The sequence below is a fragment of the Monodelphis domestica genome, chromosome 6, assembly GCF_027887165.1.
Source record: "Monodelphis domestica isolate mMonDom1 chromosome 6, mMonDom1.pri, whole genome shotgun sequence".
Lineage (NCBI taxonomy): Eukaryota > Metazoa > Chordata > Mammalia > Didelphimorphia > Didelphidae > Monodelphis > Monodelphis domestica.
Window position 1 is genome coordinate 5735512 of NC_077232.1, and position 53436 is coordinate 5788947.

Below are 53436 nucleotides of genomic sequence, written 5' to 3' on the forward strand. Positions count from 1 at the left end.
GCGCGGGCCCCGGGCATGGAGGGGGTCTCCTCTGCCAGGGCCCCCGGGCCCTCCACCCATCCCTGGTTTTCTGCCCCTGCACAGGGGGGACCACACGCATGCCGAGTGCTGCCTGACTGTGGTGGCGCGGGGCACTGAGGCTGTGGTGTTCAGCATCGACGGATCCTTCACCGCCAGCGTCTCCATCATGGGCAGCGACCCCAAAGTGAGGGCTGGCGCCGTGGACGTCGTCAGGTTCGAGCACCCTCCCTGCCCCGCCCCCACCTTGGGCTCTGCCTCCCTGGGTCCCCTGTGAAAGGGGGGTGTCAGGGCCGCCACGAAGGCCACATGGGCCAACCAGCCACCGTCGCTCCCCCAGACACTGGCAGGACTCGGGCTACCTGATCGTGTATGTGACCGGCCGGCCCGACATGCAGAAGCACCGGGTGGTGGCCTGGCTTTCCCAACACAACTTCCCCCATGGGGTGGTCTCCTTCTGCGACGGACTCACCCATGACCCCCTGCGGCAGAAGGCCGTGTTCCTGCAGAGCCTGGTACAGGAGGTGAGGCCAGGCAAAGCCCTCCCTGCTCGGGGGGCGGCGGGCTGGGGTGGACGGGGCTCGGCTCAGTGACACGGCCTGCCCTGGACCGCAGGTGGAGTTGAACATCGTGGCCGGCTACGGCTCCCCCAAGGATGTGGCTGTGTACGCGGCTCTGGGGCTCCCCCCCAGCCAGACCTTCATCGTGGGCCGGCCTGTGCGCAAGCTTCAAGCCCAGTGCCAGGTGAGCCGAGGGGGGTGAGGGGGTGGGGGCACAAAGCAGGTCTGACGCCGGTTGGGGGACCCTGAGCAAGTCGCTCGTCTGCCTCAGTTTCTTAAACTATAAGCCGGGGATGGTGGCCCTTCGGCCCCTGGGACATGGTGAGGCCAGGCCTGGCTCGCTGGGCCCCCCTGAAGCCCCCCCTCTCCCTACAGTTCCTGTCTGAAGGCTATGTGGCCCACCTGGCCCAGATGGAGGCAGCTGCCCACCCCCACGGCTCCCAGACCCCCTCGAGGACGGCGCTGGCCAAGAGCAGTTTCGTGGCTGCTCCTGTGGACTTTCTCCGCAAACAGAGCCAACTGCTCCGCTCCCGCGGGCCCAGCCAGGCCGATCGAGAGGGGCCGGGGACGCCCCCCACTGCCCTGGCTCGGGCCAAGGCCCGGAGCATCAGCCTGAAGCTGGACAGTGAGGAGTGACCGGCCCAAGGCCCCTGGGACGCTGCCAAGGAACTGCTTATTTATTGCCCCCCTCCCAGGAGGGAGGGGCGGCTCCCGTGCCCACCCCACCCCGAGGCTCAGCCCTCCTGCTGCTCCCCAGCTTGTTCCCTCTGACTGTGTCCCCCATTCCCTGTCAATGTGTTACGAATCCCTTTAATGTGAGGGGCCAGGGCCCTGGGAGTGGGGACGAGGGCAGAGGGGGGATGGGCAGGGGCCCCCGAGGCTTCCGTGATGTGTGAAACTGTGAAAATTAAACCCCCACCCCGTGGAGGAAGTGGTGTGCTCTGTGCTGCCTCCCGCAGGGGACCCCCTCGCCCCTGGGGCCATCGGACCCAGCTTCAGGTCAGCGAGAGACCCCACGAGAGCCTCCCCGGCCTCCCCCCTGGCTCCTCTCAGCTCCTGTGCGGTCCTCCTCGGCCCCCTGCCCAGGCTGGTGCCCACAGGCCTCCCTGGCTAGGACCGCAGACCCAGGAGTCCACGCCGCTCTGCCCGAGGCCCTCCCCCCACAGAGGAGCGAGGCTTGGGCCGCAGATAAATACATTTATACAGGGGGCGGGCAGGGCGGCTGAGGTGGGCAGGGAGAGAAGATGCCCTGGAACCGGGCCTTGTCCTCCAGGTTCTTCTGGCGCAGCCGCTGCTCCAGGTCACGGAGCTCCCGGCTCACCACGGGGCCCAGGGCCGGCTGGAGCTGGAGCACTTTGGCAAAGTCGGCCTGCGCCTCGCGCTCGTTCCACACAGCTGCGTGGGCCTTGCCCCGCTTGAAATAAGCCTTCACGTTGTCTGTGGGGGAGACCGGGGGGAGGAGTGAGGCCCTTCCCCCGAGGGGAGGCCCTCCACTCCTCTCCCACCCCCAGAGGAGGACACCGAGGCCTGGGTGAGGCCACACGTCCTATGGAGCAGAGCCCTCTCAGCAACGTCTAGGGTCCATTTCCATGGCCCGCCACAGAGAGAGCGGGCAGAGACAGTGCCATGCAGGCAGGAGGGAGTCACGAGGGCCAGCAGAGAGGAAGGAGGGAGCCACGAGGGCCCGCAGAGAGGAAGGAGGGAGCCACGAGGGCCAGCAGAGAGGAAGGAGGGAGCCACGAGGGCCAGCAGAGAGGAAGGAGGGAGCCACGAGGGCCCGCAGAGAGGAAGGAGGGAGCCATGAGAGCCAGCAGAGAAGGAGGGAGTCACGAGGGCCAGCAGAGAGGAAGGAGGGAGCCACGAGGGCCAGCAGAGAGGAAGGAGGGAGCCACGAGGGCCCGCAGAGAGGAAGGAGGGAGCCATGAGAGCCAGCAGAGAAGGAGGGAGCCACGAGGGCCAGCAGAGAGGAAGGAGGGAGCCATGAGAGCCAGCAGAGAGGAAGGAGGGAGCCATGAGAGCCAGCAGAGAGGAAGGAGGGAGCCATGAGAGCCAGCAGAGAAGGAGGGAGCCACGAGGGCCAGCAGAGAGGAAGGAGGGAGCCATGAGAGCCAGCAGAGAGGAAGGAGGGAGCCATGAGGGCCAGCAGAGAGGAAGGAGGGAGCCATGAGAGCCAGCAGAGGAGGGAGCCACGAGGGCCCGCAGAGAAGGAGGGAGCCACAAGGGCCAGCAGAGAGGAAGGAGGGAGCCACGAGGGCCAGCAGAGAGGAAGGAGGGAGCCATGAGAGGCAGCAGAGAGGAAGGAGGGAGCCACGAGGGCCAGCAGAGAGGAAGGAGGGAGCCATGAGAGCCAGCAGAGAGGAAGGAGGGAGCCACGAGGGCCCGCAGAGAAGGAGGGAGCCACGAGGGCCAGCAGAGAGGAAGGAGGGAGCCACGAGGGCCCGCAGAGAAGGAGGGAGCCACGAGGGCCAGCAGAGAGGAAGGAGGGAGCCACGAGAGCCAGCAGAGAGGAAGGAGGGAGCCACGAGGGCCAGCAGAGAGGAAGGAGGGAGCCACGAGGGCCCGCAGAGAGGAAGGAGGGAGCCACGAGGGCCCGCAGAGAGGAAGGAGGGAGCCACGAGGGCCAGCAGAGAGGAAGGAGGGAGCCATGAGAGCCAGCAGAGGAGGGAGCCACGAGGGCCCGCAGAGAAGGAGGGAGCCACAAGGGCCAGCAGAGAGGAAGGAGGGAGCCACGAGGGCCAGCAGAGAGGAAGGAGGGAGCCACGAGGGCCAGCAGAGAGGAAGGAGGGAGCCACGAGGGCCAGCAGAGAGGAAGGAGAGAGCCACGAGGGCCAGCAGAGAGGAAGGAGGGAGCCACGAGGGCCCGCAGAGAAGGAGGGAGCCACGAGGGCCAGCAGAGAGGAAGGAGGGAGCCACGAGAGCCAGCAGAGAAGGAGGGAGCCACGAGGGCCAGCAGAGAGGAAGGAGGGAGCCACGAGGGCCAGCAGAGAGGAAGGAGGGAGCCATGAGAGCCAGCAGAGAAGGAGGGAGCCACGAGGGCCAGCAGAGAGGAAGGAGGGAGCCACGAGGGCCAGCAGAGAGGAAGGAGGGAGCCATGAGAGCCAGCAGAGAAGGAGGGAGCCACGAGGGCCAGCAGAGAGGAAGGAGGGAGCCATGAGAGCCAGCAGAGAAGGAGGGAACCACGAGGGCCCACAGAGAGGAAGGAGGGAGCCACGAGGGCCCACAGAGAGGAAGGAGGGAGCCACGAGGGTCCACAGAGAGGAAGGAGGGAGCCACGAGGATCCACAGAGAGGAAGGAGGGAGCCACGAGGGCCAGCAGAGAAGGAGGGAGCCACGAGGGCCAGCAAAGAGGAAGGAGGGAGCCACGAGGGCCAGCAGAGAGGAAGGAGGGAGCCATGAGAGCCAGCAGAGGAGGGAGCCACGAGGGCCCGCAGAGAAGGAGGGAGCCACAAGGGCCAGCAGAGAGGAAGGAGGGAGCCACGAGGGCCAGCAGAGAGGAAGGAGGGAGCCACGAGAGCCAGCAGAGAGGAAGGAGGGAGCCACGAGGGCCCGCAGAGAAGGAGGGAGCCACGAGGGCCAGCAGAGAGGAAGGAGGGAGCCATGAGAGCCAGCAGAGAGGAAGGAGGGAGCCACGAGGGCCCGCAGAGAGGAAGGAGGGAGCCACGAGGGCCCGCAGAGAGGAAGGAGGGAGCCACGAGGGCCCGCAGAGAGGAAGGAGGGAGCCACGAGGGCCAGCAGAGAGGAAGGAGGGAGCCACGAGGGCCCGCAGAGAAGGAGGGAGCCACGAGGGCCAGCAGAGAGGAAGGAGGGAGCCATGAGAGCCAGCAGAGAGGAAGGAGGGAGCCACGAGAGCCAGCAGAGAGGAAGGAGGGAGCCACGAGGGCCAGCAGAGAGGAAGGAGGGAGCCACGAGGGCCCGCAGAGAGGAAGGAGGGAGCCACGAGGGCCCGCAGAGAGGAAGGAGGGAGCCACGAGGGCCAGCAGAGAGGAAGGAGGGAGCCATGAGAGCCAGCAGAGGAGGGAGCCACGAGGGCCCGCAGAGAAGGAGGGAGCCACAAGGGCCAGCAGAGAGGAAGGAGGGAGCCACGAGGGCCAGCAGAGAGGAAGGAGGGAGCCACGAGGGCCAGCAGAGAGGAAGGAGGGAGCCACGAGGGCCAGCAGAGAGGAAGGAGAGAGCCACGAGGGCCAGCAGAGAGGAAGGAGGGAGCCACGAGGGCCCGCAGAGAAGGAGGGAGCCACGAGGGCCAGCAGAGAGGAAGGAGGGAGCCACGAGAGCCAGCAGAGAAGGAGGGAGCCACGAGGGCCAGCAGAGAGGAAGGAGGGAGCCACGAGGGCCAGCAGAGAGGAAGGAGGGAGCCATGAGAGCCAGCAGAGAAGGAGGGAGCCACGAGGGCCAGCAGAGAGGAAGGAGGGAGCCATGAGAGCCAGCAGAGAAGGAGGGAACCACGAGGGCCCACAGAGAGGAAGGAGGGAGCCACGAGGGCCCACAGAGAGGAAGGAGGGAGCCACGAGGGTCCACAGAGAGGAAGGAGGGAGCCACGAGGGCCCGCAGAGAAGGAGGGAGCCACAAGGGCCAGCAGAGAGGAAGGAGGGAGCCACGAGGGCCAGCAGAGAGGAAGGAGGGAGCCACGAGAGCCAGCAGAGAGGAAGGAGGGAGCCACGAGGGCCCGCAGAGAAGGAGGGAGCCACGAGGGCCAGCAGAGAGGAAGGAGGGAGCCATGAGAGCCAGCAGAGAGGAAGGAGGGAGCCACGAGGGCCAGCAGAGAGGAAGGAGGGAGCCACGAGGGCCCGCAGAGAGGAAGGAGGGAGCCACGAGGGCCCGCAGAGAGGAAGGAGGGAGCCACGAGGGCCAGCAGAGAGGAAGGAGGGAGCCATGAGAGCCAGCAGAGAGGAAGGAGGGAGCCACGAGGGCCAGCAGAGAGGAAGGAGGGAGCCACGAGGGCCAGCAGAGAGGAAGGAGGGAGCCACGAGGGCCAGCAGAGAGGAAGGAGGGAGCCACTAGGGCCAGCAGAGAGGAAGGAGAGAGCCACGAGGGCCAGCAGAGAGGAAGGAGGGAGCCACGAGGGCCAGCAGAGAGGAAGGAGGGAGCCACGAGGGCCAGCAGAGAAGGAGGGAGCCACGAGGGCCAGCAAAGAGGAAGGAGGGAGCCACGAGGGCCAGCAGAGAGGAAGGAGGGAGCCATGAGAGCCAGCAGAGGAGGGAGCCACGAGGGCCCGCAGAGAAGGAGGGAGCCACAAGGGCCAGCAGAGAGGAAGGAGGGAGCCACGAGGGCCAGCAGAGAGGGAGGAGGGAGCCATGAGAGCCAGCAGAGAGGAAGGAGGGAGCCACGAGGGCCCGCAGAGAAGGAGGGAGCCACGAGGGCCAGCAGAGAGGAAGGAGGGAGCCATGAGAGCCAGCAGAGAGGAAGGAGGGAGCCACGAGGGCCAGCAGAGAGGAAGGAGGGAGCCACGAGGGCCCGCAGAGAGGAAGGAGGGAGCCACGAGGGCCAGCAGAGAGGAAGGAGGGAGCCATGAGAGCCAGCAGAGGAGGGAGCCACGAGGGCCCGCAGAGAAGGAGGGAGCCACAAGGGCCAGCAGAGAGGAAGGAGGGAGCCACGAGGGCCAGCAGAGAGGAAGGAGGGAGCCACGAGGGCCAGCAGAGAGGAAGGAGGGAGCCATGAGAGCCAGCAGAGAGGAAGGAGGGAGCCACGAGGGCCAGCAGAGAGGAAGGAGGGAGCCACGAGGGCCAGCAGAGAGGAAGGAGGGAGCCACTAGGGCCAGCAGAGAGGAAGGAGAGAGCCACGAGGGCCAGCAGAGAGGAAGGAGGGAGCCACGAGGGCCCGCAGAGAAGGAGGGAGCCACGAGGGCCAGCAGAGAGGAAGGAGGGAGCCATGAGAGCCAGCAGAGAAGGAGGGAGCCACGAGGGCCAGCAGAGAGGAAGGAGGGAGCCACGAGGGCCAGCAGAGAGGAAGGAGGGAGCCATGAGAGCCAGCAGAGAAGGAGGGAGCCACGAGGGCCAGCAGAGAGGAAGGAGGGAGCCATGAGAGCCAGCAGAGAAGGAGGGAACCACGAGGGCCCACAGAGAGGAAGGAGGGAGCCACGAGGGCCCACAGAGAGGAAGGAGGGAGCCACGAGGGTCCACAGAGAGGAAGGAGGGAGCCACGAGGATCCACAGAGAGGAAGGAGGGAGCCACGAGGGCCAGCAGAGAAGGAGGGAGCCACGAGGGCCAGCAAAGAGGAAGGAGGGAGCCACGAGGGCCCGCAGAGAAAACGGAGGGAGCCACGAGGGCCAGCAGAGAGGAAGGAGGGAGCCATGAGAGCCAGCAGAGGAGGGAGCCACGAGGGCCCACAGAGAGGAAGGAGGGAGCCACGAGGGTCCACAGAGAGGAAAGACGGAGCCACAAAGGCCCAGGGAAAGGAAGGAGGGAGCCACAAAGACCCAGGGAGGGGAAGGAGGGAGCCACTAGGGCCAGCAGAGAGGAAGGAGGGAGCCATGAAGGCCCGCAGAGGGGAAGGAGGGAGCTACAAAGGTCCAGGGAGGGGAAGGAGGGAGCCATAAGGGCCAGCAGAGAAGGAGGGAGCCACGAAGGCCCGCAGAGGGGAAGGAGGGAGCCACGAAGGCCCGCAGAGGGCCAGGGGCCTCGGAGTTGTGGATGTGGCCTGGCACTCACCCTCATATTTGTTGAGGATGCTGGAGCAGTGATCCAACACTTCGTAATACTCCTGGGCCACCAGCTTGCACTGGCAGTAATTGAGGAGCAGCGGGGTTATCTGCAGATCCAGCTGGATCCAATCGGCAGAGCCGGGCTGCTCCTGGGGATGGGGAGACAAGGGCCCGGGTCAGGCCAGGGGGCAGCCGGCCTGGGGCCGCCGCCGCCAGCTCCTGGGCCCGCCGCCGCCAGCTCCTGGGCCTTCTGTGCCCACCTTCATCTGCAGGTTCTTCAGGCAGGCGATGGCGTCGTAGTACTTGGTGGCGGCCTCCTTGACGCGGCCCTCCCTGTACAGGCGGTTGCCCTCCTCGTGGATGAGGGGCACAGCCTTTATCTTCTCCTCATCACTCATGGCCCATGGGTCCTGCTGGTAGGTGCCCGGAGCCTCGACCTGCGGGCACAGGGAGCAGGATCACACCTCGGGAGGGCATCGGAGCTGCTCCGGCCGCTGGGACGACAAGAAGCCCCGAGGGGCCGAGTGTCCCCACAGATGCAGCCCTTCTCCCCCATCCTCTCCTGCATTCCTAGAAGGACTGAGGGCAGAGCTGGGGGGCCTTAGAACACAGAACAGAAGGTCAGAGCTGGGAAGGGGCTTCAACGGGTCAGACACGGGGGTCCGGGCCAGCGTTAGCACCAGAGCTCTTTCCCTCACCTCTGGCCTTGCGCCAGCTGGCCTCTCTGGCCCTCGCCGTCCTGTGTGCCTGGCTCCAACCTACCTTCCCCATCCCAGGAGTGCCCTTCTCTTCCACATGCCCCAACATCTGGCTACAGTGGCCTGTGCGCCACTCCTTGCATTTGATACAGCGTCTGCCTCTGTGCCTTGGTGCAAGCCTTGGAAGGGTCTGTGTTCACCAAATCCTCCCCACCTAGCCCAGCCTAAAGGCTGCCTCCTACAGGAAGCCTTCCCTGCTTCCTCCTCTCCAGAGGTCTTCGGGGCACAATCTATGCTCTCTTGGTCTGGCTTTGCCTCCTCAGAGCTGTCACTCCCTACCCAGGGTCAGCTCTGCTCAGACCCTAGGACAGTGCTGGACACACAGGAAGCACTCTTGCTGAAGAGCCACTGACTGGTCAGTTAAACAGAGAAGGGGCTTCAGTTTCCTAGACTTTAAAATGGGACCGATTGAGGATCTGGGAAGCAACACCCCACGATAGTCTGGGCCTTCAGCAGCAGGACACCCCCTCCCTGGGGCAGATTGCTCCTCGAAGCTGTGGCTAAAGGGCCCCTTGACCCCGAGACAGGCCAAACCCAGGCCCTGCCATGCGTGGGCCGGCCTGCTGAGGCCACCAGCGAGGTGCCAGAGGAGAGCCCGGGCACATGGGGTGCACCTCGGGGCCCCTCCGGGAGGAGATGCCTGGCAGCACAAGGCAGGCCCAGCCGCCGATCGGGCCAGCCTCTGCTTGACCTTCACCTTGATCATCTCTATGTGGAAGATGAGGGGCTGTGGGTGGCGCTGCAGCTCGTCCAGGTCGGCGTGGCCCAGGGAGCTGTGTTCCTGCATCTGCGCGATGCCGCAGCAGTGCCGCTGGCCCTCCAGGGGGTCCTTGCCCGCCGCGATGTTCCGGAGACTTTTAGACACCAGCGGGTACAGGGCCACGTGCTGCGGGTCAGAGAGGAAGGCCATAGAGCTGGGAGCTTGGAATGGGGGGTGTCAGGGCTCAGAAGAGCTCAGAACAGGGGTGTCAGGGCTGGGGGAGGGGGCTCAGAACAGGGGGTGTTGGGGCTCAGAGGGAGCTTAGAACAGGGGGTGTCAGGGCTCAGAACAAGGGGTGTCAGGGCTGGGGGAGGGGGCTCAGAACAGGGGGTGTTGGGGCTCAGAGGGAGCTTAGAACAGGGGGTATCAGGGCTCAGAACAAGGGGTGTCAGGGCTGGGAAGGGGGCTCAGAACAGGGGGTGTCAGGACTGGGGGAGGGGCTCAGAACAGGGGTGTCAGGGCTGGGGGAGGGGGCTCAGAACAGGGGGTGTTGGGGCTCAGAGGGAGCTTAGAACAGGGGGTATCAGGGCTCAGAACAAGGGGTGTCAGGGCTGGGAAGGGGGCTCAGAACAGGGGGTGTCAGGACTGGGGGAGGGGCTCAGAACAGGGGTGTCAGGGCTGGGGGAGGGGGCTCAGCACAGGGGGTGTTGAGGCTGGGGGGGGCTCAGAACAAACAAGGCCAGAGGGAGAGGACAGTTTTACAGAAGAAATGGAGCCCAGAATGGAGGAGTCCCTGCTTGGGGCCGCCCAGGGACTCAGTGTGGAGCTGGCTGGGGGTGTTCTGGGCTGGGCTCTGTCCTGCAGCCCCCTCCCCGTCTCGTCCCTAATGGCTCATCTCCCAGGGGTTCTGGCCCCCATCGACCCGGGCACGGCCCCCCCCCCACCCGGGCTCTCCGTTCTCGCCTCTGCCCAGCTGGTTCTTCCTCGCCCACCTCTGCCAAGGCTGTGCCAAGGCCGGCTCACGTGCCCCTTCCTCCAGGGGGCCTCCCGGCGAGCTGCCCTCCGCAGTGATCACGTTGCCCCTCCCCGACTGTCCGAGCTCGGCTCGCCCGGCGGGCACTAGTGTCTCCCCAAGTTCTGACCACACGCTTTTGGCCCTCCTACACTTGCAAGGCTCCCAGGCTGCGGCGCCGAAGGCCGGACAGCACCTTCGGCCAGAGACCACCAGGCTGCGGGCGGTGTGGCCTCAGCCGGTCCCGCTCCCCGGTTCTCCCAGTGGAGCATCGCGCAGGCGGCGGCGGCACCATTGAGAGACCTTCCCCTGCCCCGGCCAGGTCCTTGGTCAGCCCAAACCGAGGCTCTCCCCATCCCAAGAGCGGCCGGAAGGGCCTGAGAGGGGGCGGCGCGGCCAGGGACGGAGCCGCCCAATGTGGGCGTCTCAGGGCACACCAGTGCGAGGGGCTGCGCTGGGGCCTCGAAGCAGACTCGGACGAGGCCGGGACGGACACAACGAGGAGGCCCCGAGAGCCCGGCCGGCCCAAAGATCATCGGGGCCTCCCAGGGAGAAGGCGAGCAACTCGGCCGGCCGACCAGTGCCGGCTCCTCCCTCAGGGAGGTCCCACAGGGGCCGTCGAGGGCCCGGAGGCTCAGGGGAGGGACCCCTTCCAAGGCCCCACGTGGAAGGCCTGGCCCGGAGGTCCTGCTCCCCGGTCTCAGAGGAGCCCCTGGAGGGGTTTGGCTGGGGCTGGGCCGTAACGCTGACCGCTCCAACGTTCTAGAGAAGCTCCTCGAGGGCCGGGCGCACTCTCTGCTCGAGCCCGAGTCGGGGGGCTCCCACGGACCATCCCCCACAAGGCGGACGATTGGTGACCTTCCGTTCCGTGGTATTTATGACGACCGTGTTGTGTGGACAGCCAGGCCTCGAGACGGGAGGGCCCGGGGGACACTTGCTAGCCAGGAGACCCTGGGCAAGTCACGCGACCTCGTTTGCCTCCACTTCCTCTCATGCAAAATGAACTGGAGAAGGGGACAGAGAGCGGCCCTGTCCTGGGTTCCAGTCCATCCCCTGCCCCGCCCGGCCCGGCCGTACCTTGACGTCGCAGAGGAACTCGGCCACCTCGCCCGGGCGCATGGTGCTCACGATGGTCTCCCACACGGGCAGCTTGAACTTCTTGCCCAGGATGAGCTCCATGGGCTTGCCCCGGTGGCGGCTGTCGTCCAGGACGGCTCCCTCCTCGTCGCTGCGCAGAGTCCGGAAATGGAACGTGGCCTGCAGGGCCGGCCGTGAGGACGGGCTGGGGGGGCTGCCCGAGCTGCCCCCCACGGGGGAGGGGCGCCTTCCTCCCTGCCTGGCCACCCCCCCCCCCAGGGGCCGCCGGATTCCTCCTTCTCCCGGGCCCAGAATAGGGAATAAGGACTCAAGAAGTCAGTATCAGGGGCGGCAGCCGGACTCTAGCAGGCAGAAATCTCAGAGATTGGCTACAAAGCAGCAACAACCCGACAGCAAGGGCCTCCCTCAGCGGTCAGGCGGCCTCCCTGGGCTATTATTATTCCCATCTTGTAGGCTAGGAAACTGAGGCTCAGCCTGTCCCAGGTCCTTCCTTCCACCCACCCTGGGGGGCAGGATTGGGAGCATATTGTTATCCCTCCCTGATCTAGAACCAAGGGGAAAGGCCCTAGGGCCCACCAGTCAGGGGTGAGCCTCGAACCCGGGTCTCCAGGAGCATCAGGATGGGCAGGGCCTCCCTTGGCCGCGCGGTGGCGCTGTGGGGCAAAAGACGGGCAACGCCCTGGACCACTGGGGCAGAGCTTAGCGACGGAGGCGGAGCCAAGGCGTCTGGACCCGCCCCCAAGGCGGCCTCCGCCCAATCAGGAGGAAGAAGCACGTGAGTGCCGGGGTCGCGGGCCAACGGGGCCCGACCTTTCGCTCTGGGGCCTCCCCCTCCCTGCACGCGCAGCGGGCCGGCGGAGAGGGGGTGAAGGCCGACGGCAGGCGGAGCCGTACCTTTGTCCCGTCCCGGAAGTCGGGCAGCTCTCCGGTGCCCTCCTGCACCAACCGCTTCTCGATGCCCTCCGCCCGCAGTTTCTTAACCAAGTCCGCCATCCTGCTTCCCTGATGCCCTTCTCTCGGAAGCTTCCGGACAATCTCGGCAACTTCCGGAAGCGCTTCGCTTCGGCAACTTCCGGAATCGCGGCTTCGGCAACTTCCGGAGGCGGCTTTGGCGCCATCTTTACTGAGGGTAGAAGCCACTGAGGTTGGCAAATAAGCAATAGAAGCCGTCCTCCGCCCCACTGATTTTGAAGTTCTTATGGAGGCGGGGCAGTGAATGGTCTGTAAAAGGAAACTGGGGCGCCGAGTCTCAAAGCACAGGCCATTTAATCTAGCCCGACTCATGCTGAAACAACCAGCCGTCCCCCCCAGCACTTGCAACATATCATCGGACAAGTGGACCGCTAGCCCAGCACTCAAATATGTCTGGCGATGGGGAGGGAGCTCACTACCCGTCTTAGGGATGCCGTGGTTTCTTTGCATCAAGCTTGAGTCTTCTTCTCTGAAGTTTACCCCAGATTGTTCTGGTTCTGAATCTGGTACCACACAGAAGAATAAGGCAGAGAGAATGCTGCAATGGGAATAGCACTGCATTGGAGTCGGAGGACCCAAGTTCGAATCCCACCTGTAAAAGGTGGCTGAACTTGGTGGCCTGGTCCCTCCTGCCCTAAAGTTGTCATCTTATGGATCTGTGACCCCATTAAGTCAGAGGCTCCCACCTGCAGGGGGCTCTGCTCTCCCCCAGGCTCCTCCATTCAGCTACCAAAGGGACTTTCCTAGAGTTCAGATCTGACTGCATCAGGCACATGAAAGGAAAAAGGGCTCCGAGGATTGGGGACCCAGAAACCATCTTCAGCTCTATTTGGCCTCCTGGCCTTACCCTGGGGCAATTGCAGGCCCAATGTGGGCATTGACTCCCACGGGGAAGATTGAGGGGAGTAGGGGACCGGCAGAGCATCCTGAAGTCAGAGGGGCCCCGATGGCCTGCGTGTCCAAGACAGAGAGCATCAAATTGGTGAACAGGCCAGCTACAGGCAAACTCTCAGGACTGCTGAAGCAGATTCAGATGTCTTTAGATAATGTTGAACAAAAGAAATAACAATATAATACAACATGGATAATATTAATTTGTGGCTTTCCTAATCCATATGCTGCCAGCAGGGATCTATTTCGATTTAAGTTTGGCCCCATCGATGGGGCAGGCAGGTGCCCATCGTTCCTGCAGTAGGCCCCATGCCAATGCTACCAGACCGCCCCTGCCCTGTCTTGACAGTGAAGTCCTCTAGGTAGAAACTGGTTTTCTTCCAGTGTGTGCAAAGGGACCCCACTGGGGGCTGATGGAGAAGCCAATGGACTCGTGGCAACGGATGTCCTTGATGGTGAAGCCAACACCAAGGAATGGAATAATTAGTCATCAGTTACTCCTTTGCTCTTGCAGAAAGAAGAGACAGTGAAAGTCAGGCCACCCAGAGCACTGGCTAAGTGTCTACCTCCTTGATGAAGTAGGCATTGGGCACCACTGCTGAGGGTCAACTGCAGTGAAAGCAGCTCCTTGATGGCCAACTTTTGATGTAAGATCCTTTGAAGCCATAGATATCCTACCACCAGTGGGCCTTGGAGTTCTGGTTCTGCTGCTATGAATGGCATTACCCATTTAGGGAACATGGCCAGTCCCTGGCCTCTGCCAACCAGGACAACATTGAACAGGAAGTAGGAAGCCCTTCTCCCTTGTCATCTCGAGTGGGCAGCCTGATGTCTTCTGCCTTCCCCTTGACGATGGTCACTCATTAGCCTTGATGGTATTCCTAGCACAGCTAGGGATGACCCTGAAGGACTCAGCCTTAACCACAAGCATGTATTGATTGCCAATATCTAAGCCCATTTCTAGTTCAACCTTGTCCCTGCATAGGTACCAGTCATGGAATATGGAGTTACATGGTAAATTAGCATCTATACTTGTTCTTCAGCATCTCCTTGTCGGAGATGCCCAAAGTGGGCAAAGGAGTCCATGGAAGATGGCAGCACTGGGCTTTTTCACTTCTCTCAGAGGTGATGGAATTCCTGGCCTCTGCTGCTCTCTCCCCTCAAGAACCCTCTTGCCATTGTAATTGTCTTTCATTCATTGAGACTCTACTCTATACAGTCAGGGAGAATGTGGAGTTTAACTTGGATCTATTAGAATCTCTAAGGAGTTTCATGAGAAGACAGAAGTGAGGAGAAACATCGTCTTTCTGTCAGCTGTTAGGAAGAAACATGAAAAGAATTTGAGGAAGAGTGAATCGAGAGAGAGACTTAGAAATGAGACCTTTGGAAAAACTGCAGAGATGTTCCTGTCATAAGTGGAGAAGGAAAGAGACTAGAGAGAGAATACAGAGAATCTTCCTGTTGGAAAGTCCTGTGACCCTTGCCTTGCAGAGAGAATGAAGAGGGTTCTTTTGAAGAGACTTTATTGGGCATCAGACGTGAACAAAATGGCGTGGGATCGTGTTTTCAGAAATGAAGAGAAGTCATCTGTCAGTATGCTGAGAGTCTGGAGATGAACTCAGACTCTGATCGTTCTCACAGCTCCGATATTACAAATAACAACCTGTGTCTTTGTTGTTGTGTTGATTTGACCATTCATAAATGGCGCTTTCAGTAACTTATTATTTATTTATTCCCAGGATATTAAGGCATTTAATAGAGAGACGAGTAACTTTTATTGGGTATAAGAATTTCTCCAGTTTGTGAAATGTATTTAGAAAGCACCAGCATAACTTCTCTCAGACAATTGGTGAGGGGGTAGAGAGGGAGGGAGGGAGGAAGGGAATCTGAATAGTAAAATGGCAGGAAACAATTGTCAGAAAGTGTTCCTACTTATAATTGGGGAAAAAGAGAAATCCATTTAATGACCTGAGGTGGGGGCTTGAGCTAACTAATGAACGGGAAAAAAAGCTGCAATTTTGTTCATAAGAAAATATCAAAACTCGAAGACTGGAAGAGAAGAATTACCAGCAAGCTTCTGAGGGGTGACCAACCAGTAAGGCTGTCAGATTACAAAACTGCCACGTGAGGTCTTGGGGGAGGTTGTTACCCCCAAGAGGAAGTAGAGGAAGGAGCAGGTCAAGAGGGACAGGACTAACATTCCAGGTGTAGGAAAACATCGTGAACAAAGACATGGAAATGGAAAATTCCAGGTTTTATTGGGGATGGGAAGACAATAGAGAGAGAAGCCATCAGAGATAAAGCTGGGAAGATACAAGGGCTCTGGCCTATGAAGGACCTCCATGCCTTTAATGGAGATTAAAGCCAAGTCACTAAGCCAACAAAGGCCCTACTATGTGCCGGCCACTGTATTTGACTCTAGGGATACAGAGGGAAAAACCTGAGCTGCCCTCAAGGAGCTCACCTTCTAATGCAGACAACTGTGTGCAAATAACAGCTTGAGATGCAGGACATCAGTGGATCATGGAATGGGCAGAGAAATGGAAGGAAGACCAGGAGAGGACACCATCTGGAAAACCCAGGAGGGGGAAGTGATCCGCTATCAGCTGCTGTGAAGAGATGAAGAGGATGGAACTGGGCAAAGGCCAAAGCCAGCTGATCGTCAAAGGGAGGAGGGAGTCAGCATTTCTTGAGTCCCAATTATGGGCTGGGCATTGTGTTAAGCACGTTCTACAGATCCAGGCAGACCTATTGCATCAATATTGCAGTTTTGTTTTGTTTTTACAAATGGAAAGTTCGTGGCAACCTATGCCAAACGAGGGTACTGGCAGCACTGCTGGCATCGACTCGGTGCCACATGGAGAGATTCTCACAACATGCCAAACTTTCACTATTACTATGTCTGTCCTAATGATCTGTGATGCCAAGTTGAGTTGATGTTTTCTCTTGAGGCAATAGGGAGTCCTGGGGGAATCTGGACCAAAGGAGTTCCAAGCTCAGATTTGTGTTTAGGAAGACAATGGAGGAGAGAGTGGCTCAGGGCAAGCTGCTGGGGAGGAGGGGGGAGGGCAATTCTGAGCTGGGGTGATGCCCTGCCGAGTGGAGAGAAGGGGACAGAAGGAGAGAGACAGACAGAGACAGAAAGTAAAACAAAGACAGAGACAGATAGAGGAGGGGAGGGAGAAACCGGGAAATCCAGAAGAGGAATGATTTGGTTTGCTTAGCGCTGTCCAGGAAACAGGGTGCTGCAGCTAGAAGGCTGAAGAACAGAACCAAGCCTCATCGAAGAGACCCATCCCCACAGGAGTTCCCCGGGGCTGGGCAGAGACACACGGGGGTCTCCCGGGGACATCTGAGAAGGCCCTTGGGTGATGACTGGTTTCCTTCTGTCTCGGTGGCTCAGCACAGAGCTTGGCACAGAGTAAGTTTAAGGAGTGGTTCCTGAAGACTTCCAGGTTGAGGAAATACCCAGATCAACTTGGGGCTGGGAAGGACCTCCGAGGTCCCGAGGTCTACTGATCCCAGAGCAGGAATCTCCTCTACTGTAGGACAGACTGCCTGGGAACCTTCACTAGTGCAGATTCCTTGCAATAAGCATTTATTAAGCTCCTACTATGTGCCAGGCACAGAGGAATAATCGGAGTTTTAGGATGTTGCTTATCTCCTTCCTTCTGCAAAGGCTGGACCAGGAGAAAGGAAGACCCAAACCTTAAACCCTTGCTAGCTGTGTGGCTCTGGACAAGTCACTTACATTCCTTTCTCTGGCAGTTGGGTAGCACAGTGGATAAAGTACCAGGACTGGAGTCTGAAGGACCTAGGGTTCAAATCTAGCCTTATCCACTTCCCAGCTATATAACCTTAGGCAAGTCACTGAACCCCATTAGCCTAGCCCTTACCTCTCTTGTCTTAGAACTGATGCTAAGATAGAAGGTGCGAATTTAAAACAAAACAAAACTCAGTTTTCTAATCTGTAAAATGGGGCTAATAAGAGCACCTTCTTCTAAGGGGAGGGGTTGTAAGGATCAAATGAGATCATATTCAAAACACACTTTACAAACAAAAGCATGCTGGATGGATGGTAGCCATTTTACACGAAGCCCTTCTAGTCCTGAATCTGGCCAGAAAATGGGGGTGTCACTATTTGTCCCTCCTCCCATGGGCTTCCTAGAATCTCTAGCTTCCCCCCAAAAGTGAGTACAGTTCTAAGGCCCCCCCCACTGAAGGTTTCTCTCTTTTAAAAATTCTTACCTTCTGTCTTCTTCAGTTCAAAGACAGAAGAGGGCATTTGGGGTTAAGTGACTTGCCTAGGGTCACATAGTTAGAAAGTGTCTGAAATCATATTTGAACCCAGGTCCTCTGGACTTCGGACCTAGATCTCTATCCATTGTGCTGCCTATCTGCCCCTCTCCAGAATGCTTTCTTGGATCAGTAGCATCTCTTCTGCTGGTCTCGGAACCAGAAAGACCAAGAGACCCCTCTTTGGCTGGGTGACCTTGGGCAAGTCATTTAACTTCTCAATGCTCTGGGCAGACTCTAAATCACAGAGAAGGGGCTGCCCTATACTGGTAGAAGCAGTTCCTTCTCAATGAAATCACAGATTCAGTCCTTATTATGAACCAATTCGTCCCCCATTGGACTAGGTAAGGGGGTGATGAGGAAACAGTGCCCCAGAGGTTTGGAAGCATCTGAAGGGCACCTCCATAGGGATCCTGGGCCAGAAACTGTGTCTAGAACAAGAAGGGACATTGGGGTTGGGCAGCCAAACCTCATTTTCCAGAGGAGAAGTGATATGACCAAGGTCACCCAGGAAATGACAGAAACAGAGTTTGCACTCATGTCCTCAAACTTCTAAGCCAGACAATTTCTTTTTCCTCACAGAACACGGGTACAAGGAATCCCCCAACGGCTGGCTGGCTCCTGCTTGGGTGGACTTTTTTTTTTAACTCATCTTTTAGAATCAGTTCTAAAATAGAAGAAGGGTACGGGCTAGGCAAATGACTTGCTCAGGGTCACACAGCTAAGAAGTGTCTGAGACCAGATTTAAAAACAGATCTTCCTGAATCTGAACCTGGTACTCTGCCCATTGTGCTACCTGGCTGCCAAGGGAGTGGACTCTTGTCAGAGCTGAACCTCTGAACTGTCTAGAACAGTGAGTTGCTCTCATTGTCTTCTGGACCCCCCCCCCCCACTTCCGCCTTGAGTTCTCTTCAAGAGGAGGTCAGGATTTCTCTCTTTCTCTCCTTGGCATCCCCAGTATAGGTAATCTGGCAGAGTGAATAGAGAACCAGACCTAGAGCCAGAAAAAGCCAAGTTCAAATTTGATCTCATTTGTTTCCTAGCTGTGTGACCTTGGGCAAGTCATTTAACCTGGGCTTGCCTTGGTTTCTTCCTCTGTACAAGGAGGATAATAAGAGCACTTACTTCCAAAGGAGATCACAAGGGGCTTCTGTTTTGAATTAAGTTCTTTATTTTGTCCCTTTCGGGGAGAAACACATTTTGCCGATTGCTTTCTGGCATTTGAGCAGCAGAAAGTTGGCCCTGGGTGACAGCAGCTCACACAAGCCAGAGCCCAGAGGAGATCGTCAGTGCGAGGCCGGAGAAAAGGGACTCGGCTGCTTGCTGCCTTAGCCTGGCACTGTAGAAGCTGACAAAGCCATGGCCACTAGAGGCAAGGCTGAGAGGAGGAAGGATTTCCTGTGAGGGAGGGAGCGGGGCGGCTGCCCAGTGCTAGCAGCCCTGCCCTACTTAGAGCAAAGCCTTGGTCTGCTGGGACAGGAAGAAGCTCGACGAAGGCTCTGGTCACCTTTAGGAGGAGGGGTGGGGGGTCAAGAGCAGACGAGAGCCCACTTCCTGGCCACCAAAATCCTGAGTAACGTCACTGGGGTGGGGGGAGAGCAGGAAGGGAGCCAGGTGGCTCAGTGGATAGAGTGATGACAGGAAGGAAGGAAGGAAAGAAAGAAAGGAATGGAAGAAAGAAAGAGAAAGAAAGAAAGAAAGAAAGAAAGAAAGAAAGAAAGAAAGAAAGAAAGAAAGAAAGAAAGAAAGAAAGAAAGAAAGAAAGAAAGAAAGAAAGAAAGAAAGAAAGAAAGAAAGAAAGAAAGAAAAAGAAAGAAAGAGAAAGAAAGAGAAAGAAAGGAATGGAAGAAAGAAATGGAAGGAAGAAAGGAACAGAAGAAAGAAAGGAACGAAAGAAAGAAAGAAAGAAAGAAAGAAAGAAAGAAAGAAAGAAAGAAAGAAAGAAAGAAAGAAAGAAAGAAAAAGAAAGGAAGGAAGGAATGGAAGGAAGAAAGGAATGGAAGAAAGAAATGGAAGGAAGAAAGGAATGGAAGAAAGAAAGGAACGAAAGAAAGAGAAAGAAAGAAAGGAATGGAAGGAAGGAAGGAAGAAGAAAAGAAAGGAAGGAAGGAAAGAAATAGAGGGCGGGAGCAGGGAAGGAGGGGGAGAGAAGGGGAAAGAGAGAGGGGGAGGGAGGGAGATCCAACGCAGGCAGTGTTTGAAGTGAGCCCTCTGGTGATGCTGGGACGAGTATTACAACGTCTTCGTTTTTGTCTTTGTAGCTCCACCGTTTAGCGTCGTGCTTGGAGCTTAGTAAACAATAATAAAAGCACACATTTACGCGGCGCTTACTACAGCCGGGCACTCTGCTACGAGCTTTACAATTATTCTCTCATCTGATCCTCATAACTACCCTGGAAGGCAGGTGCTATTATTACCCCTATTTTATAGATAAGAAAACGGAGGCGACCAGAGGATAAATGACTTGCCCAAGATCACACTGCTAGGGAGCATCTAGATCGGGATTTGAACTCCAGGCCCGGCCCTCGGGCCACCTCGCCAGCTGGCTATCCCTATTGACTAGATAGTTACTAAATGTTTGCGGATCGGCCGACAGTTGCCACGGTTGCCTCCGAGGGGTCGGTCAGCCACTGGGGCAGCCAGATCTTTTTCAGAGGAATTATTTCATTCAGTCCCGCCTCCCGGGGAAGCGGAGTTTCCTCCTTCCTCCTCCTCCCCTCCCGCCATAGGCGGTTGAGTGCTCCTGACCCTCCTCCCCTGGGGGTGGGCTCTAGCTCCTCCCCCCGCCCCCAGCCTGGGCCAGCAGTGAGTGGCAGCGGCCCGGGAGGCCTCGGAGGCGAGCTCCGGGTAGCGGCCGGTGCCAGGTGGCCAGTCCAGCGCCCTGCCCGGCGCGGCCCGGGCTATGGGTCTCTGAGGGCCGGCCCGGGCGGGCTGTGGGGCGGCCCCATGCGTGGGTCCGAGCCATGAGCGGCGGCCGCCCAGAGTTCAGCATCGATGATGCCTTTGAGCTGTCCCTGGAGGAGGGGGGCCCGGGGCCCGGGGGAGGGGCCCCGCGCTTTGGGGCGCTGCACTTCGAGCGCAAGGGCCGGGGGGACGCGGAAGAGGAGGGCGAGAAGCAGTCTCGTCTCAAGTACCAGGTGAGAGGAGCGCGGCCCCTCCCCCAGCGCCCGGCTTCCATCTGTAAAATGGGGGGATCGCCCTGGATCCTCGCCGAGGCCCCGGCCATCTTGCTGGGCTCCCACCTGGCCCAGAACCCAAAGGCCTAAGACTTCAAACGAGAAGCTTCCCTAGAACTCAGGGCCCCAGCTTTCCAGGTAGGGCAGAGACTTGCCCAAGGCGCTTGCGTCCCCGGGAGCTGGGGCTTAGCCACCCCCCACCCCTCGCCGCCCCGTCCCCAGGCCGCAGCGCCCTTTCCCGGACCGCCTCCATGCGCCCCGACAAAGAGACCCTCTCTCCCGAGCCGCGGCGAGGCCAGCCCCCGGGGCGGGCACCTCCCAGCCTCTGCCGTGCCACCCACCGGGGAACTGGTTTCGGTTTCTGTGAGTCATCAAACGAGTTAGGCCGGTGAACAGCTGTCATCTGACAGGCGGGGGGGGGGGGGGGGGCGCAGGGAACTGGGGGGGTCCCAGGATCCCCCCCCCCGCCCCGCCCATCAACCGAAGCTCTTTGATTTTGGAGCAGAACCTGGAGAACGACGAGGATGCGGCCCGGATCCCGTCGGATCCGGATGGAGTCTTGAAGCTCAGGTTAGGACGAGCCGCCTCCCCCCTGCGGCCCTCTCCCAGCTCGGGCCCTGCTCTGTGTGCGAGTCTCCGCTCCTCTCCTCTCCTCTCCCCGCAGGGACCCCGGGCGCTCCTCCACCCAGAGTTCCCAATGGTCCTTCAGCACCATCAGCAACGGCACCCAGCGCTCCTACCGGGCCTTCTGCAGGTGAGCGGCCGCGCCGTCCGCCCTCCCGGGCTGCAGCACTCCCTCTCCTCTCGAGCGGGGCACTGGGCTCTGGGCCTCAGTTTCCACCTTCGTAAAATGGGGAGGAGTGAAAGGAGGCGGAGCCTTACCGTCCCTGCCGGGCTCCTTTGATTTCTAGCTGGACGCAGCACCCTCTGATCCAGAAGAATCGCCGGGTGGTTCTGGCCTCCTTCCTGCTGCTGTCGCTGGGCCTCAGTGAGTGTCAAACCGGGCTCCGGCCCACACCTTAACCGGCCGGGGAGCTGCGGAGGGAGGGGGCGGGGTTGGGCCTGGCAGCTCCCGACTTGAGACCTCGTTGGTGCCTCTGTACGGAGCCGAGAGGAGCCCCAAACGGGAGAGGCTGGGCTTAGAGGAATCAGAGGAGCCCCCAGCCTTGGGCCTGGCAGCTGGGCTGATCCCTTTGCCTCTCTGGGCCACCCAGAGCCCCGGCTCAAAGACAGCCGGGAAACCTCCCATCCCAGGAAGCTGGCATCCTCTTGGGGGAAGAATCGGGGGTGACCCTCCGGGGCTGCCAGAGGGCGGTGGGCAGTGGAGAGGGGTGGATCTGGAGCAGAAGATTCTCCTTACTCTCTGGGTGGCCTCCGGGCCTCAGTTTCCTCACCTGTAAAATGAGGAGATTGGACTGGGGAGCCCCAAGGCTGCCTCAGTGCTGGCGGGGGGCTGGCACTTCCCAGGGGCTGGCTTAGGCTGGGGTGGGGCGACTCCAGGAGGGGCCAAGAAGGTAAAAGGCCCAGCAGAGATTCTGTGAGCCAGGCCCCCCCATCCCCCACTGCCCTCTGACCTCCCCTCATCTCCCCCCGCAGTGCTCATCCTGGTCGGGGTAGGACTCCAGGTGACCCCTTCCCCAGGTGAGAGCCCTCTTGGGTCCGAATCTCCTACCCTGGATTGCTTTCTGACCCTTTGCTTGTCTGAGAAGCAATATTGTGGGTCGGTTTCAAGGCAGAAACCTGTAGGGGCTGGGGGGGCGGCAGTGACTGGCCCAAGGTCACCCAGCTAGGGTGTGTAAGCCACTGAACCACCCAGCTGCCCCCTCCCTGGCGTTTTTGAGATGGACGGGGTGGCCAGGGGAAAAGACAGCTCTGGGGGGTGAGGAGCGGCCCAGCCAGCTGCCCTCCTTCGCTTCTCTCCCCCTGCAGGTGTCTCCAGTGCCATCTTCTTCGTTCCCGGCTTCCTGCTGCTCATCCCTGGAGGTGGGCCCAGGCCTGGGGGGGGCAGGGGGCAGGGGGGCTGGCCAAGGCCCAGAGAGGGTCACAGGCTCCTCTCTTACAGTGTACCACGTCATCTTCATCTACCTGGCCGTCAAGGGCCACCGAGGCTTCCAGTTCTTCTACTTGCCCTACTTTGAGAAGTGAGCCCCGGGCCTGGCTGGGATGGCTGGAGCTCCCCCCCCAACTGCCTTAGCAGTCCGGAAATGGACCCAGCTGGCCGGATACTGGATGCAGGACAGCTCCTGGCTGGGCGGGAGGAAGAGGATGGGGAAGGGGGCCTGGCTGGGGAGAACTGACAACAAAGGGGACTCCCCAGGGAGCCTCCCCTTCCCTTCCAATGCCCTGCTCTTCCGGAGGAGGGGGGTGGAGGCTCAGAGATGCCCCACCAGTCAGCAGCAGAGGCGGGATTTGAACCTGGGCCCCCTGCCTCTGGATCACTACTGGAGCTGCCTTGGTCCCTGCTGGGCAGGCACAAGCCCCTGAAAACAGCTTCAGTCCCAGGAGACCACAGCTCCTGGGTGGCCCAGCCTGCACCCGGGACCCCTGCAGCTCTGGGCTAGGGTTTTCTCAGGAAGTTTTCTGCCCATCTCTGCCCCCTTCCTTCTTCCTTCCTGGGCTCTCTGCCCCACCCCCACTTATTCTTCGTGCCTTTAACTTATTCTGGGGCCCCGAGGCTTTGGGGCTTGTGTCCAAATAAAATGGCATTTGATTCTGGCTGCCAGAGTTGGCTCTGTCCGCTTTCCCCTTCAACCCTTGTCCCCCTCCCTCTCCCGACCTCCCCCTCATCCCCAGCCCCCCAACAGGACAAGTTGAAAGAGCATTCTCTTTTTAACCCTTTGGGGGAGGGCATGGCAATCCTATTTCCCCATTATACAGATGAGAAAACTGAGCCCAGGATGACAAAGCTTATATATTGGAACTCACACCGAAGCGCCTTCTTTTATTTACTTTTTTTAACACCCTGATCTTCCATCTTAGAATCCATTCTGGGTATTGACTCCAAGGCAGAAGAGTGGTCAGGGCTAGGCCATGGGGGTCAAGTGACTTGCCCAGGGTCACACAGCTGGGAAGTGTCTCAGGCCACATTTGAACCTAGGACCTCCCATCTCTAGGCCTGGCTCTCCATCCACTGAGCCACCCAGTTACCCCCTTCTTTTATTTTTCTCTCACCTTGATCTCCTACTAGACCCCCTCTCCTTTCCCCAGGGAGCCATCTCTTGTAACAAAGAACGAAAAGGAGGGGGAAGGTGGGGGGAGGGGAGCAGGAGGCCGATAGCCTCAGCAGTGCCCCCCTCTGCCCCCCCCCCGCGAAGAGCCCCACTCCTTTAGAAAAAGGCTTTTGGGGGACGCAGCCCCTTGCCCTTGACTCAAGCCCTCCTGCAATAGGCGGCTCCCCTGTAACAAAGTGTCGCTAAGCCAGACAACAAGGTAACAAAGTGTGCCTCGGGCGTGGCGTCCCGGGAGGAGGGATGACGGGACTTCTGGGATCCAGCTTGGTCCGCTTGGCCGAGGCTCTTCAGATCCAAGTCTTGGGTCTCCTCCTAAATCGCCCGTTCCCTTCGGGCTCCCCCCTCCCCGCGCCCTAGTGCCCCGGATGCTGGAGTAGCTTCCTGGCCAGAGATTTGTCTCTTCCCTTCCTGCTCCTCTCCCAAGTCACAGAGTCCGAACTGGCCCGCTGGGAAGGGCCGACCCCAAAGAAACTGCCCCTAAAATAAGCATCCCGGAAGTGGCTTCCGCCACCCCCTCCCCCTTCGCTGCTCCCGCCCCCGCCGGGAGGGGGCCTCGCTGAACAAGCCTACTCTCCCCTCCCCCCGCCCTCCTAAGCCCCCGAAACTCCGGAGCCCAGCTCCTTCCTTCTTAAAGGGACAGACGCCACTCTCGTCCAGCTCCCCACTCTGGCCAGCAGCGATCTGGGGATCTGAGGCTGCAGAGCCCGGCTTCTCCCCAGCTCCCATCTCCAGGGTCTGGATTCCTCCGAGAGACACCTCGGCCTTTATCCCTCCCTTGGACCCGGCTCTTCCTAGTCATAGCACACTCTGAAGTTGGTGAAACACTTTACCGATGCGCTTACGTCACCGGCCTCCGAGCAGCCTGGGAAGCCTGGGCTCTGGGCCCCGCGGATAGATAAGGAAGTGACTTGTCCAAGGTCACAGAGCTCATCAGTTGTCAAAGGCAGGATCTGTAGGGAAGCTGGATGGCCCAGGGGAGGAGGAGTTCCTGACCGGAAGATGCGGTCAAGTCCTGCCTCAGATGTTGGTGAAATAGGCAGATGAGAGAGAGAGAGTGTGTGTGTGTGCCCTGACCTTCCTTCCCACACAGAAGAGCAGTGGCGAGGGCTGAGGCAATGGGAGTTAAGTGACTTGCCCAGGGTCACACAGCAAGGAAGTGTCAGGTCAGATTTGAACCCAAGATTTCTCATCTTGGGGCCTGGCTCTCAATCCACTGAGCCATCTAGCTGTTCCCTAGGCATATAATTTACTTATCCTCTCCTACCCTCAGTTTTCTCATCTGGATCATGGGGGAATAATAGCTCCTGCCTCCCGAGGTAACACCAGGCAAACTTTAAGTCATTCCTAAACGCTAGTTTTCATGAAACAGCCCAGGATTCCCAGCTCCAGGGCCAGAGAGAGGAGGGGGTGGCAAGCAGGGCAGGTGGACCCTGCCAGGTGTGTGTTAGTGGGGAGTCCTCCTGCCCCCCCCACTCTCCCTTTCTGGGTTCATGCCTTGCAGGTAGGAATAGGTGGAGTTTGTTTAGAACTGGGGGCGAAAGTAAAGACTTGTTCACGGAGAAATGAAATGCAATTGGCCCCCTCCCTTGCTCTTTCCCTGCCCTGGGCCTCAGTGGCTTTTCTAGTCCCGCTTCCTGCTTCCTCTGAAGGAGGCCTATATCTGCTACCAAAGTAAACTTCATCAGAGACCACCGGCCATAGGGCCAGCCTCAGCGAAGCCTCACCCCCTCCCTGCCTGGGGCTGCTTTGTCAGTGAGGTGTCACCAGGCTCCCTTTCCCAAGGGGTCTGGAGGCCCAGGTTTTCCTTGTCTAGAGAGAACCTCTCAGACTGGTAACCCCTCCTCCTTCTCCTCCTCCTCCTCTTCCTACTCCTTCTTCCTCCTCCTTCCCTCTTCCTCCTCCTCCTCCTTCCCTCCTCCTCCTTCCCTTTTCCTCCTCCTCCTCCTTCCCTTCTCCTTCTCCTCCTTCTCCTCCTCCTCCTTCTCCTTCTCCTCCTTCTCCTTCTCCTTTTCCTCTTCCTTCTCCTCTTTCCCTCCTCCTCCTCCTCCTCCTTCCCTTCTCCTTCTCCTCCTCCTCCTCCTCCTTCCCTTCTCCTTCTCCTCCTCCTCCTCCTTCTCCTTCTCCTCCTCCTCCTCTTCCTCCTCCTTCTTCCTCCTCCTTCCCTCTTCCTCCTCCTCCTCCTCCTCCTCCTCCTCCTCCTTCCCTTCTCCTCCTCCTTCCCTTCTCCTCCTCCTTCCCTCCTCCTCCTCCTTCCCTCCTCCTCCTTCCCTTTTCCTCCTCCTCCTCCTTCCCTTCTCCTCCTCCTCCTTCTCCTTCTCCTCCTCCTTCCCTTCTCCTCCTCCTTCCCTCCTCCTCCTCCTCCTTCCCTCCTCCTCCTTCCCTTTTCCTCCTCCTCCTCCTTCCCTTCTCCTTCTCCTCCTTCTCCTCCTCCTCCTTCTCCTTCTCCTCCTTCTCCTTCTCCTTTTCCTCTTCCTTCTCCTCTTTCCCTCTTCCTCCTCCTCCTCCTTCCCTTCTCCTTCTCCTCCTCCTCCTCCTCCTTCCCTTCTCCTTCTCCTCCTCCTCCTCCTCCTCCTTCTCCTTCTCCTCCTCCTTCCCTCCTCCTCCTCCTTCCCTCCTCCTCTTCCTCCTTCCCTCCTCCTCCTTCCCTTTTCCTCCTCCTCCTCCTCCTTCTCCTTCTCCTCCTCCTCCTCTTTCTCCTCCTTCTTCCTCCTCCTTCCCTCTTCCTCCTCCTTCCCTCCTCCTCCTCCTCCTTCCCTCCTCCTCCCCTCCTCCTCCTCCTCTTCCTCCTTCTTCTTCCTGGCCCAGGGTAACAGCTCAGCTGAGTTTCTGATGCCCGGGGACCCAGGGCGCCCAGACAGAATGACGTGGAGATGGGATTGGAGGCTGGTGTCCTGGTTCATAGCCTGGTGCTGGCTCCCCCAGGGGCCAGCAGAACCATCCCAGAATGTGGGCCATGCCAAGAAGCTGGCACCCGTCCCTTCTCTCAGGCTCCTGCTGATCCAGAGCCCTCTTTCCCTGGCTCTTCTTGGGAAAGGCGGAGGACAAAAGGCAGGACAAGCAGATGGGCAGGGTCCTCTGATCCCAGCTGGAAGCCTGGCACGAGATCAAGGAGCTGGGTCAGGAGGGGCATTCATGGTGCCCAATTCCCAATGGCTCAGGTTGGGCAACCTCTGCTACCAGCCCTCCTGGCCTCATGAGCGTAGGAGGCCCAGTGCTGCCCTTTCTCCATCCCTCAATGGGCAGGAGAAAGGCTGAAGCACACTCTGGCTCCCAGCAGAGTCAAAGCCCACAGGTGAGACCCAGTTAGAGGTTCTGGGACCAAGCATGGCCTACTGTGGGATGGGATCCCAGGACAAAAAACGGAGCCAGTGGGCCAGGGTGTTCAAGGAGGGCTTCTTGGAGGAGACAAGAAAAGAACCTGGATTCGAGCCCCAGAACTTCCATTACTATTTGTGACATGAGGTGGGCATCATGGAAACATAGCTCTGAATCCCCTCGGTTTACATGTGGGGAAACTGAGGCCTGGGAGACAGAGATTTGCCTCAGGCCACCGAGGCAGTAAGTGTCCATTGAAACTGGATTTGAACTCGGGCTCTCTGTTTCTGGATGTCCGAGGGGGCTGCAGGTGGATAGTGGATGAGCAGAGCTGTCCACCGTGTCTCTGGGCCTCCTCATCTGTAGATCGGGGGAGAGGCCTGGACTAGAGAACCTCTCTGGTCTCGTCTCTGGGGCTGAGAGGATAGGGATGGGCTGGGCGTCCAGTCAGATGAGGTCACTAGCAGGGCCTTCGCTGCCTGCTGGGGCACAGGGTGACCTCCAGCCTAGGGGCCCGAGAGCATCATCACAAACTCTGGGAGAGGAGAGAGACAAGAGGGGGGCCTCAGAGCCCAGGAAAAGGCGGAGAGTGGAGGAGAGGCTCATGGGAGTGAGCGGGGGTGGGGGGAGCTCTGTGCTCACCATCAAAGTCCACGTGTCCATCTCCGTTGAGATCCACCTCTCGAAGGATCTCGTCCAGCTCAGGTCCCACCAGGGGCTCCCCGAGCAGGGAAGGAGCAGCAGCTCGAAGTTCGGCCACCGTGATCCTGCCATCCCTGTCCGCATCAAACTGCAGAGGAGCCGGGCACTCAGAGCTTCCTGGGGCCCCTGCCCTGCCCTGCCCTGTCCCGCCCGGCCCATCTCTCCGGCCCGTGCCCAGGTCATGTCTTGCGTCTGTTCACCTCCCCCCCCCCACCGAGCCAGGCGCCCCCACCCTTCTCCCCACCTCTCGGAAAGCGATGCGAAGCTCCCGGATGCCCAGCATGTGCGCTGTCTCCTCTCGGAGCTTTGGCCCCATCATCTCCACAAATTCTTCAAAGTCCACACAGCCGCCCACTGCGGGAGTGCAGGGAGGAGCTCAGGACAGCAGCCTGGGCCGCTCTGTGCCCAGGCCTGTGTCTCTGACAGAGGCCCTGACGCTCTGCCCTTGGCAAGTCCCTCACGTGGATAAAACAAGGACCAACTCCCAAAGAGCAGGGCCAGAAGGAAAGCCCTTAGTACACCTCAGAGAGTTCGAATCTCATCTCAGGTACTTCCTAGCTGTGTGACCCTGGGCAAGTCACTTCTCCCTGTTTGCCTCAGTTTCCTCATCTGTAAAATGGGCCGAAGAAAGAAATGGCCACTCGATCTAGTGTCTATGCCAAGAACTCCCCCACCCCAAGGGGGCCGCAGAGTGGGACAGGACTGAAAAAATGGCTGAACAACAAAACCCTAGATGAGAGGACTTTGTTTCCCTGGAAGGGCCATGACCATGACTGGATATTCCATCAGATCAAGTAGCCTCCCTCCCTGCACCACACTGCCCTCCCCTTCCTGGAAGGCCCTGGAGCAGACCTTCAGGAAATTGTGTCAGTCTTTGGCCCCAGGTTGTGTTTCTCCTGGGGCTCAGCAGTGAGAGCTCAGGCAGGAAAACCTGTTACCCTAAGCAGGATGATGGGTGGCTCCAGGCAGGCTGAACCACCGGATTAACCAGAATCTTCTAGACCCTCTGCAATCTGGCTTCCAATGCTGTGGATCCATTGGCACTTAGAAGGCATCGGGGACAGTGGAGGTTAAGTGACTTGGCCAGGGTCACCCAGCTAGCAAGTATCTGAGGCCACATTTGAACCTAGGACCTCTCATCTCTAGGCCTGGCTGTCTCTCCACTGAGCCACCTGATGCCCTCTCTCCCCACCCCAAGTCCAATTGATCTCTTGATTGCCAGCTCCATTGGTCTTGGACCAGTCCTCACCTTTCTCAGCATGTCTGCAGCCTTCCCACCTCTCCAGCACCACCTTTGGGACATGCTCTCTCCTGGGTCTCCTCCCCCCTGACCATTCCTTTTTCAGTCTCCTGAGCTGCCAACTAGAGATGTCTCCCCAAGCCCTGCCCCCTCCTGAATTCTCTCACGGTGATCTCCTCAGCTCCCAAGGGTGCAATGATCATCTCCTGGGAGGTGCTTCCAGATTTCCAGATCCAGGCCAGCCCTCGCGCCTCTCTCTGGAGCCACCCGCCCTCTCCAACTGCCTTTGACTTCCCAAACTCCACATGTCCAGAACAGAAGTCATTCTCTCTCTCTCTGTCTCTCTCTGTCTCTCTCTGTCTCTCTCTCTGTCTCTCTCTGTCTCTCTCTGTCTCTCTCTCTCTCTCTCTCTCTCTCTCTCTCTCTCTCTCTCTCTCTCTCTCTCTCTCTCTCTGTCTCTCTCTCGGCACACTCTCACTCACCATGACTCTGTCTCCAAATCCTGCCCTTTCTCCCTCCAGATGCCTCTCAGATAGCCTCACCCCCTCTTGCAGGACCATTGGCTGGGCTCTCTGCTCCAAGCCTCTCCTTCTGTCTGCCTTCAGCTGCTACAGCACCTTCCCTAACATCCAGGGCTGGTCCAGCCACTCTTCTATGGGGCCATCCCAGCAGTCCCCCGCCGTCTCCAAGACCAAATGCAAAGTCTTTTGTTTGGCTTCTCCGGCCCTTTCCTCCCCTGGGCTGTTGCTCAGTCATGTCCAACTCTTCCTGACTCCATTTGGGGCTTTTCTTGGCAGAGATACTAGACTAGAGGGATTTGCCATTGCCATTTCCAACTCATTTTGTAGATGAGGAAACTGAGGCAAACAAGGTTAAACCACTTGTCCAGGGACACACGGCTACTAAGTATCTGAGACCAGATTTTAACTTGGATCTTCTTGTCTCCAAGCCTGCACCTCGTCCATGATGACACCACCAGCCAGCTGCCCTCCGACCCTCTAAGATGCAGCGACACTGGCCTCCATGCTATTCCTCACACATGACACCCCGTCTCTCACCTCCAGGATTTTACATTGGCTATTCCTGTTTATGGGATGCCAGGCTCCCTTACCTCAACTGCTCAGGCTTCCTTCAAGATTCACCTCAAGTTTGGCCTCCTACAAGGGACTTTTCCAGGTCCTCCCACCTCCCACCTTCCATTATCAGTGTCGCTCTCCTATACGTACATACAGATAGACAGATAGGTAGATAGATGGATAGATAAAAAGAGATATGGATGGATAGATAGATGGATAGATAGATGGATGGATGGATGGATGGATGGATGGATGGATGGATGGAGAGATCGATAGATGGACAAGTAGAGAGAGATAGATGGATAGGTGGATAGATAGACAGGTAGATAGATGGAGGGATGGATAGATAGAAGATAGCTATACAGACAGACAAACAGATAGATGAATGGACAGACAGACAGACAGACAGATGGATAGGTGAATATATAGATGGTGGATGGATAGAGAGATAGTTAAATGGACAGGTAGAGAGAGATAGATGGATAGATAAAAACTAGATAGATGGACAGACAGACAGATGAATGGATAGATAGGTGATGGATGGATGGATGGATGGACAGACAGGCAGATAGATAGATAATAGATAGATAGGTAGGTAAAGAGAGATGGATGGACAGACAAATAGATAGATGGATAGCTAGCTAGATGATGGATGGATAGATACATACATACATAGTTAGATGGACAGGTAGAGAGAGAGTTGGATGGATAGATAAAAGACAGACAGACAGATAGACAGATGGATGGATGGATGGATGGATGGATGCATGGATAGATGAATACTTATTTACATGTCTTCTCTTCCTCTAGAGCATGAACTGTGTTTAGGGAATGTGCTTGCCTTTCTCTGTATCCCCAGAGCTTGGCCCAGTGCCTGGATACAGCTAGCACTTAATAAATGCTTGTGGGCTCCCTGACTGACTGCCCCACCTTGGGAAGGAGAGGCCAAATAGCAGCATGGAAAGTGGAACAAGAGTGATGCGTGGGCAGGAGGTGGCCACTTTCCTCTCGGCCCTGTCTCCTTCCATTCCTGTGACCTTAGGTAAATCTCTTTCCCTCTCTGGGTTTACTTTCCTCATGTGCAGGTGGGGGACTTGGACACGATGGCCTTGGCCATCCCTTTTGGCCCGGTTTCATGACTTTATAAAGGGCCACATTAAAACAAAACCTCCCCCAAACCCATCCAAGGTTGGCCTGGCTTCTTTCGCCTGCAGCCCATCTCCTCTCCCTGCTCCATCTCTACACCCCCCTCCTACAATGTCCTGGGGGGCCTTTCCAGGTCCTGAGAAGGGGGGAATCGGCAGCCAGTGAAGCCCTCTAGAGGCCGGCTGGCTGCCTCTTCTTCCCTCCATGTCTTGTCTGCAATCTGGGCAGCTGCCACCAGATGCCCCTCAGGGAAGAGGAGTCTTCCAGCTGACGAGCCAGGAAGGATTGGTCGGTTCGAGGGTTTTCTTACAAAACTGGATAAAAACAAGGAAACTGCAGTCAAAGCCCCAAGACGAGTCTTATCTGAATCGGACAACATTCTGGAAAGACTTTTGTCCGTTAGTGTTCAAGCCCCGGAGCAGTGAGCTTTGGGGCTGCCTTGCCTGTCTATTTGTCCTAACACTACTTCTTTCAAAGCCAATGGGAGCCCCTCCTTCCCAGCCTGTGCTACCATCTCATGCGGTATGAGGACTGCCGGGATGAGAGAGCTCTTAGAATGTGCAAGATCAGAGCTGGGAGGGCCCTTAGAACACAGAAGAACATGGAACAGCCGAGATGTAAAGAAACTTAGAATGCAGAAGACAAAATATCAGTGCTGGGAAAGCCCTTAGCACAGAAAAAGCCAGAGCTGGGAGAGACCTAGAACCCGGAACATCAGAACTGGGAGGATAATAGAACATACAACACAAAATGTCAGAGATGAGAGGAACCTTAGGATATAGAACATGGAATATCAGAGATGATGAGGAACCTTAGAACATACAACATGGAATGTCAGAGATGAGAGGAACCTTAGGATATAGAACGTGGAATATCAGAGAACAGAGGAACCCTAGGATATAGAACATGGAATGTCAGAGATGAGAGGAACTTTAGGATATAGAGCGTGGAATGTCAGAGATCAGAGGAACCTTAGGATATAGAGCATGGAATATCAGAGATGAGAGGAACCTTAGGATATAGAACGTGGAATGTCAGAGATGAGAGGAACCTTAGGATATAGAATGTGGAATATCAGAGATGAGAGGAACCCTAGGATATAGAATGTGGAATGTCAGAGATGAGAGGAACCTTGGGATATAGAATGGGGAATATCAGAGATCAGAGGAACCTTAGGATATAGAACATGGAATATCAGAGATCAGAGGAACCTTAGGATATAGAACATGGAATATCAGAGATCAGAGGAACCTTAGGATATAGAACGTGGAATATCAGAGATCAGAGGAACCCTAGGTTATAGAACATGGAATGTCAGAGATGAGAGGAACCTTAGGATATAGAACGTGGAATGTCAGAGATGAGAGGAACCTTAGTATATAGAACATGGAATATCAGAGATCAGAGGAACCTTTGGATATAGAATGTGGAATATCAGAGGTCAGAGGAACCTTGGGATATAGAACGTGGAATGTCAGAGATCAGAGGAACCTTAGGATATAGAGCATGGAATTTCAGAGATGAGAGGAACCTTAGAACATACAACATGGAATGTCAGAGATGAGAGGAACCTTAGAACATACAACATGGAATGTCAGAGATGAGAGGAACCTTAGAACATACAACACGGAATATCAGAGATCAGAGGAACCTTAGGATATAGAATGTGGAATGTCAGAGATCAGAGGAACCTTAGGATATAGAGCATGGAATTTCAGAGATGAGAGGAACCTTAGAACATACAACATGGAATGTCAGAGATGAGAGGAACCTTAGAACATACAACATGGAATGTCAGAGATGAGAGGAACCTTAGAACATACAACACGGAATATCAGAGATCAGAGGAACCTTAGGATATAGAATGTGGAATGTCAGAGATCAGAAGAACCTTAGGATATAGAATGTGGAATGTCAGAGATGAGAGGAACCTTAGGATATAGAACGTGGAATGTCAGAGATGAGAGGAACCTTAGAACATACAACACGGAATATCAGAGATCAGAGGAACCTTAGGATATAGAATGTGGAATGTCAGAGATCAGAAGAACCTTAGGATATAGAACGTGGAATGTCAGAGATCAGAGGAACCTTAGGATATAGAAGGTGGAATGTCAGAGATGAGAGGAACCTTAAGATATAGAATGTGGAATATCAGAGATCAGAGGAACCTTAGGATATAGAACGTGGAATGTCAGAGATGAGAGGAACCTTAGGATATAGAACGTGGAATGTCAGAGATGAGAGGAACCTTAGGATATAGAACGTGGAATGTCAGAGATGAGAGGAACCTTAGAACATACAACACGGAATATCAGAGATCAGAGGAACCTTAGGATATAGAACGTGGAATATCAGAGATCAGAGAAACCTTAGGATATAGAACATGGAATGTTAGAGATCAGAGGAACCTTAGGATATAGAACGTGGAATACCAGAGATCAGAGGAACCTTAGGATATAGAACGTGGAATATCAGAGATGAGAGGAACCTTAAGATATAGAATGTGGAATATCAGAGATCAGAGGAACCTTAGGATATAGAACGTGGAACACCAGGGTCGGGAGGGCTTTTAGACCGCAGGGCACACACAAAGTCAAAGTTCAGGAGGGCTTTAGGACCTGGAATAACAGCGGAAAGGAATTTTGGAACATAAAAAACAGAATTTCATCTCTTGGAGGGATCTTAGAACACAGAGCCTCAGAGATCATTTCTGTCTCTTCCAGTCACTAGTCTTGGCTGGACTTTCATGTCTTTCTTTCCAGCCTGGAAGCTTCCCCTTCTCCCACCCCCATTTTTTGTGTGACCTCAACAGGAACTTAAAGCCCCTCAAAAGCCTCCCATGCAGGTCCTCCCTGATTTCATCCCTCTCCGTCTCCACCATCCCTCTCAGCCCCTGCTGCCGGCCTCCCCCCACGGTCCGTGTCCACAAAGCCCTTCGTGTCCACCCCCACTTCCCAGGCCTCGGCCCCTGGCCTGCCCTGGGCACATCCTGCACCCCGGGGCCTCTGGGCACTGACTTCTCATCTTGACGTGCTGGGAGATCTCAATGAGCTCCATCTCTGTGGGCATGTACCCCAGCGTCCGCATGCAGGCCCCCAGCTCCCGGTAGCCAAGGTAGCCGTCTCGGTCAGTATCGAACTCATTGAAGGCCTCCAGCAGCTCTGTCCAGCCCAGCAGCATGGGGAGTGGGGCGAGAAGGGAAGGGTCAGGACTCAGCCCCCTCCATTGTAGGCACCCCTCGCCCATCTACACCAACTCCCAGGGCTCCCCAGGCCCCTCCTCCCCCTTGGCTCCCATGGGCCCCTCTCCCCTCTGCCTCAGTTTCCCCAGCGGCTCACCATCTAGCTCCTCAGGGGCCAGTTCCCGATCCTGCAAGAAGAGAGATCAGAGATCACGTGTGCCCTCTGCTCCTGCCCAGGAGCCCCTTCGTGGCTTCTCTCTAGTCTGGGAAGGTGGGAGGCAGAAGGAGGAAGCCTGGGCAAGGAGTCCGATCTGGGTAACCTGAGACAAGTCCCTCCCCGTCTCCTGGCCTCAGTTTCCTCCTCTGTGAAATGGGGAGGTTGAACCAGATCATCCCTAACGAAGGTCCCTTCCAGTCCCGACAGCCCGTTTGAACTCCGTCCACACTAAACACGTCAGAGAGCCACAGACAGCGTGGAAAGGGCTTCCCAAGGAGGGGACTCGGTCAGGAGCTGCAGGGGGGCTTCCAGCAGCCCCAGGAAAGAGGCAGGCTTGACAAAGGCAGCCACTGAGGCTCAGGGATGTTGTGAGTGGCCCAGGTCACACAGCAGTCAGCCACGGCCAGCACAAGCTGGCGTCCCTTCTGCCTCCAGCCCTGGACCGTCTCCCCAAAACGCCACATTGGCCCAGGTCAGAACCCAAGGGTCCGCGGCGCCGTGCGCCCAGCCTTCTCCTCCTCCCCAGTCCCGGGCCCTCGTCCCTTCCAGAGACCTGCGATGGGGGGGTCAGGGCAAAGGGTACGGGTGTGGCGGGGGGCCCCAGTTAGTCCCACCCCCACAATCCCAGGGCCCGGGCCCTCACCTTGCCAAAGACACTGTTCAGCAGGGGCCAGTAAGCCTTGTGGGCAGGGTCGTGCTGAGAGTCGCCCCGGTGCCGATGGGACAGCCTTCGGGGGCCGGGAGCCAGGGCAGCCTGGGAGCCTTCGCCGGGCCCGGCCTCCCCCTCAGCGGAGGCCCCCCCGTTCTTGTGGGCTTCGTGGCCCCCGAGAGCGGGCTTCTCCCCGGAGTCTCCGTGCCTGCCTTTCTGGGACTCTCTGCGCCCCTTTTCTCTCTTGCTTCTCCTTCTGCTCTGCTCTCTGGGGATCCCCCCCTCCTTGGCTCTGGCGGCCTCCCCTGGGGGAGCCTCCTCCGCCCCCCCGCCCTGGCTGGCCTCTGCCTTCCTGGGTTCGCCCCCATTCTTGGCAGCCATGCGGGTGCTCACATCCAGCCCTGAGGAGGATCCAGAAAATCAGCTTAGTGCCACCCGCGCCCAGGGAACAGCAGGGCTGGGGTCAGGTCAGCCGCGGGGCTTAAGGGAAGTAAGAAGGACGCTGGCGGCTGCTTATCTCCCCGCCCCCACTCCGCCCGGCTGCCCCTGCCGGGCCCCAAGGCGGCCAGCGACCCCCGAAACCGCCCAGACCACCCTGACGGCCGCCCGGCCGCTCCTCGGCCTCTCTGGCTCCCTCGTGGCCCACGACCCGGTCCAAGGGTGCTGACTCGGGAGGCCATCAAGCTCAACCTTGGCATTTGACAGAAGAAATGGGGCCCCAGAAGAGGACCCAGAAGGAAAGGAGGGAAAGGGGGGAGCGGAAGAGGTGAGACTTGAATCCAGGACCTCGGAGCCCAAATCTGTGCCTCTGCGGTGCAGGTTCCTCCTTGTAGAAGGGGGAGAAGGCAATCCTCGATCAGAGAGGAGTGGGAGAGAATGCGTCGCTTGACCCCCGAGATGACTCTCGATATCCTGCCCCACCGCCCCAACACACGATTATTCCCGTGTCCACAGGGGCCTTCTGGAGACACTGCCTTCACGCAATGGAGGAATTAAAGGGTGTATCAGGTGGATGCAGGGCAGGAAACACAAAGATAAAAGAGTTTACAATTTACTGAGGAAAATGATGTCATTATTTATTAGCGCAGAGACGGGGCCTGGAGTCAGGAAGATCCGGGTTCAAATCTCTCCTCAGACACTTACTAGCTGTGGGACCCTGGGCAAGTTACTTAACCACATCTGTCTCAGTTTCCTCAGCTGTAAAATGGGGATAACCAAGGTCATCCAATGGTCAGTCGTCCTGGCTTTTGTCTTGTCACTGGACTTTGATGACTGAGGACTTTGTGTGAGATTCTGCCTCACTTCAATCCAATTGGTGTATACATCAAGACATCTCCCTGTGACGTCAAAAATAAAGGATGGCCAGGCCTAGCGATGGGAGGTCCTGGGTTCAAATCTGACCTCGGACACTTTCTGGCTGTGTGACCCTGGGCAAGTCACTTAACCCCCATTTGCTAGCCCTTCCTGCTCTTCTGCCTTTGAATTAATCCACAGTCTTGATTCTAAGATGGAAGGGAAGGACATAAAAAGAAAAGGCAAGACGAGAGAAAAGGAGGGATGAACAAGATGAGGATGAAGAAGTCTCTCCCTCTTGGGTTATAGAGAGGAATCAAGGAGATAATATCTGTTGAGCGCTTTGCCAGCTTTGAAGGGCTCTGTAAATGCCAGCTGCTGGGTTTATTATTATTCACAAAGAAGAGCATAGCTCAGCCGAAGCTGGCTGGGTTTTTGATTGAGAGAAAAGTAAAGGGAGTCTGTTCCAGGCTTGGAGGAACCCACCAGGCAAATGTGCAGAGGTGGGAAACAGCAGGAATCCTCAGAATCTAAGACGGCTGAATCCTAGGATTAATGAAGGAAATAAATAGGAAATAATACTGGCAGGTGACCCTGGAGTGGGCCATGCGTGTGCTTTTATGAGTCACTGAGGCATCTTGACACCAGGAATGTGCTGTACGTGGTCAGCCTGACACCTGGCCTATGAAATGCCTACTATGTGCAGGCACTGGGCTAAGAGCTGCAGATCCAAAGAAAAGCCACAAACCAAAGCAAAATGACCCTGCCCTCCAGGTGTCTCCAGTCGGATGGAGGAGACACCAAGCAAACACCTATGGCCACCGGATCTAGAGATGGGATGAATCGGAGATCCTCCACGGAAGGAGGGCTGGGAAGGAGTCTTGAGGAAGGCAAGACCTTACCTGGGACTTGAAGGAAGCCGGGAGGTAGAGATGACATGGGCATGGGGGCAGCCAATGGAATTGCTCCCAGTTGGGTGGCGGAGCATCCCTGTGCAAGGTGGACGTTGGCGTAGCTGTGGGGTAGAGGAATGGGTTACCATTGGGGGGGGGGGCTTGGTCTTTGTCCTTACAGGGAACTCCAGTTCCTTGATTCCTCAGTTCTTTCCCAGGCCGTACATCACCCCAGCACTGGCCAGGCGCTCTTCCCTTCCACCATCTTCTCTTCTTCTTAGGTGCTCATGACACTGTTCTCTCCCTGTTCTCCTCCCACCTATCCGACTGCCCCTTCGCAGTACCCTTGGCTAGACTTTTAGCCCACTAAGGGGTGGGGGGCTCCCCAGGCTCCATTCTGGGTCCTCGTGTCTTCTCCCTCTGGATTATTTCACTTGGTGACCTCAGCAACTCCCGTGGTTTCACTTAGCATCTCTGCTGGTCATTTTCAAACCTCTTTATCCAGCTCTCACCTCGAACCCAGCCTCTAGTCTCATACTTCCTACTGCTATCCAGGCATATTGGATGGGTTGTCCCAGAGGCATCTTCAACCCAACCTGTCCAAAAGTGACCTCATTCCCCTCTTCCCTTCTGCGTACTTCTGAGAGCAGGCACCACCCCCTTCCCAGGCCCCCAGCTCCAAACTGGCCCCCTTCACAGACCCTAGCCAACTTGTGGCCAAGCCCTAGGAGTCCTACCCTTGTCATTTCTCTTGTAATTCCCCTTCTCTCGGAAACTGCCACCACCCTGGTGTGATCAGTCAGTGAATAAACATGTATTAAGTGCCTACTATGTGCCAAGCAAGCTTTATGCTAAGGGATGGAGATTTAAAAAAGAAGGAGAAGCAAAAGACAGTGCTTAGCTAACACAGAGCGCTCACCGTCTAATGAAGGAGACAAAAGCAAGCAAATATGGACAAACAAGCATCTACGTGTACAGGACAAACAGAAGGTAAGAGGGGAAGGCACTAGAATTAAGAGGGATTGGGAAAGGCTTTTGGTAGAAGATGGGATTTTAGTCAGGACTTGAAGAAAGCCGGCGAGGCCAGGTGGCAGAGACGAGGAGGGAGAATGGGGGAAGCCAGAGAATGCCGGGCGCTAGGAGGCGGAGAAGCGGTTTTATTGGGCAACAACAAGGAAGCTGCTTCAAAGAGTATATAGGAGGTAGTGCAATATCAATAATAAGGAAACAGGTCTTGATCAACGATACGTGTAAAACCCAGTGGAATTGCACATCTGGGGGGGGGGCGGGGGGAAGGAAAAATATGAATCCTGTAATCATGGGAAAATATTAATTAAATTAATTCAAGAAAAGTTTTCAATAAAAAAAGAGGAGGAACATAGGAGGAAGCTCATCGCCTCATTCCTCTATTATTGCACTACCTGCTGGTTGGTCTCCCTGCTACTTCATTCCCTACTTCCTACTCCACTCAGCTTACAAAACATTCTCTCTAAGACTCCCCTATGACCATATCACTGTTCTATCCAATAACCTCCAGGGCCCTCTGTCACTTTCAGAGTCAAATACAAAATCCTTCATTCAACATCCAAATCCCTTAATTATCTTCATTCCTTTCCAGGCTCGCCTGCCTCCCTCCCCTCCACGTACTCTGCCATCCAATGACATTGGCCTCCTGACTTGCCTTCACAAATAACCCTCCATCTCCCTATAGCATTCTTCCTCCACATCTCCTCCTGGCCTCTCTGGCTTCCTTTGAGTCCCTGCAAGAAGCCTTTCTCAGTCCTCCCTAATCTTAGCACCCTCCTTCTGAAACTGCCCCCAATGTATCCCACCTATGGTTTGTTTGTTCACATATTGTTTGTTGTTTACATAGTGCCACCCTTGTTGCACTAGGAGCTCTTGAAGACAGGGACCATTTTTTGTCTTTTTCTGCAAGCCAAGCACTTAGCACAGTGCCTAACACATAGTAGGTGCTTAACATTTGTTAGATAATTGACTTCTATAGTCCCAAACATTTTCCTGAAACAACAAATTTTTCAAACACCTCTATTGTTCTGGCAGAGCTATTTGATTGAGAAGCAGGGGATACCATTGTCTCTGGAGACATCTGAGAAATTAGAATTCATAGAATTCGCATCGTGGGTCACCCCAAAGGCATTCAAGGAGTGTGTGGTGGGTCTCAGTAGGAAGCAATATATCATAGACCAATAATCATGCAGGCAAAGTTGCATAAAGGAGAGGTGTGGGATTAGAACTAGAAGATATTCCATTAAAACCATATACCGCACTTTATTCATCCATTTTTCAGGTGATAGACAATCCTCAGTGGCAAAGAATTGGAAATTGGGTTTGTCCACCACTTGGGGAATGGATGAACAAGTTGTGTGTAAAGGTTAAAATTAATGGTTGAATGATGATTATATAAAATTATGTGATTGCCAGTATTTATTATATCTCGAGTCAGAAATTTATTTACAAATAGAGAGGAAACAATAAAGAAGAGAAATGTGAGGGGGATAGAGAAGTTATCTATCCTATCAACTTAAATGTTTTGTTCTGGGTCCACTTAGTCCAGGCAGAGATTAATTAACTCTCAACCAAGAAGGCTGGTAGTGAGTAACCATTCAGCCTTCTCCAAGATGGAAGCTAGTCTCTTCAGAAGCTAGGAAAGGGGTCAGCCTTTTCCTCACCCAATGAAGTAATCCAAGAGTCAGAGTCCAAGAAGAAGCCAAGCTCCTAGCCCATGATCCAAGTCATAGTCTCCAGTGAAGCGCCTTTGAAGACTATCTAAGGCTATCTCCAGAAGACAATCTCTTCAGACTATCTTCTCAAAGACAATCTGCCCTGAAGGAGTTTGGGCTTGCTTTTTATGGTTACTTCTTGTCCCCTCTCCTCTTCACAGGAGTCAATCACAGTTTCCAAATTGTCTAGCACTGCCCAGGGGGCAGTGTCTGTAGGAGGGACTTCTCACTTTCTGAAGGTTAAGTTCTCATCAAAAAGATCCACAGATCTGGCTGATTGAATTTCTAAAGGGTATGAATTCTCTAAGTACCTTGCTAGCTTCTCACCTAGTACTAAGTAGGGTGTTTAATCTTTTGTTTCAATTCAAAAGTAGACAAAGGAGAGTTAATCCTGTTTTCCACAATCTAGGGAAGAATTAAGTAAGGGTTCTTAAGTTATTATTAACTCAGGATAGACAATAGAGTAGAGAATTCTCTTTCACATGTGGCATCTGGCTGTAATGGAATACTATTGTGCCATAAGAAATGATGAACAGGATAAGTTCAGAAAAACCTGGAAAGACTTCTATGAACTGATGCAGAGTGACGTGAGCAGAACCAGAAGAACTGAGTATGTTACTGTATACAGTAAGAGAAATACTATACAGTGATCTATCTACTGTGAAGGACTAAACCATTATCAGCAAAGCAAGACTCCAAGACAACCGTAAGGTACTCATGATGAAAACGCTCTCCACAGCCAAAGAAGGACCTGTTGGAGTCCAAGGCCAAACAAAGCAGGCCCGCTTCCACTTCATTTCCTTTATGAGATTTCTATTGTATGTGTGATATGTGGCTTCTATCATGACATGAGCAATATAGAAATATGTAATACAGGAAAGTACTTGTATAACTTGGACTATTTACTGCCATGGGGAGAAGGGAGGAAGGAGATAGGGAGAAATCTGAGCCCTAAAATGTTCGAAAACAATTATCAAAAACTGTTTCTACGTGGAACTGAAAAATTAATTTATTTATTTTTAAAAATGTTTTAAAAGGCCTAGATTTAAAAAAAAAGAACTAGAGGGAAGCCAAAGAACAGGCTTTATGTGCCATTGGCGTCCAATCAATGTCAATGCCTAGAGGAAGGCCCCCAGCTCAGGGGATAAACAAGAGTGTGGACAACCATCCTGTGGGTTAGGCAGGCTCTTTGTGAAATCTCCTAAAGCAGTGAAGTTATAGATTCCTCAAAGACACCAGACTGTCTCCCAAAGTGGGATGGAATGCCTCTGGAGGTAGTGAGTTCCCTGTCCCTCGAGGGATGAGAGGTACCAGAGACTAAGCTGAGCATCTCAGTATCCCTCCGTGGTCCCTTCCAGCTCTGAGAGTCAGTGACCCTTGAGTCTAATCGATACTAACCTAGCAGCCCCTTTGGAAACCTCCCGTTAGAACATGCGCTTCTTGAGGTCAGGAGCTGTCCTTTTGTCTCTTTTAGCATTCCCAGTAGTCTCTGTATTCTCTATTCTACATGCCTGGCACGTAGGAGGCGCTTAAGAAGAGGCCAGGTGGTTGGCTCTTTCCATCTTGCAGAGCCCCAGTGGACAGTAGGATTTGGAACCTGCAAGAGAACCAAAAGCTCGAAGTCAGTTAGAACAGAGCCAGGCTCCTGGGCAGGCTGTCAAGGGCCTTGAATGCCAATCTAAAGGGACGCTGGAGACAGGCCAATGAACCTCTAAGCCAGAGGGGCCTATTTCTGCCCATTCTGAGCTGCCTGGTGAATGAGGAAGGGCACTCGGGAAAGCCTGGCCCCCTTCCACCTCCTCATTCACCGCAGTCAGCAACGCTGACCTCCTGGTCTCTCTCTAAGGGAGGGAGGGATGTGCGGCATCACGACTGCCCCCAGCAGTCCCCACAGGACTGGGGGCCTAGGTCGGGGGAAGCCGGCTGGGGCAGCCTGACTCCAGATCGTTGCCCAGCAGGGCCTGGGGTTAGAGTTTCTCCAAGAGAGGAGTTCTATGAATGTTTAATGGGCTGCCCGTCTTGGGTTACCTCTCCCACCACACAAGTGCATGGGGCGTCCGTCCACTCCACCCGGAGCCCAAGCCCAGACAGACAGACTGGCAGACAGGCCGTCACACCCCTTGGGCCTGCCTCGCTGCCTGGCAAGGGGAACTGGGAGTAGACGCAGAGAAGTTAGACTGTTGTGTGGGAGCTGCAATCTGCCCCATCCTCATCCCTGTCCCCGGTGGCTGCCCCCCATGTGCCGGTAAGCCCATCTACCCCCGTGAACCCCCAGCCACGGCCTCTTCCTGGCCCTCAGGCCCCTGTCCAGGAGGTTTGGGGAGGAACTTCCTAGGGGAGGGGGTCTAGCGTGGTGGCAAGGACAGTCCCCCCCCAGCTTTTTAGCATGGAGACCCCATAGAGGGGTGTCCCCACCCATAGGAGCTGGCCCCCAGGCAGGGCTGCAGAGGTCCCCCGAAGGCTGGAGGCAGAAAAAAGGATCATAGGACTTGGAGCCAGGAGGGATCTTCGAGGGCAGCAGCGCTCATTTTACAGAGGAAGCAGGTCCAGAGAGGGGACGATCTGCCCCAAGCCTCCCAGCTGAGTCAGGAGCGAAGCCTTAGACCTGCTCCTTCAATCTAGCAAGCTATTTGCCACGGGCTCTTTTGGGCGAGGAGGAAACCCATTTTTCCTCAGAAGGACCAATCTGGGAACTCCTAGAGGAGGGACTCCTGGGAAAGAGAATCATTGAGTCTGGAAGAATCTGTAGTGGCTGGAAAGGTCTTTAGAGGTCCTGGAGCCCATTTTATAGGAGGGGTAAACTGATGGGAAGGAAGGAAGGAGGGAGAGAGGGAGGAAAGAAGGAAGGGAAGGAGGGAGGAAGGAAGGAAGAAAGGTAGGGAAGGAGGGAGGAAGGAAGAAAGGAAGAAAGGAAGGAAGGAAGGGAGGAAGAAAGGGAGAAAGGGAGGAAGGAAGGAAGGGAGGAAGGGAGGAAGGAAGGAAGGAAGGAAGGAAGGAAGGAAGGAAGGAAGGAAGGAAGGAAGGAAGGAAGGAAGGAAGGAAGGAAGGAAGGAAGGAAGGAAGAAAGGAAGGAAGGAAGAAAGGAAGGAAGGAAGGAAGGAAGGAAGGAAGGAAGGAAGGAAGAAAGGAAGGAAGGAAGGAAGGAAGGAAGGAAGGAAGGAAGGAAGGAAGGAAGGAAGGAAGGAAGGAAGGAAGGAAGGAAGGAAGAAAGGAAGGAAGGAAGAAAGGAAGGAAGGAAGGAAGGAAGGAAGGAAGAAAGGAAGGAAGGAAGAAAGGAAGGAAGGAAGGAAGGAAGGAAGGAAGGAAGGAAGGAAGAAAGGAAGGAAGGAAGGAAGGAAGGAAGGAAGGAAGGAAGGAAGGAAGGAAGGAAGGAAGGAAGGAAGGAAGGAAGGAAGGAAGGAAGGAAGAAAGGAAGGAAGGAAGAAAGGAAGGAAGGAAGGAAGGAAGGAAGGAAGGAAGGAAGGAAGGAAGGAAGGAAGGAAGGAAGGAAGGAAGGAAGGAAGAAAGGAAGGAAGGAAGGAAGGAAGGAAGGAAGGAAGGAAGGAAGGAAGGAAGGAAGGAAGGAAGGAAGGAAGGAAGGAAGGAAGGAAGGAAGGAAGGAAGGAAGGAAGGAAGGAAGGAAGGAGGGGAAGGAAGGAAGAAAGGCTCAGAGGGAAGGAGATTGGCCTTTTAGAAGTGGCCATCCTTTCTACCAGTCACCTTTCTTTGTCCTGAGCTCCTGGTCAAGGATATCTTCCTGCTTCCTTCTCCTGGCACTATAAGCCCGGCAAGTATCAACAACTTCTCTAGCTCCTCCCAGTCTCCTCCTCATCTGAAGCAGAGCCTCTGAGGGAGCTAGGAGGAAACTCTAGTAATCTAGTCCATAGTGCTGTGCCTAGAGTCACAAAGACCTGAGTTCAAATCTTACCTCAGATACTTACTAGCTGGATCACTCTGGACAAGTCCCTTTACCTCCTGATGGGCCTCAGTTTCCTCATTTATACTCCAAGATCCTTCTAATGCTAAGTCTTTCTGCAGGTCCCAATATTCATTTAGGAGACGCCACTCTAGCCCAAGCACTCTGCTGGTTCCCAGAGGTACAAAGATAGAAATCCAACTTCTGCCTTCAGGGAGCATCATTCTTGCTGGGAAATAGTATATGTATGTATATATATACACAACTACAAGGGCAGCGGAGGGGATCAGGAAAGGCCCCATAGCCTATGGACAATCATCCTCATTTTATACTTGGGGAAACTGATACTCAAAGAGAGTAATTTGCCCAAGATTGTTGCAGTTTAGTTAATTCAGTTGTTTCTGACTCTTTGCGACCCTGTTTGGGATTTTCTTGGCAGAGACACTGCAGGGGTTGGCCATTTCCTTCTCAGCTCAGGTTACAGATGAAGTAACTGAGGCAAACAGGGTTAAGTGACTTGCCCAGGGTCACACAGCTAGTATGTGTTTGAGGCCAGATTTGAACTCAGGTCTTCCTGACTACAGGACTAGCACTCTAGCCACCTAGCTGGCCCTTGCCCAAGGTTATACAGACACAAAATGACAGAAATAGGATTTGAATCCAGGTCTCCAGGGTCCAAGCTCAGCACTCTTTTCACCACATGCCGTGGCCCCTCCAAAGGCTGGGAAGCATCCAGAAGCCAGACAAGGTGAGGTCTTCCTAGGACAGGAGAGAATCGAACACCCTAACCAGGGACATCTGGGTCGGGTGTCTGGAAAAACCCTGGGCAGTATTCCCAGGGGCTCGGACCACTTGCTGCCTGATCCCCTTCTGGGACTCTGGTCCTACCCTGGGCCTTGGCACTGAGGTTCTCCCTGCCCAATGCTAGTGCCCTGGCCCTCCCCCACCGTCCTGGCCCATCCGAAGCCCTTGGTTCTCCCTTCTCCTCTCTCTCTGCCCTGCAGGCCCATTAGCCTGGCCCCCTCAGCGATGGAAGCTGGCAGTGCCAGGCTGGCTCCACCTTGGAGGCCGAAATCTGACTTGGAGGACGACTACTACCCCCAAGGGGGCTGGGACACGGCCTTCCTGGTCATTCTGCTGCTGACGGGGCTGCCGGCCAATGGCCTCATGGCGTGGCTCTCGGGCTGCCAGGCCCGGCGCAGGGCGGGCAAGCGTCTGGCCCTCTTCCTGCTCAGCCTGGCCACCTCAGACTTCCTATTCCTGGTGGCCACCGCCTTCCAGATCATGGAGATTCGACTACAGGGTCACTGGCCCCTCGGAACGGCTGCCTGCCGCTTCTATTACTTCCTGTGGGGGGTCTCCTACTCCTCGGGCCTCTTCCTGCTGGCCGCCCTGAGCCTCGACCGCAGCCTGACGGCATTGTTTCCCCGGTGGTACCCCTGTCGCCGGCCATCTCGCCTGCCCCTCTGGCTCTGCTCGGGGGCCTGGGTGCTGGCCACCCTGTTCAGTGTGCCCTGGCTCATCTTCCCCGAGGCCAACGCTTGGTGGTACGACCTCGTCATCTGCCTGGACTTCTGGGACACTGAGGAGGTGCCCCTTCGGGTCCTGGAGATCTTGGGTGGGCTGCTCCCCTTCCTGCTCCTCCTGCTGTCCCACGTGCTGACCCAAATCCAGGGGTGCCGCCTCCGCCGGCGGCAGCAGCCCCAGGAGGGCAGAGCTGGGCCCCCCCCAGCAGGCTTCTCCCGAGTGGCCTCCACCATCCTGTCAGCCTACGTGGTCCTCCGTCTGCCCTACCAGCTGGCCCAGCTGCTCTACCTGGCTTACCTGTGGGACTTCTATCCCGGCTACCTCTTGTGGGAGGCGCTGGTCTACTCGGACTACCTGATGGTCCTCGACAGCTGCCTGAGCCCCTTCCTCTGCCTCCTGGCCAGCGCCAACGCCCGCGCGCTCCTGCACTCCATGCTGTCCTCCTTCGCGGCTGCTCTGGCCGAAGAGCAGTTCGGGGGTGCCGGGCCTGTAGCCTCACTGCCAGCTCAGCCGGAGTCTGCCACGGTCCAGCTCCAGCCCAGCCCCACCTCCCAGGCCCAGCCCCAGGCCCACCCCACGGCTCAGGCCCAGGTGAACCCTCCCAGCCAGCCCCAGCCAAACCTGATCGATCAACCTCACGTCAACCCAACGGCTCAGCCCTCGGAAGTGCCTCCTACGTCAACCTGTGACCCCACGTCTGGCCTGCCCGAGGAGCAGCCCGCAGCCGCTCCCCAGGAGGGGCCGGCCATAACCCCTGCTGCTGCCGGGGACAGCTCAGGGGATGCCCCGCCAGAGACACCCCCCACCCCTGGCCCCTCTTGAGAGGAGGAACGTGGGCTGGGCTGAGGGAGGCCAGAAAGGGCACCCCATCTCCGGGAGCCCAGACCAACCACTCCTCTCAATGGGCTGAGAGCCAGAGCAGAGAAAGGGATCAAGGGAAGCCCCTTTTACTCCTCTCAGCTAGAGAAGGGGACCCTTGGGTGCTCGAGGGAAGGAGCTCCTCCTCCCTCCCTCCACCGACCCGCCCAAAGGCTTCCCACGGGCCACACCTGAGGACTCGGAGGCGGCTACAGAGGGGGTGCTGCCTGCTCCCTCCAAGCCCAAGAGCCTCGTAGCAGGGCCCTAAGCTGGCCCTCCAGCGCTGGTGCTCCGTAGCAGCTCCCTCAGACCATGCATTCCCCCCACCTCTCTCTCCTCCCTCAAACTGCCAAGAAGAGCGGAGTCTCCAGTCGGGAAGAGCCCCCGACACTCTGACGGTGGCCTGCGCCGTCTGTGGTCCCGGGGGTGGCACCAGTCATGGCAGGAGGCCTCAGTTTCCCCGGGCGTTCTCCTGAGGGCTTCCTTCTCTTCACCAAATGCTCCGGGCTGGTCAAGTGGGGTTTGCTTGACCGAACACTGATTCCCGCCCCACTTCTCCGGAAGCCTCCGTTGGGCAGAGCACCCCTGGGTGCCAGGGCCCGGGGCCTGGTCTCTGCTGGGCTGCCTCACCCATCCCTTTACCTCCAGTCTTTCAGCTTTGGATGACACAAGGACCATGCCGGACACCAGAAGTCCGAGGGACGTCCTGCCAGGCTTTGCTCAGAGGCCTCCGAGGAGCGCAGACAGCTCGGCCCACTCCCCTGTGAGCTTGGCGGCTCCTCCATCTCCTGCCCACGCGGTGCTCTCGGGCCAGCATCCAGAACAAAGCTGGCCTTTCTCTTGGGCAGCCCCCGCCGTGGGTGCTCCCAGAAGGGCGGGCTGCGCGCTGGCCCCGGGCTTGCCTTCCCCACCGTTCAGGGCCGTCAGGCCCGCTGGCAGACAGGAAGCGCCCGCTCCAATGCTCTCCCCACCGCGTGCCCCGTCCTGGTCTTGGGAAGAAGAGCCCAATCCGGAACCCAAGTGCAAGACGGGACGTTCTTATTGGGCTCAGCCAAACCTCCTCTGGAGGCCTGGTTGGGCCTCCTGGCTCCGAGGCGTTTGCCGGTGCCACTTGCACCTCTGAGCAGGGCGCCGTCCATGCCGGGCAGGCAGCCTGGCGGAGGCGGCAGAGCAGCCGTGCCTCCATGCTCTCACCCGAGCCTTCAGCGGGCTCGGGGACTCGGGCACTCTTCTAAGTCATCAGGCTGCGGCCAATCGGCTTCGGGGCACGTCGGGGGGAGTTTCCTCACCAGGAGTCCCCCACATCCATGCAGTCGGGACCAAAGGGCGAATCTCTCCACGGGCTGCTTCATCCAAGGGACTAATGAAGGAGCAGAAAGCCCAGGGCCAGGCCCGGCTCCTTCGGAGAGCTTTCGAGCTCCACAGAAATGGATTGTTGTCTAACCCCCCCTTTCCCTCCTCTACAGGCTGCCTGAAGCCCTTTCCCAATGGACCTCCCTGACCATGTGACTCCTCCGTCCCCAACTCAAAGATCCCGGGGGATTCTCTAAAATGTGATCTCTTAGGTCGGCATTCAAGGCCTCCCAGCCTCGTGTCCCATTGCTTTCCCTCCTGAAGCTATACGCCGGCCTACCTAGAGGGTTCACCTTTCCGGCGTGCTCCTGGCTGCTATCCAATGGCGTGCTGAGGGGCTGTATGGGGAGGGGATGAGTTCCAGGGGACTAGAGATCTTCAGATAGACTCCTTCCCCTGCTGGGAGAAGGACGTATCTAGAATGACGGAGTCCCCGGAAGTGTCCTTCTCGCCTCAGAGGGGGGACTGGCCAGCGGCTCCCTCTCCCTGTGACCCTCCGGGAGCCGCGCGGGGACACACATTGGCTGTTTATTTGTGTGCATGGGTGTGTGCACAGGCTAGGCCTTTCCTGGCGTGGTGACCCTGGACAGGTCCCTTACCCCTCCGGCCCAGCCCTCGCCCCTCTTCTCCCTCGGAGCAGACACACAGCATTGAGTCTAAGGCCTAAAAAGTAAGTAAAGGCAGGAGTCGGGGAGGCAGTAAGGAGTGCCATCGGATGGCTGAATTCGGGCCCTTGAAAAGAACTGGGGCGCTTCGGTTGGGCCCTGTGGCCCGGCCCCCAGGGCTTCCCTTTCCCCATGCCCAAGGCCCAGGCGAGCCAGCTAGACTCGTGTCCCAGTTCTCCAAGTCCTCCCACACAGCTGCCCACAGGCCCCTCCCCCAGCATGCAGTGCTGGCAGCCTTGGGGGCCCGGCTTTCCGTCCTCAGTATTCATAGTAGCAGCCTTGGAACGTTGCTATGACAATAGTCTTTGTACCCAAGGCCACCGGAGCTCAGAGCTGCCTCGCACTGCCCAGCGCTAGCCCGGTGGCCCAGATAAGCCTGGGAAGGCAATATTGTATCCAAAGATCCGGAACCCAGACCCCAAGCGCTAAGCTATCCAGCCTTGACCGCAGCCACTTCTGGACAGGCCCAGGAGTGCCTCCTCCTCAGCCAGGGGGAGGGGTGGTTCCTCTGCTGACTGCTCGACTTCCCAATGTGCCTAGGACAGTGCTGGACACATTACTGGTGCTCAATAAAGGCTTACACTTGCTGATTGGCCTGAAGATGCCTGGAAAGCTTTGATTGATTTGTTCTGGGACAAAAGGAGCCTCATCCCGTGCTGGGCTCCCCTCAGAGAGCCCTTGGGAGAGGGGCTACCAGCCCAGGCCCCAGAGAAGCCCCCTCAAACACGGGATCCCTCGGGGACGTGGGGTGGTCCTTCCTCCCCCTCCCGGCCTTGGGGCTAATACAGAACGGCCCCCCATGCCTGCGCTCCCTAGAGGACCATGAGGCAGGGGGCTCAGGCCAGAATGGACGGCCAGCAGGGCCCTCCGAAGCCAGAAGGTGGGAGCTGGGAGGGCCTTTGGAACATGGAATTCAGGGCTGGGAGGGGCCGGGATGGGAGCTTCGAGCCAGAAGAAACTTTAGATGACAAAATAAGCGAACTGGGCAGGACCCTGGACCAGAGCCCCGAGAATGGCAGAAGGGAACTCAGAACCCGGAAGGGGTGGCAGTGGGGGGCCCGCCATGAAGGCTACTCAGCCTAGACAAGAGGAGCCAGAGGGAAAGCACGGGCCTGCTTGGCCAGTACCTCAGTAGCCTGGGCTTCCTCGGGCTGGTGAGTGCGTCCCATTGGAGGTCTTAGAGCAAAGGCTGGCAGGACGCTTGCTCTAGAGGAAACGCTTTAGAGAGGCCAGCGAGCTTCCTCTTTCATTTTACAGATGAAGAAACTGAGGCCACGTAGGAATGCAAGCCTTCCTGAGTCCAGGTCCAATGCTCCCTCCACTGGACAGCCCTACCTTTTGTTCAGGTTTGACGGATGCTGCCGAGGCCCTTCCCACTCAGAGATGCTGAGACCCTAAAGCAGGGCTTAGTTTTCTGGAGGCAGCCCGGCTTCCATGATTGGCTTGTAGAGAAACAACTACACGGCAGCATAATTTTGGAAATGGCTTCCCAAGATTAGCTAGTATTTATGTGGTGCTTTTAAGTTGGCCAAACACTTGGCAAATATTATCTCATTTGATCCTCACAACTAGGGGGCGGGAGCTTTTCTTATTCCCATTTGACAGATGAAGAAATTGAGGCAGACAGAGATTAAGTGGCTTGCCCAAGATCACTCAGTGGGTAATGGCTGAGGCTGAATTTGAACTCAGCTCTTCTGCACTGCAGGTCCAGAGCTCTAGCCATGGTGCCACCAAAATAACCAACTCAGTTTTACTCCAGGTCATTCCCAGAACGATGTGCAACATTTCCTGGTCTCTTGGTGGGAAATGTGGACCAGAATACTCCTGGCCATGTCTTACAGCCACTTGTTGGAGGTTCTGCCCATCTTCGCTCCCGAGAAGCCTGGGAAGACGTGATGGCTGATTTCCAGGATCTCTGGGGCTGTCCTAACAAAGAGGACTCGGTCTTGTTCTGCTTGCTAGGAACTGTGGGGCAGAAGCCACAAAAAAGGGTAGATTTGAACTTGAGGCCAGGAAAAAGAAAAGTCTGGCCCAGGAACAGGCTGCTGCTGAATGGAGCTGAGTGAGCGCTCTTTCTGGGGGCTACTGCAGGGTGGACTTCTAGATCAAGAGGGACTCACAGCCCCCAAAGAGCCGTTGCGGCTCTGAATTCCAGGGATTCTCTAATTCTGAGTCTGCTCAGCTCTTGGAGTCCTGGGAAAGGAGGGAAGGCTCTGGTGAGGAGCTGTCCTGCCTCAGGACCTTCTTTCTCCTCCCTAGTCTAAGTTCTGCAGCAGGCTCCAGCCTTTCTCGTTCTCCAATCTGCCCCTTTCCCCACTCCCAACCCAAACACTGATCCATCTTCCTTAAGCCCCACTTTATCAAGACTTGGGCCAAATCATTCTCTGTGGCTGCTTCTTCATTGGCAAAATGAGGGAATTGGACTCAATGGCTAGCTATGATCCCATGATCATGCTAGCCCCTGCTCAAGAGTCTTCAATGGCTCCCTGAAGCTTAGAAAGTAAGACAGAGAGACCTCGACGTGGGTCTTTCTTGCACAAATTTCACCTCCCACGATTTCCCAACATTCAGACTCTGCTACAGCTTCGGTTCCTCAGGAATCCAAAATCTCTGCATGATCCTGCATCAAGCCTTCATTCATGCTCTTGTTTTCCCATCTGGAATCCCTTACTCTCGCCAATTACTGAAAAAAATCTGCCCCTCCCATTGCTGTCCTTCAAAACCCATCTAGAATCCATTCTAGGAAGCCTCATCACTCTCCACTTTTGTTTTGTTTTACTTTTAATTTTCAAATCCAAATTCTCTCCCTCCCAGTGAGAAGGCAAGAACTACAATATCCATTATACATATGAAGTCATGCAAAACATGTTTCCACATTTGCAGGGGAGGAAAGTAAGAAAAAAGTGAAAAAAGAGCACTCAGAAGTCATCAATTCCCTCTCTAGGAGGGGCTCACATTTTTTTATCAGTTCTTTGGAATTGCCACAGATCATTGTCTTGGTCATTGTTGCAATGTTGCTGTTACTGTGTACAATGTTCTTCCGGTTCTGCTCTTTTCACCTTCCATCCGTTCATGTAAGTCTTCCCACATTTCCCCCAAACCATCTCCCTCATCATTTCTTAGAGCACAATAATATAAACATCCCAATCCTATACCTCAACTTGTTCAGCCATTCCCCAATTATAATTCTTTGCTGCCACAAAAAGAGCTTCTATAAAGATCATTGTACAAACAGCCCCTTTCCCCTTATTTCTTTAACATCTTAGGAGTACAGACCAAGTAGTGGTGTTTCTGAACCAAAGGGCAGGCACGGTTTTCTAGCTCTTTTGGCAGAGTTCCAAATCAGTTTCCAGAATGGTTGGGCCAGTTCACAACTCCACCAACAATGTAGCAGTATCCCTCTTTTTCCATATTTCTTCCAGCATTTCTCTTTCCTCTTCTGGCATGTTCACCAATCTGACAAGTGTGAGGCAGTATCTCAGAGTTGTCTTAATTTGCATGAAATCCTCTAATTATTAGTGATTTATTTATTTATTTTTAAACCCTTACCTTTTGTCTTAGAATCAATACTGTGTATTGGGCTAAGTGACTTGCCCAGGCATGTTAAACCCAGTGGAGTTGTACATCATATATGGGGAGGGGGTCGGGGGAGGAGAGGAAGGAACATGAGTCTTGTAACCATGGAAAATTATTCTAAATCATTGAATTAAATAAAAACAAACAAACAAACAAATAAATAAGTGATTTGCCCAGGGTCACACAGCTGGGAAGTGTATGAGGTCAAATTTGAACCCAGGACCTCCTGTCTCCAGGCCTGGCTCTCTGTCCACTGAGCCACCCAGCTACCCCCTAATTATTAGTGATTCAGTCTGTTTTCATTTCATTGCAGAGAGCTTTGATTTCTTCTGCAAACTGCCTCTGCATATCCTTTGACCACATCAGTTAGGGAACGTGATTCAGTTCTCTGTACATTTAAGAAATTCTCCTTCTTCTTAGGAATGATAATGTGGATGGCACCGTTCTCTTCTGCATCCATACAATCTGCAACCTAACTCCTCAGGAGTCTTTCATCAATATCTTAAGGCTCCATGATGTCACCACTGATGCAGATCACAGCCCCTCCGGGTCTTTGAGGGAGCTGCACTCTGGGCTTTTAGCAGCCTCACCAGCCAGCGCTGGACCCTTTTAGAGAGTTTGACAAAGCTCGAGGGCCACCTTCCTAACAGGCCAAGCTTGGGGGGTGGGGGATGTTGGGGTTGATTGAAAGCTCTCCAGAAGTATCAGCCATCTCTTAATTTTCCTGCCCTCATGCTCATTGGCCTCTCACAGCCTTGGACACTATTGATCACTCTCTCCTCCTTGATACTTACTTTTCTCACTTTTCAGAACTGCCCTGGCTTGGCCCTGGCTCCTGGCACATCTCCTACCTCTCTGACCAGTCCTCCATCTCCCTTGCTCCCATGAGGGTCCCACAAAACTCTTCTCTTTTCCTTCTGTACTGCCTCACTTGGGATCTCCTCAGCTCCCATGGATTCTATGCTTCTTGAACCCTAACCTCTCTGCTGATCTCCAGGCTTACATATTCAACTACCTATTGGATAGATATCTCAAACTGGATGTCCTGTAGCTAGATAGCTTTGTATTAACCCTTTATCTTACAGCTTAGACTTGATACCAAGTGCTGGCTCCAAGGCAGAAGAGAGCAGTAAGAGCCAGGCAGATGGGGTTAAGTGACTTGCCCAGGGTCACCCAGCTAGGAAGGGCCTGAGGTCAGATTTGAACCCAGGACCTCCCATATCCAAGCCTGGCTCTACATCTTTCCTCCCAGTCCTAGGCTTCCCTAGTACTGGGGATTTTTTTTTTTTTTTTGGTGATGGCGGGGAGGCGGAGTGGGCAGTGGAGGTTTATACTTTTACCTTCTGATTTAGAATCAATAAGGCAAAAGAGCAATAAGGGCTAGTGACTTGCCCAGGGTCATCCAGCTTGGGAGTGTCTAAGGCTAGATTTGAACCCACACCCTCCTGTCTCTAAGTCTGGGTCTCAATCCACTAAGCTACCCAGCTGCCTAGTCCCTACCAACCTCCCAATCATGGAGGCATGAAACCGGGGAGTCATCCTCAACTGCTCATTCTCTCTCATCCCTCATATCCAGTCTGTTGCCATGGTGTGTCAATTTCACCATTGTAATATCTCTTGTGTGTTGCACCGCCTTCCTCTGCTTCCCCTCTGAACACTGCAGAGCCCTCTGGTTGGGCTCCTGCAGCAAGTCTCTCCCATTCCAGGCTGCCAAAACAATCTTCCTAAAATGCAAATCTGATTATCTCACTCCCTTG

The 53436-nt window shown here is 56.0% G+C and overlaps 5 protein-coding genes across 8 annotated transcripts in view; 3 read left to right on the forward strand and 2 right to left on the reverse strand.

The window, feature by feature from the left end:
• PITPNM1 (phosphatidylinositol transfer protein membrane associated 1) overlaps window positions 1-1505 on the forward strand; it is an 11589-nt gene extending 10084 nt beyond the window's left edge. The window contains exons 20-23 of the mRNA XM_056801202.1: window positions 85-234; window positions 359-542; window positions 634-762; window positions 954-1505. Of these exons, the coding sequence (XP_056657180.1) occupies window positions 85-234; window positions 359-542; window positions 634-762; window positions 954-1214 (724 nt within the window). The 3' untranslated portion in view covers window positions 1215-1505. The remainder of the gene's footprint in view (window positions 1-84; window positions 235-358; window positions 543-633; window positions 763-953) is intronic.
• A 255-nt stretch (window positions 1506-1760) lies between these two features.
• Window positions 1761-12284, reverse strand: AIP (aryl hydrocarbon receptor interacting protein). Its single transcript, XM_056801203.1, has 6 exons — window positions 11679-12284; window positions 10764-10943; window positions 8672-8860; window positions 7477-7653; window positions 7224-7365; window positions 1761-2015 (listed from the first exon to the last, which is right to left on the reverse strand). The coding sequence occupies exons 1-6, from the start codon at window positions 12204-12206 to the stop codon at window positions 1777-1779; spliced, it is 1455 nt and encodes a 484-aa protein (XP_056657181.1). The 5' UTR covers window positions 12207-12284; the 3' UTR covers window positions 1761-1776.
• A 7347-nt stretch (window positions 12285-19631) lies between these two features.
• TMEM134 (transmembrane protein 134) lies at window positions 19632-22834 on the forward strand. 4 transcript variants are annotated; one of them, XM_001378729.4, is made up of 7 exons: window positions 19632-20080; window positions 20625-20689; window positions 20784-20873; window positions 21031-21107; window positions 21716-21760; window positions 22049-22102; window positions 22182-22834. In XM_001378729.4, exons 1-7 carry the CDS (start codon window positions 19907-19909, stop codon window positions 22262-22264), a joined length of 588 nt encoding a protein of 195 aa, XP_001378766.2. In that variant the 5' UTR covers window positions 19632-19906; the 3' UTR covers window positions 22265-22834. The 4 variants fall into 4 exon arrangements, with proteins under 4 accessions (XP_001378766.2, XP_016281042.1, XP_003341950.2 ...); XM_003341902.4 differs by lacking the exon at window positions 21716-21760 and having other exon boundaries at window positions 19717-20080; XM_007502634.3 differs by lacking the exon at window positions 20625-20689 and having other exon boundaries at window positions 19719-20080.
• A 3370-nt stretch (window positions 22835-26204) lies between these two features.
• CABP4 (calcium binding protein 4) lies at window positions 26205-48302 on the reverse strand. The gene is made up of 8 exons (XM_056801208.1): window positions 47719-48302; window positions 41204-41402; window positions 37074-37186; window positions 34170-34200; window positions 33849-33992; window positions 27611-27720; window positions 27307-27454; window positions 26205-27199 (listed from the first exon to the last, which is right to left on the reverse strand). Exons 2-8 carry the CDS (start codon window positions 41280-41282, stop codon window positions 27171-27173), a joined length of 654 nt encoding a protein of 217 aa, XP_056657186.1. The 5' UTR covers window positions 41283-41402; window positions 47719-48302; the 3' UTR covers window positions 26205-27170.
• On the forward strand, window positions 44730-46049 carry GPR152 (G protein-coupled receptor 152). The gene has a single exon (XM_056803577.1). It carries the CDS (start codon window positions 44730-44732, stop codon window positions 46047-46049), a length of 1320 nt encoding a protein of 439 aa, XP_056659555.1.
• Window positions 48303-53436: the final 5134 nt, after the last annotated feature.

Bases quoted from the DNA above. Each gene is read 5' to 3' on its own strand.
- GPR152 (XM_056803577.1), top strand. From the start codon at position 44,730: ATGGAAGCTGGCAGTGCCAGGCTGGCTCCACCTTGGAGGCCGAAATCT.
- TMEM134 (XM_001378729.4), top strand. From the start codon at position 19,907: ATGAGCGGCGGCCGCCCAGAGTTCAGCATCGATGATGCCTTTGAGCTG. The intron at 21,108-21,715 runs GTGAGTGTCAAA...CTCCCCCCGCAG, and splicing joins GCTGCTGTCGCTGGGCCTCA to TGCTCATCCTGGTCGGGGTA. The intron at 22,103-22,181 runs GTGGGCCCAGGC...CCTCTCTTACAG, and splicing joins CCTGCTGCTCATCCCTGGAG to TGTACCACGTCATCTTCATC.
- CABP4 (XM_056801208.1), bottom strand. From the start codon at position 41,282: ATGCTAAAAGAGACAAAAGGACAGCTCCTGACCTCAAGAAGCGCATGT. The intron at 34,201-37,073 runs GTAAGGTCTTGC...CTCTTCTTGCAG, and splicing joins CGGCTTCCTTCAAGTCCCAG to GATCGGGAACTGGCCCCTGA. The intron at 27,455-27,610 runs GTGGGGAGAAGG...GCTCCTCTGCAG, and splicing joins TTCGCATCGCTTTCCGAGAG to TTTGATGCGGACAGGGATGG.
- AIP (XM_056801203.1), bottom strand. From the start codon at position 12,206: ATGCAAAGAAACCACGGCATCCCTAAGACGGGTAGTGAGCTCCCTCCC. The intron at 7,366-7,476 runs GTGGGCACAGAA...CCCCATCCCCAG, and splicing joins TGAAGAACCTGCAGATGAAG to GAGCAGCCCGGCTCTGCCGA. The intron at 2,016-7,223 runs GTGAGTGCCAGG...TCTCCCCCACAG, and splicing joins CATCCTCAACAAATATGAGG to ACAACGTGAAGGCTTATTTC.